At 40.1% G+C, this 72,089-nt stretch overlaps 1 protein-coding gene across 3 annotated transcripts; it reads right to left on the bottom strand.

The window, feature by feature from the left end:
* Positions 1–16,571: 16,571 nt before the first annotated feature.
* Positions 16,572–68,842, bottom strand: pacsin1b (protein kinase C and casein kinase substrate in neurons 1b). 3 transcript variants are annotated; one of them, XM_067460469.1, is made up of 10 exons: positions 68,685–68,842; positions 32,410–32,523; positions 30,018–30,174; positions 28,761–28,996; positions 26,384–26,539; positions 23,143–23,318; positions 22,284–22,404; positions 21,588–21,718; positions 19,733–19,923; positions 16,572–18,799 (listed from the first exon to the last, which is right to left on the bottom strand). In XM_067460469.1, the coding sequence occupies exons 2-10, from the start codon at positions 32,467–32,469 to the stop codon at positions 18,690–18,692; spliced, it is 1,338 nt and encodes a 445-aa protein (XP_067316570.1). In that variant the 5' UTR covers positions 32,470–32,523; positions 68,685–68,842; the 3' UTR covers positions 16,572–18,689. The 3 variants fall into 3 exon arrangements, with proteins under 3 accessions (XP_067316570.1, XP_067316572.1, XP_067316571.1); XM_067460471.1 differs by lacking the exon at positions 68,685–68,842 and adding an exon at positions 53,080–53,206; XM_067460470.1 differs by lacking the exon at positions 68,685–68,842 and adding an exon at positions 40,603–40,749.
* Between the last annotated feature and the right edge of the window lie 3,247 nt (positions 68,843–72,089).

Below are 72,089 nucleotides of genomic sequence, written 5' to 3'. Positions count from 1 at the left end.
GTTTACTGTAATATTTACCAGTAAAGAGTATAGCTTTTTTTATACATGATTCTTATACATGATCCCACAAACTAAAAAAAAAAAAGCACTAATCATTAACAGTCTAGAGTTTATAACTACACAATATCTATTAAAGAATGACAGACCAATGTATATGTTTGAAGTGCTTTATTTAGGAACAAATTAACATTACTCGGTTTTGGTTTTGGTAGGTTAAACCTAGGGATGGGTATCGTTAAGGTTGGTATTACTACTCTTAACGATACTGCTTATCGGTCCGGTACTTTAACGGTATTCTTATCGGTACTTTTTGAGATTATATATATATATATATATATATATATATATATATATATATATATATATATATATATATATACACACACACACACACACAATTAATAAAGATACACATTATATAGGCCTGCACAGTGCTTTAATTTCAGGAAGAATTCTAGGCTAATCAAACGTAAAATAACACTGCATAGTTTATCATAAATAGCCAAAATAATGCTTATTAAAGCTGGTTATTCATTCAAGAGCTGTGAGTGATTTTATCTTTGCATTTGGTTGTTTAATTCGCAGTAATTCGTCATCATGTTTATTTACACCGCTGCCTCTTTAAGACAGACGTGCAGATCTATAGGCGACTGATAATAGGCAGATACATTACACTTTCTCCCGACTATCCATAATAACTACGTCCATTTTAGACACAAACTGTGTTTAAGAGACTCTCCAAGCCGGTCATTTTGACATAGATGTTTGAGTACATTTGATCGTTTAGACACGAGTGTGAAACCGAAAGTGTGATTTGCTCGTTGCGGCTGTTTCAGAGCGCGCGCCGACTGCATTTTACAACAATCACTGATCGTGCTTATTCTGTCATTGCGTTTGAGTTATATGGAGAAATGACAGCGTAGGCAACTGCTGCAATGGGAATTAAGTTGCGCTAGATATGAATATCAAAATTATAATCTTTGCCAAAGAAGCCAAAATCTAAATTAAATCACATTATCACAATCTAGTGTAAAGTGAAACTAGGCTATTTGAATGTTTAGTTCTGTCCGTGGGCTGTCGTTTTGTTCTCTCTCTCTCTCTCTCTCTCTCTCTCTCTCTCTCTCTCTCTCTCTCTCTCTCTCTCTCTCTCTCTCTCTCTCTCTCTCTCTCTCTCTCGTCACGTGTATTTTCAAAAGTACCGACAGCAGAACCGATAACGTCCGAGCTTATACCGGGTTTCGGTACCCTTTTCCCTCTTTCTCCCGCCCGCCGCTGCAACTGTCTTCTTCTTCGATAGTAAGCTACTGTCTGTATACTGCCACCTGCTTGACTGGAGGTCTAGCAACCCAAGTGCAAAAGCCACTTCACACAGCATAGACCGTTAAAAGTAGAGGTGTGCGATACCGCTAGATTTGGTATCGATCCAATACCAAGTAAATACAGGGCCAGTATCGCCGATACCGATACCAATACCGATACTTTTTAATAATTAAGGTGGATGCGTCTTCAACCTAAATCAAAATTAATTTTCATGAATTTTAATTTGTTTTTGTGATTTGCATTTTGAGTTATTAATCAGTGCTACAAAAGCTTTTGTTCAGAAACAACTTTTGGTTACTTCTGCTTTATTTAAATAAACAAAGTTACAAAATGATTACTTCACAAATATAAAAAAATGTAAAAACAAATTCTCTTTTCAAGTAGCATGTTAACAAAAAATGTTTCTCCTCTTTAGTGCACTTCTTTTCAGGATTTTTTTCTTAAATAAACAAAGTCACAAAGTTTACTTCACAAATAAATATAAAAAATGTAAAACAAATTCTCCTTGTAATACGATATAATGCTGAAAATTAAAATGCGCGGCTGAGTGGCGCGCACGCCTGACTGCTGGTGGTAGCGCTTTAGTGGTGAGTCACGAGACGGTACAAAACAGGAGAGGGGGAGGAGAGCAGTGTCGAGCACGAGCAGCACTCTCTTGAGAGCTTCCTCTGCTCTGTGACAGCAGCAGCATTTTGACAAACACGGCCAGGTCGCAAAACGAGAGAAACTGAAACTTAAGTATCGATATTTTCACGTTGGTATCGATCAATACCGATACCAACGTTGGTATCGATATTATCGATATTAGTATTGATCTGCCCACCTCTAGTTAAAAGCTTCAGACACAGATGTAGTTGCGTGTTCTGAGTTAAGACAATCAGAGCGTAAAAAACGGGATATTTTACGGGAAAATACTAAAACGGGAAGACAGCGGGAAAAGAGCTAAAATACGTGAGAAACCCGGGAAAAACGGGAGGGTTGACAGCTATGCCTTACTAACTATTAATAAGCAGAAAATTAGGAGTTTATTGAGGAAAAAGTCATAGTTAAAAATGTGTTCCCTATACTAGTGTTACCGAAATTTTTAACATTTAACGTGTGTTTTAGTTTGTGTGTGTGTGTGTGTTTGTGTGTGTGTGTGTGTGTGTGTGTGTGCCTGTTTATGTGGTTTATGAGGACACAAATTTGTATAACTACTAGGGGTGTCAACAATAATCGATTCGGCGATGCATCGCGATGCGGGGCATGAACGATTCAGCATCGATGCAGCAAAGTGCCATAATCGATTATGTCACTGTTTATTTTCTGGCGGACGATAAAGTTGTGAAGTTTCAAATACTTCCGGTTCCGAGAGAATAACAACAACAACAAGGAAGATGGCTGAGGCGGAGGGAGATGACCGCGATAGACGGGTTATTAAAAACGCGCTAACTACCCGAGGTGTGTAGGATTGTACGTATATTTTTTTTGCACAATAATCAATTAATCTATAATGACGAAAAACGCCGCAATTCACCTTTATTCCACAAGGTGGCAATGTCTGATACGCAATGATGAAGTGACGTTTCACTCATAGTTACCTCTGACAGAAAACGAAACAATAATTATAATCTGCAAACGTTGAAATGGCTCAGTGATTTACTTCAGAGAGCAAATACTAAACACAATCATATGTTAGTGTCACTGTCTCTTGATGATGGATGTGCTCAAGAAGCTGTCAGTGATCAAAATATTGATTTTGAAGACATTGAAAATGAGTTTGGAGAATATGCTGGAGATGGCGAATATGAGGCAGATGCTGGTAAACGAGCTCTGATGAGGTCATATGATGATGGTATTAAACATCTGCTCAAACTGAATCCTTCCAAGCTCCAAAAGGTAACGAAATAGGTTTTATTTTATTCTTCTGTAGCAGTCTAAAATCAGGAGTTTTATATATTATCACGACAGGTAGAGGTCTATCCATGTTAAATATAGATCTGGGTCGCTAACGACCTGAATATGTAAGAATGTTTGGTGAAACAGTCATGCATTTAAGGGCTAATTGCATTTTATTTAATTACATTTTATTTTATTTAATAACTTTTATGTCAAAGATACAGGAGACACATAGCAGCCAATACAATCTGTTGTTTAATATCTGCTTGTATTGCCTCATGACTGATGAAAAATTTGCTTTGTGTGCAGTAGAATTTTGATGCATCACAATGCATCGTAGAATCGAATTGAATCGAATCGTTACCTGGTGAATCGTAATCGAATCGAATCGTGAAGGCAGTGCCAATGCACACCCCTAATAACTACATGATTATTACACTGGTATTACTCTATAAATGTGGTTTATGAGGACATATCAAATGTCCTCATAATTCAAATGGCCTTAAAATCATACTAAATGATGTTTTTTTGAGAAAGTAAAAATGCAGAATGTTTCCTGTGATGGGTAGGTTTAGGGGCAGTGTGTGTGTGTGTGTGTGTGTGTGTGTGTGTGTGTGTGTGTGTGTGTGTGTGTGTGTGTGTGTGTGTGTGTGTGTGTGTGTGTGTGTGTGTGTGATGGGTGGGTTTAGGGGCAGGGGCAGTGTAAGGGGATAGAAAATACGGTTTGTACAGTATAAAAACCACTACGCCTATGGAGAGTCCCTGTAAACCACATAGACCAACATATGTGTGTGTGTGTGTGTGTGTGTGTGTGTGTGTGTGTGTGTGTGTGTGTGTGTGTGTGTGTGTGTGTGTGTGTGTGTGTGTGAGAGAGAGAAAGGTTATGGGTGAATCTTACAGAAACATGCCCATTTAAACCCAAAACAGAAATAAAATTAAGAAATAATGTTTATTTTGCAATAAAAAAAGCTTTCTTTTGTACAGCTTTCATGACAGTTAATAATCCACCCACATTACTATTTTATTTGTGAGTTTGTTACTTTTGAGTTGTTTTCCACTGATATAAAATATAAAATATAAAATGTTTTAGTAATAATAAATGTTTTCAGGGCATTAACGCTTTCACTCACCAGTCACTGTGGCTATTGGTTTTCCGAAGTTACTCCCTCTCAGCATTTTCACTGTCCATCGATTTTGACATCGATACCATAGCAGATATTTTTTAAAATATTATCTCATAATTTGGCAGCAGGTTTATTAGGCTTCTGTCACTTTAAGACCTGACAGATCCATTGCAATGTTATTCATGTGATTACATTCACTTAACAGAACTGACTGTGTTTATGAGAATACCTGCCCAGACCGGCATTTTGCCTTTTACGCGTGCGTTTTGACTTTTTAAAGTGCCCCTATTATACTATTTTAAAGGCTCATAATTGTTGTTTTGGCATTTCCTACAAAAGGTTTACATGCATAATTTTCTCACAATATACATTGCACATCACATTTCTCAATGATTCCAAGAAGTCCTTGCTGCAGCCTGTAGCACAATGATGTACTGGATCAGATCAAACACGTACTGGACGCGTATGCGCGGTGGTTTCATTTTCGTGGTCACAGTTTGATGGTGTCACATACGCATGCGCAGTAGAGTTTTGGGGACATCATTATATGCACAGGAGAGTTTTGCTGGATAGATAAATACACAAATCGCTCGCGCAATAATGATTAATAACATGCTCACGCCATCAGGACACGTTTTGCATTTCCCCTTCAATGTGTAGGTGACTGGTATTTTAAGTTCTTTACAGATCGTGTTGCATTGTACCTTAAGGATTAAAATTACAGAGACAATTACTTGACTCATTTTTCCTTCCCCTCAACAGCAAGTTTGATCAGAATATAAAATTGTAACTGTTTTGCATGCATGTACAGCGAAACTAGGTAATTTAGGCATCACATTTATGAAAAGATCAATAATTACTTAGTACTATTTATCAGTACTACAACTACACAGTTTAGAACATCATCTATATACAATATTGATCATACATGTCACTTAAGGCTAGCGCATACGCATTATAAGTTAACCCAGAGATCGGTATGAATGACGTCGCCATAACGATCCACCATCCAGTACGTATTGGATCTGATCCAGCTACGCCATCGTGCTACAGCGAGGGATGTCTCAATGATTCTCATCAGTCTCTCTAAATCCCTCCTTTTCACGAGCTATACTCTGCTCTGATTGGTTAAATGGCCCGGTCAGTTGTGCTAAACGCTCATTACCATAACTGAACTTCATCTCCGGAGACTTCCTAAAGCTCAGTGTTTGCACACACTGTAAAGACAGTAACGATGCCGTTGATTTTACCGTATCAATACGAGTCAGATGATGATACATTGGAAAAATTAGTTCTCAGTGATACGCTACTCGTCTTGAGGTTAATTATGGGATGTTGCAGCTGTAATTCCTCACCATCAGCATTAACAAGTGAACGTCCATCAACAAACACGTGTGTATTTCGCATTTATTGCAGTGTACATGCAGGAGCTGTATCAATAACAGCAAATAAACCCGTCTCTTCCGTGATACCCTGAAATTTTGAATATTCCGATCTAATATGATTTCTGACCTATAAGGTTGCCAGAATAATAATCATACACGGTGTGTTAATAGCCAAAGGAGAACTGGCACCCCGACTGAGTCTGGTTTCTCCCAAGGTTTATTTTTCTCCGTCATGCCCTGATGGAGTTTCGGTTCCTTGCTGTCTCCTTTGGCTTGGCTTGCTCAGTTGGGGACACTAAAATTATGATCAAAGTTATTCAACTAATTATACAGATAAAATTTATGAATTAGGTTTTAATTCTATAAACTATAATACAGATCTGCCAACATTGTCTCTCTATGATAAATTAAAATAAGCTGATAACATCACTGTTTACTCCAGAACGACTGTACAGCCAAATCTAATTTTGTCGCAATATTATCCTGTTTGACACTGTGAAGCTGCTTTGACACAATCGTGATTGTAAAAGCGCTATTTTATAAAGTTGACTGATTGATTGATTGATTGATTGATTGAAATACGTAAGCCGAGCACTAACGTGAATGACTCATGAAACATTAAAGTTTGTAAAACAAATCTCGCTCAATTCTTTATCTTTACTCAGTAGTAAGAACAACAGAATCTGAATTAGGAGACAGTTTTATGTAATAGTGGCCCACAGCTGGAAATGTACACAATATAAAACACAAAAAAAATAAGCATTTTGAACACCCGGTAGAAAATATAAACATCAATAATTATTCATACTTACTGGTTTTGATTCTGAGGAGCTGGTCCAAATAATCTGCTATCGACACATCTTTTGTCGAGTCGTCAGTAAAATGGCGTTTGTGGACGGGTCAAGTTGTTATGAAAATTTATTTTCTAGATTCGAGATACATTAGGAGATCGTACTGGCAACGTTGTGTGTTGGTAATTTAACAGTAATCATATTACAGGCATGCAACGTTGTAGTTACGTTGTCAGTGAGTCATAAAATTACCAAAATATTACGTGTAGAGTACGTATCTGGAACTTGTTGGTAATATTCTGACATTCAGAGATCGTACTGACAACGTTGTGAGAAGGTAATTTTATGGTAAGAAAATTACAGGCATGCGACGTTGAGACTACGCTGTCAGATCAGTAAGTCATGAAATTACCAAAAAGTATGAATAAATTACGTAACTGTTACGTCGTGTGTTAGCTGGGAAACGACTCGTCGAGGCGGATCATCAGAGTCGATTCTTTCTTCTAAGAGACATTGGGCCTCATTCATGAAACACGAGCAGGCCGAATTTTTGTGTAAATCGTTTGTAAAGCCCTTCTGATGTAAATTTTCAGATTCACGAAAATATCGTTGTAACAAGTTCGATAAGGTAAGGAAGGAAGAGGACACGGGGGTCGGCAGGACTGTTGATGCTTTTTATTCTTAACTCAAACACAAACGTGCACACTTCTTCGTGTGTCTGTTATCTCATATATCGCTCAGTCTCTGTATCACTTCCGGGTCACGCACTTCCGGCTTCCGGTAAACTCAGTGTCTCGCACCAACAGTCCGACTCTCTCTCTCCTAGGTCTCCGGTTCCGCTGGTGTTTTATCCCGTCTCCGCGCTCATTACTAGAACAAGAGACAGGTGTTATTAATCTGCGTCCAACCCACTCACTTACCGCTCGTCCCGTGGCCCTCTCTCCCGCTGCAGACCTCGCTGAACCACGCCCCCCTTGCCACATACCCCCACCGCCCGACTCAGGCCGGGGAGCCGTCCGGCCTGCAGCCCCCCCCCCCCATTTCTGGAGAGGAAATCGGCCACAGCCATCTGAGCACCCGGCCTGTGGACCACCTTGAACTTAAACGGCTGAAGAGCCAGATACCAACGGGTGATCCGCGCGTTGGTATCCTTCATGCGGTGGAGCCATTGGAGAGGAGCGTGGTCCGAACAGAGAGTGAACTCCCGCCCCAGGAGGTAATAGCGGAGGGTGAGAACGGCCCATCTGATGGCCAAACACTCCTTTTCTATGGTGCTGTACTTAGCTTCTCTCTTGGAGAGCTTACGGCTAATGTACAGCACCGGCCGCTCTCCCCCCTCCACCTCCTGGGCCAGGACTGCGCCCAGCCCCCTGTCCGACGCGTCAGTCTGCAACAAGAAAGGGAGAGAAAAGTCAGGGGAGTGTAACAGCGGCCCGCCACATAGGGCAGCCTTTACTTGGGTAAAAGCCTGTTGACACGGCTCCGTCCACTGGACCGTATCTGGTAGCCCCTTTCTAGTAAGATCAGTCAAAGGGCTGGTGAGGTCCGAATAATTTGGTATAAACCGTCTATAATATCCCGCCAGCCCCAAGAACTGTCTTACCTCCTTTTTGGTCTTGGGCCTCGGACAGGTTGCAATTGCGGCAGTCTTATCAATTTGGGGACGCACCTGTCCATGACCCAAGTGGAAGCCCAGATACCTTACTTCCACCCGCCCAATCGCACACTTCTTCGGATTGGCCGTGAGCCCCGCTCTCCTCAGCGACCTCAGGACCGCCCTCACATGCTGCATATGCCGCTGCCAGTCGTGACTATAAATCACTATGTCATCTAGGTACGCAGCAGCATATGCAGCATGGGGACGCAAAATCCTATCCATGAGTCGCTGGAAGGTTGCGGGCGCCCCGAACAAGCCGAAAGGAAGCGTGACAAATTGGTGTAATCCGAACGGCGTGGTGAAAGCTGTTTTTTCTTTGGACAATGGAGACAAGGGGATCTGCCAATAGCCCTTTGTTAAGTCCAGTGTCGAATAAAATCGAGCCGAGCCTAACCGATCAAGCAATTCGTCAACCCGTGGCATTGGATACGCGTCGAACTTCGACACAGCGTTCACCTTGCGGTAGTCCACACAGAACCTGACCGAGCCGTCCGTTTTGGGGACCAAAACTATCGGGCTCGCCCAGTCGCTGTTGGACTCCTCGATTACTCCCATGTCGAGCATTGCGCCTAATTCGTCCTGAACTACTTTTTTCTTGTGTTCAGGCAAGCGATACGGCCGGCTGCGAACTACCACGCCCGGCTCGGTCTCGATATGGTGCTGAATCAAGTCGGTACGTCCCGGTAGGGGCGAGAACACGTCAGCGAACTCCGCTTGCAACTTCGATAAATCAGCGAGTTGTAACGGTGAGAGGTGATCTCCCCCAGGGGCCAGCGCGACTGATTGCGCTTTAATGCTCGCCTCTGGCCCGAGATCATCCTCTCCCCCGATCACCGTTGCCAACAACACCGATTCCACCTCATTCCATTTTTTCAGCAGATTGAGGTGGTATATTTGACGTGCCCCGTTCCTATCGGATCGTATCACTTCATAATCGAGCTCTCCTATCTGCCGTGCGACCTCAAACGGCCCCTGCCACTTCGACATTAATTTTGAGCTCGAGGTTGGGAGTAGAACGAGCACCTTCTCTCCCGGTGTGAATTTGCGCAGTTTAGTACCCCTGTTATATGACCGGCTCTGGCGGTCCTGGGCTTGCAACAAATTCTCCCTAGATAGCCGCCCCAATGTGTGGAGTTTTGTTCGCAAGTCCATGACGTACTGAATTTCGTTTTTGGCCAACGAAGGCCCCTCCTCCCAAGTTTCTCGTAGGACGTCCAGCACCCCCCGTGGCTGACGCCCGTAGAGAAGCTCGAAGGGGGAAAACCCCGTGGAGGCTTGCGGGACCTCGCGCACAGCAAATAAGAGGGGTTCTAACCACCGATCCCAATTTTTGGCGTCTTCTTGTACGAATTTACGGATCATGGATTTAAGAGTGCGATTAAATCGTTCGACCAAGCCGTCTGTTTGTGGGTGATAGACGCTGGTTCGAATGGATTTAATGCCCAATAATCCGTACAATTCGCTTAACGTGCGTGACATAAACGCCGTGCCTTGATCAGTGAGGATTTCTTTCGGAATCCCCACCCGGGAGATTAAACGAAACAGTGCGTCCGCAACACTCTTCGCCGAGATGTTGCGGAGAGCCACTGCTTCCGGGTATCGTGTTGCGTAGTCCACGATAACTAGCGCAAAACGATGCCCGCGTGCGGATCGTTCTAATGGCCCGATGAGGTCCATCGCAATTCTCTCGAAGGGGACCTGCATTAATGGTAGAGGGCGCAATGGCGCTTTTGGGGCGGCCAGGGGGTTCACCAACTGACATTCAGGACAAGACGCGCACCACCTGCGCACATTGTCATAAATGCTTGGCCAAAAGAATCGGGTCATTAAACGATTCAGCGTGGCCGCCTGTCCCAGGTGGCCCGCCATCGGGTTAGAATGAGCCGCCTGGAAAAGCATTTCCCGGCGGCTCTTTGGTACTAACAATTGGGTTGTATCCATTTTTGTCTGAGCGTCTTGGGTCACTCGATACAACCTATCCTTAATTATGGCAAAATAAGGATACGTGACGGGCAATGCGGGTTGGAGGGACTGACCGTCGATAGTGCGGACCTGTTGAAACGCATGTTTTAGCGTCTCGTCTTGGGACTGCTCCAGAGGGAAGTCATCGCGGTCCGAGAGAATCAGTCTCTCAACCCCGCTCGGTTCCTCTGAAGCTGTTCCCAAGGGCCCCGTGTCAGTCTCGCCAACCTGCACTCGCACCGCCCCGTTCCTAGCCTTGTTTTCCCAAGCGGCATCCGCGCACACCGATCCCAATAACGCCGAAAAGGCGGGCCAATTCGTCCCCAGAATTAGCGGATGCCGGAGGTGGGGACTAACCGCCACCTCAACACTATGCTTTTTTCCCCTAAACTGTATCGTGACTGGGACAACCGGATATTCCACCACATCCCTGTGCACACACCGCACCTTAACCACGCGGCTTGTATCCAACGCCCCAGGCTGAATCAGGCTTTGATGGATCGAGGTTTGGTTACATCCTGAATCCACCAAGGCCTGATATGTACCCCCCTTGATACTTACAGGAATTTGGTACTCTCCTGCTTGATCGGGGGTGGTCCGCTGGACGTCCGGGATCCGGATCATTGTTCCGATGTCCATCATCGGACATCGGTCCACAAAATGATCCGGATCACCGCACCGCCAGCAGGCCAGCCCAGGCCTACCCGCCGCCCCGGCGGCGGGGAGTGGGTTGGAGGCTGAGCGCGGAAAGGGGGCGGAACCGGATCCATAGTCACTACCAGTCCCCAGCGGCCCCGCCCCCCTGGGCGGGACCCGCGAACTCCCAGACGGTCCAAGGCCCATCCCACCCCGGCCTCTGGGGGGAACGCGAGGAGGGCCTGGAGGGCGGGACCTGGGGAGAGGGACAGGTCGAGAGAGAGAGAGAGAAGGGGGAGAGAGAGAGGGAGAAGTTAGTGGGGGTGCGCCGACCCCCGGGCACGCCACCAGGTGGTCCTCCGCCAAATTGATGGCCGTCTCCAGCGACGTGGGCCGGTGGCACTGGACCCACTCGGCGGTCTTCCTGGGGAGCCGAGTGATAAACTGCTCCAGCACCACCAGATCGACGACATGGTCCACGTCGCTGCCGCCGGCCAGCAGCCATCTGCGGCACTCGTCCCGGAGCTGTTGGGCCAATGCGAAGGGTCGACCGGACTCGCCCCACTCCAGGGAGCGGAAACGCTGGCGGTGTTGTTCTGGGGTCCGGCCGACCCGCTGAAGTATGGCCCGCTTCAGGTCGTCGTAGTCCAGGAGGTTCGCAACCGGTAGATGTTGCGCGGCCGCCTGGGCTTCGCCGGATAGAAGTGGGATGAGGCGCACCGGCCACTGTGCCCGGGGCCACCCGCAGGCCTCCGCGGCTTTTTGGAAGAGATCCACGAAGGCCTCGGGGTCGTCTTCCGGCCCCATCTTCTGTAGGGGCACGTGCACCGGTGCGCTGGCCCGCCCAGCGGCCTCGGCGCGAACCTCCCGGTCCATCCAGCTCCGGAACCGCTCGCGGTCCTCTTGCTGGCCTTGGACAATGGCCTCGAAGCGGCGCTCCTGTTCGGTCCGAAGGTCCAGCAATGCCTTATGATGTTCCTGGTGGAGGACCGCGAGGGAGGTGATGATCTCCGCAAATGGCGAGGCGGAGGGCGTTGTCATGGCGGCGGCTCTGTCCTGCTTCCTTCCCGGGTTTCGGCACCAGTGTAACAAGTTCGATAAGGTAAGGAAGGAAGAGGACACGGGGGTCGGCAGGACTGTTGATGCTTTTTATTCTTAACTCAAACACAAACGTGCACACTTCTTCGTGTGTCTGTTTTCTCATATATCGCTCAGTCTCTGTATCACTTCCGGGTCACGCACTTCCGGCTTCCGGTAAACTCAGTGTCTCGCACCAACAGTCCGACTCTCTCTCTCCTAGGTCTCCGGTTCCGCTGGTGTTTTATCCCGTCTCCGCGCTCATTACTAGAACAAGAGACAGGTGTTATTAATCTGCGTCCAACCCACTCACTTACCGCTCGTCCCGTGGCCCTCTCTCCCGCTGCAGACCTCGCTGAACCACGCCCCCCTTGCCACAATCGTATTTTGAAAATGTTAGTTGGTACGAAAGAAATTATACATCTGCTCCCTATCACGTGTAAATGTTTGAATGTTGTGTTGTAATTTAAGCAAACTGATGACATTGCACATGGATGCACTGTGTACCTTAATAATATTTCACCAGTTTGCCCTTGGCTGTGTTCGGAACCGCATACTTCCCTACTATATAGTATGGAAAAAGCAGTAGGCGAGCGAAAAGTATGTCCGAATCCTTAGTATTCATAAAAGAGTAGGCGAGAACTACCAGGCGTTTGGACTATTTCTCGCGAGATTCGGACGTACGTGTACTCAAGTTGCGTTCGAATATGCCTACTAACCTACTATATAGTAGGCGAAAACAGTACGTGAAAGGAGTAGTATGTTCGAAACCTCAGTAATCATAAAAGAGTAGGCGAGAAATCCCCGGATGGCCTACTGCGCTCCGCCCAGATTGTGAAGCACTCATCGTCGGATACTTTTCTATCCCTGCCTTCCCATAAGGCCACAGGAAAGGATACGTCAGGTGGAGGAAAGTGATGCGGGTGTTTTCAAACGTGAGTATTACAAACGAAAATCACAATTCTCTTGTGTTCAAATCACGTTTGTTGAGCTTCTGTAGAGTAAACTTTTGAATTGTTGAAGGTGTAAAGTTGTCTAAATAGTTGTGATTGTACTGTAAAAACACGTTTTATTGTGTAGGCTATAGCTAACAGGGGAGCTCCAGTAACACACATACGTCTCCAAAGTGGATTACATATGCATGTTAAAGATAAAGATACTTACTAAATGTTTATTTAACATCTGACAGGAATTTTTGATAAGTATTGCAGATGAGCACATCACACCATAAAATATCATTCTGATCTATTCAGATGTATCAGATGTCTGTGTGTGTGTGCGCTATAATGAAGAGTGCACTGTTGTCAACTCTGCTTACTTTACATGAACCTGAGCAATGTAAATAAACAAATCTACATAAAGTAACTAAACAGAAGTTATCAATTTAATTTGTCCATTAGTACTGTTGATAAACTGAGGAACATTAACACATCAGCAACTACATTTAAATGTAGTATTGAACATAAATCACATAGGTAACGGTAATCTTGTCTGATGTTACAGGGACAGAAGAGCTCGTGTGTGTGTGTGTGTGTGTGTGTGTGTGTGTGTGTGTGTGTGTGTGTGTGTGTGTGTGTGTGTGTGTGTGTGTGTTTATTTGGTGGAGAGCGGCTGATAAAGGAATGCTGTCATCAAAGGCTTTGATTCAGTATACTACAGAAATGAATAAACATCTATTTAAATCTTAAGTTGTATTTTATTTCAAACAGTTATTTTAGCACTTTTCTGATTCTTGATGGCTCTGTATTTGCTGCAGAGCTTTTGTGGAGCAGGGCCTGCAAGACACGGGTGTCATGTGTGGGGAAAACCTGAAACAAAAATATAAAGTAATATCATTTAGTTACTTCTAATACAGAAATCAAATGACATTGTGCTGTTTAAATGAGTGCTTTTGAATTATGTTTGTGCATTTTTGTAGGATCTGAGATGTCAGCAGACGGGTGTGAGCACTGAGGATCCTGGACCCTCCATCACTTCACCTGCCCTTAGTGCATCATCTGGGCCAGATATTGCTGTGGTCTCTTCATCCTCAGTAAACCCAGAGCCAGTGAGACTTCTAGAAAAAGACCAAAAGCGTCTAACAGTGCACTTATTACAGGGACGATCCCCCTGGAGCTAAGAGCCTTGCTCAAGCACACACTGGTGGTGACGGTTACGGAGATCAAACCAGAAAGCCCACTACACCGCAAAAGTCCAAACGCTATGAGGGACATGATGGATGGCTAGGACAGATGAAGGTGTTCACGCTGGTCAACTGCTTCATGAATATAAAGCTGCAGAACTGGCACACCTGTGTTGAGACGGGCAGCAGATGTGGCGTTCACCTTCTGTATGTGTGATCGTTAGAACAATACATTTGAATAAAGCTTTGTTTCATGTGTTGACTTTTATTCATTTCTTGTGATGTTTACTTTTATTAATTATTTTACTCATTCATTCATGTTTCCTTAGTTGTCAGTAAATAAAATGATTCACATCATATTCACATTGGCTGCATTTGTCTAATGTGTATTCATGGCATGCATCGCTATGTCATATGACAAGTTGCCTTTTGTATGTTTTACTAAAACGATATATATATAAAAAGGTAATATAATTAAGTATGGTCAGCATTTGTCATTATTATTGTAAGTGTTTGTGGGTGTGCTAGCAGTGCAGTTCATTCTGGGGGAAATCTAAAAATTTTTTTATAGTATTACTTACGTTTTTCGAGTATACAATCAACAGTTTCCTCCAAAGGCGAGATCTCCGAGCAGCTGAAAGATTTTTCTGAGCAGACAGTACAAACACTGAGGGAAACCGCACCGGTCGGGCTGTGGAGTTACTGATGCTGAGATCTTACTGCACCTGTCACTCATATCTTTTTTTTTTATTGTTTTATAATTGCATGGTGGTATATTTAACAACGAACAATCATAATGATAAAACTAATGGGTTTATGTACATTATATACAGAGAAAAAACTATAACAAGGTTAGATATCTTGAATAAATCATCATAATGCAATAATTTTTATTTATTTGTTTGTTTTAGTTATTTCATAAGCCTGGGATCAAACAGGAGTTAAATTTAACAAGAAAAAGAGGGAAATATAAAGGAGATTTAGCCCACTTTTGCTTGTGGATGACATTTTTTTGCATATAAAATAAAGAAATTAACAACATATTCAAGAGATCACGATTTGGGGGTTTTGCAAGGATAAAAAGGGATGAAATTGTCAGATTAGTAGGGTTAAAATGTATTTCTTATAGTACAATGACAAAATAAATGGGCAGCTGTTTCTTAAAAAAGACCACAAAAAATTAGCACGTTTAAACCAATATACAGATTAATTAAACCTGTCACACGAGTTGTTGCGCTTGTGATATCGTCATGGGTCACATGATAACGTCAACATGGCGCATAAAGTGCGGATCGCATTCATACTTAACGAGATCTGGATATATAGTACCTACTCTTTCAGCGCTCGTTAAGTAAGTACTTATTGAAATTGAGTACCTACTCAATGAGTATGCGGTTCCGAACGCAGCCCTTGTCTTTTTTTTTTTAACTGTTCTAATTTGGGTAATAGGCAACACTTGTCACTTTTTACCCAGCCGTCCAATCACAGTGGATGAGGGGCGGGACAAATACTACACCGACCAATCATCCTACTTGTACAACGACTGAGGAGTTACTGCATTTTTATATTCAAGCAATATTCTTCAAAATGATATACTGACACATTACTGCCATGGATATTCTGTATCAAAGCAACCAAAGTTCCAGCTATTTTTTTAGCTGGCTAAAGGTACTTTGGTGGACACACAATAATTGAATATGGCATATAGACAATTAGTCTCTTTAGCGTTCGTGCAAAATATTGGAGCCAAACCTGAGAAGGAAGTCCAGAAGATTCCAGCGTTCCTGGACACGTCATTTGTGTAGATTAAACTCATGGACGGGGATTATGCAACTCACGAATGAGCGTTTGACTAGCGAATCCGTGGTATACGAAGTGTTTGTGAATCCAGAGGAGAGTTTTCGTCTCCGAGTTAGCTCGTAGGCTATATTTACTAAAGTTTCATGAATGAGACCCAATGACTTTATTAATTGTGCATTTTGCAACCTTGCAGAACATTTACATTCACAAACATCAATATTAGCTACACCGTGCATGACAGGGAATGTTCGAAAAACCGAAGCACTTTACGCCCAATAATCAGCAAAAAAATAACTCAATTTAGTACTGAGAGGCAGCTTTATATGTACGTACAAAATCTGCAGGAATGAGTAAAATTATGCACAATCCACAGCGAAATTTAAGCCCCATAACAGCAACAATATTCATCCGGAAGAAATGAAGCGAGTGAGGGGAGGCGGGTATCTATTCTGCAGAAAATGAGTATTGGAAGCGTTTCAGATATTGCATTTTTGACAGTACTACATTGAATTCAGTTTATTTCAGATGCCTTTTTTAAAATTGAATGCAATTGACTGTGTTACACACACCTGCCATGTTTTTATTATTTGTATTTCATTATTTATTTAGTCTAATACTTATTTTTATTACAAGGATCATAAGTTATGCGATCTAAAAATCCCCATTTGCATTTAAAAAAAAATATCACAGCCTTTATCTATTGATTTTGTGGTGAAATATGACCGATTTACTCTGTATTATTGGACACTATAAAGAGTACAGTAAAGGTCTCTGCAATGCTGACCTCTAGTGGAGACCCAAAGCTTTTAAACATTTGCATTTGTCTCAATATTTTTATTGTGAATTTGAATGGAACAGTTACTGACATGAAGAGTTGAACACATCAGTCCAGTCTAAACATACAGTACACACACACACACACACACACACACACACACACACACACACACCTCGTCCAGCTTGCTCTTAAAGACGCAATCCATTACGGCTGAGCCAAAAAACAAATCAACAGTGTTAAAAACAGGACACATGAATTATTATTGTTGCGCTACAGTAAGGAGTTTGCCCACTGAATAAGTTATGGATCACATGTTAAAAGACATTTACAGAAAGAGACAATAAGGCAGAAGAAATACTTTTCAATAGCGCGTGCCCATGAACCGCACAGTCCAATGGTCATGTAATCATAACTAATATCAGAAGAAAAAAACATAATTTAATAATGAAAAAAAAAAAAAACATTACTAGATAAACTTCTCCTTTTAGAATTTCAGTTCTGATTCATTCTGTATTTAATCCACATTAAAACAAAACAAATTCCATTTAAAATCCTTTAGAATCAGGATATTATTATTCCCCATAATTCAACACAATTCGTTCACAGGCTCTTTACATGCTCTTAAAACGGAAGAAAAACTGTGCATTTAATGTGTTTTGAGGCATAATTTGCACTTAAATGGACAAAAATCCTGATGTATCTCGCATTAACGCCGGTATATATTCAAAACTGACCATATTTACTTTGTTAACACATATTTCTGGTCTTATTGTGCACAATTCATCAAGAAAAACACGTTTTAAAATGCTTCACCTCTACATCAACTCCTTGTTAAATGGTGTCACCGTCCCTTTAAATTTTAAACCCCTCCCCTCTGGAATGCAACGTCTATTTTTCACAATGCAATTAGCATAAAACCAAGTCCCGCCATAAATTTGTTCTCGTTTCACACATAAATACGTCAGATTATGTATCGAAATGCAGTTTAATGTTCACTCGGTTCAACACAGAACTTCAAAATAAGAGTCTAGTATACACATTTCATAGCTGATTGTTGCTATTAGGCTTTATGGACGTCAGTACGTTAATATCGTAAGAGGAGCCCAAACGCGAACACACGTCACCTGAACATGGCTACACAGACGCAGAGCCCTTCCTGCTCTCGCTGGGACTCGATATGTGTTTCGGATGCTGCAAGTTTTCATTGCGGTATTAAGGAACAGAGGTGGACAGTAACTAAACACATTTACTTGAGTACTGTACTTAAGTTCACTTTCTGAGTATCTGTACTTTACTTGAGTATCGTTTTTTCTGGAAACTTATGACTTTAACTTCACTACTTCTGAAAGACAAATACAGTCCTCTTTACTCCACTACATTTCTATCAAGGTCCTCGAAGTGGAAAGTCGTTTCTGTCGCAGCTTTGAAAGTCAGTGGATGATTTTTTTCTTCTTTAAAAGGTGTTTGGGTTTTTGCAGAAAGCCTTTCAGGAATCACTCTTGTAGAGTCTCGTGAAGTTCAATGATTTCACAGCATTTATTAAACACTGATTTATAGTTTAGAGCAAAATGGAAGAAGACGGATGTCCAAATGCTCATTTAGTGGAGTATTCACATAAACAAAGTTGATTCTGTCTTCAGTGAAGGTGAACAGTGTGAGAATATCAGATGTGTATCAGTGTATTGGATCCGTGCATTCGTTCTTAAAGTGACAGCCGTTTTTTTAAAGATTATTTTTTTACAAGTATGTAAATGAGCTTGAGTTAGTCGTATGCTAGTATGTCAGATGGAGCGTCACTGACTGGCTTAAACCATGATGGCATAATGTGCATTTATACAACAATAATAAAATAATGCGGCGACATAAAAAAGGAAATTTACTTTTGATACTTGAGTACTTTTGAAAACAAATACTTCCGTACTTTTACTTCAGTTAAAATCTGTTTTTACAACTTTCACTTGTAGCGGAGTAATATTTGACCGGTGGTACTGTTACTTTTACTCAAGTAATGAAGTTGTGTAGTTTGTCCACCTCTGTTAAGGAAATGCTGCGTAAAGCTTCTCGGCAAGTCAATCAGGCAAGTAAGCAGTTTCTCTGGAGTCTTGCGTTGGAGCAGTGCGGGGTAAAGTCTTTAAGGCCTTCTTCAGCGCACGCGGAGACTAAACGGGCTCGACGTAGTTAGCCGGGTATAAGCCTAGCTGACCGCTGTCCAGCCGGCCTTTGCACCAGCCCTGTTCGTCCTCATCCTCCAGTTTGGTCAGCTCCTCCCCTGAGGAAACATGTGGATGTGCAGTTAATACCGGCTGATGAAACGGAAGCATATGCACTCAATATTTAATGTCCATTTCATCTGTTTGTAAGTTCTGTAGTGACTGAAACAAGGTCATCGACTGATCTAATATTATCTATCTATCTATCTATCTATCTATCTATCTATCATTTCTTATACATCCATCCATCATTTCTCATTTATCTATCATCCATCCATCCAACATTTCTTATCATCCATCCATCCATCCCTCCATCCAATATTTCTAATTCATCCATCTATCCATCCATCCAACCAACATTTCTCATTTATCTATCATCCCTCCATCCAATATTTCTTATTCAACCATCTATCCATCCAACCAACATTTCTCATCCATCCACCCATCCAATATTTCTCATTTATCTATCCATCCAACATTTCTTATCCACCCACCCACCCATCCATCCAATATTTCTTATCCATTCATAATTTCTTATACATCCATCCAATATTTCTCATCCATCCAATATTTCTCATTTATCCATCCATCCATCATTTCCTATCCATCCATCCATCCAATTTATCTATCCATCCATCCAACATTTCCCACCCATCCAATATTTCTCATTTATCTATCCATCCAACATTTCTTGTCCATCCATCCATCCATCCATCCATCCATCCATCCATCCATCCATCCATCCAATATTTCTCATATATCCATCATTTCCTATCCATCCATCTATCCATTCATCCAATTTATCCATCCATCCATCCAATCTAATTTCTCATCCATCTAACTACAGTTAGGCTTTTTCAAGCCAACTTCAATGTTTGTCTACAAACTTTTCAATCTAGTATTAAATTGTAAAATATTACTGTTATTCCTGTATTTTTTATCAAAGAAATGCATCCTTGTGAGTAGAACAGATTTCTTTTTAAACATCTCACCCGCTTTAAACGTGAGCTCATCTTGTTCCTGGCCGTCGTAGTCATACAGCGCTCTCACTCGCATTCCTTTACTCTCCTCCTCGAATGGATTCGCTCCACCGTTTGTTTCACAGGCTGGCTGGGCGGCAGGCGGCTGCTCGTCATCGGACCACTCGGCAGAATACTGCTGGTTCTTCTCGTAACTGCTCACGCTGAAGACGACAACCAGACCAGAGAACCGCAGGTTAGTTCCTCCAGACGTTAGGGTTAGCAACAATGGTGAACATTTACAAAGAGCGCAGTGCAGGAAAGGGAAGATGAGCAGAGGATCTAAGGTACAGCAGATATACATTTACTTACAAAAACAAAGGAAATCCAGAAGGAAACACTCAACGTAACAGCTTCACTAATGCAAAGACAATACAGGACAAAGAGAAGAACCAAACTGAGAGCTTAAATACATGGCTCAATGAGGAACCCAACAAGACTCAGGTGAACATAATCAATTAACCGATGAGGACCATTAGAAACCAACTAGCATTGAGAACAGGACATAAACACAGGAAGGAAACATGGAAAAGGAAAAACAACAAGAGTCCACACATATGTCCTAATCAGATGATATTTAAATGCTTTTTTATGCTTTTTACATACATAATAACACGTAAATAAAAACATGGAAATAATTTGTCGTTTTAGGAGTGATATGGAATTATAATGCGGTTCAAAACCTGCCAGAACTACTTTAGCCGGAACTACTTTTTCCCTGAAAGTTATTGCACACCTTAGAACGCCTGTCAACCAATCAGATTCAAGCATTCAACAGCCCCATAGTATAAGTTAGGAATAATTGACGATGGGCCGTTGAATTATTAGAAAAATAATCGTTCAAAGGCCACGACGGTCACGACACGAACGGTCACGACACGAAGCAGTTACACCTCAGGTGTGCATTATTTTTCTAATAATTCAATGGCCCGGAATCAATTATTCCACTTATACCATGGTAACCACACCTAAAACATTGTTCATATGATGTATTTGTTCATATGACATGTAAGACATGTCAGGTTTTGTCCTTAAAATGCTCTTGTGTGCAGGACTAATTTCTTATGCATCAAAACCAAAGCCTCAGTTGCTAATCCCAAAAATGTCATTTTAGAGGTAATAACAGAGGCTTGAGCCACTGAGTAATGCAGTTATTAGAGAGAGAGAGAATGAGAGCGAGAGAGAGAGAGAGAGAGAGAGAGCAAGAGCGGTAACGCTGACAACAGTGTGTGTCCGTACTGTGTGTTTGCGTTTGAGCGGGAGAAAGAGAGCATGTGCTTTCTGTACATAATAAATAATTTGTTGTTTTTATCCTATTTTTACTGTATTTATTTTGGGTTTGGGTTCTTTTGCTGTTGTCGCCTGTAAGAACCTTAAAAATAAATGAAATAATTTGGGGGCGTGATATGGAACTGTAATGCGGTCAAAACCTGCTGGAACTACTTTAGCTGGAACTACTTTTTCCCTGAAAGTTATTGCACACCTTAGAATGTCCATCAACCAATCAGATTCAAGCATTCAACAGCCCCATAGTATAATATAGGATAGTATAATAAAGCCTGGTGTCTCATATTTGATGCATTTTTGCATGATTGTTAAAAAAAAAACGATGATGAATGGATAATCAAGCAAACCTAAGTTGGTTGTTCCAGTAAATGTTCATGAAATCTGAAAGTTATTCTTATATTTACTTAATAAAAATCAGCCCAGATTTTACAGCAAAAAGACCCGACCTGAATGAAGGAGGGTGTTTTTATGATTATACTAAAAGGACTTTTCCTAGCTATAAATGTATAAAGAGCCTTAAGAGGCTGTATGGGGTCAGCACCTGCCCCGGTCTCCAGTCTTCGGCGTGCCCTGATCGGCACCGTGCGTGACCTGAGTCAGCGTGACTCCATCATGGTTCCTCTTCATCTTCTCTTTCTTATTAATGGAGTGGCTCAGTTCTGGGTTGAACTCCTGATTTAGAGACAAGATGAATTATATACAAAAGTAAAATGAACAGTCCCAACAGCAGATGCTATGCATTCTCACTAGGGATGCACGATATTAGATTTTTGCCAATATCCGATATGCCGATATTTTTCCGCTTATTTTGGCCGATGCCAAAAATCGATACCGATATATATTTATTTTTCCCTTTGTTTGGAAACAACACCATTTTGAGTGTTACAACTTTTTTTTTCATTCTGGTTTCAGATTTCTGAGTTCTCCTTACTAAAAGGAAACTTGTTAAAGAGAAATAAATGTTATTTTAATGACAGGAGTATATTAGAAGGTCTGAAAATAACAATAATAAAGTCAGTAATTTTTCACCCCAGACAGATGCAGCATAAATATTTTATTTTTGGATCTAACGTTGGACATCAGTTGATGCTGTCTTTAGCTTCAAATAAAAAAATTATACAATTATATCAACATGTTATCATATCGGCAAGGCCTATCGGCATAATATATTAATATCATATCCGATTCCGATGTCGTGCCGATAATATCGTGCATCCCTAATTCTCACGGATCCCACCTCAAACTGTGGCCAGTTCATGTGCATGCCGGGCCCGTGGAGGCTGTTGAACCACTTGAGGTCTTCTTGGGCGCTGGCTGAGGCGATGTTACGCTCCAGATCCCGGTAGACTGTGGCATAGCTGTGGAATTCGAATTAGAGATATTATTAAGAGACTGGTGACTGGTTTGGTAAATATTTTCTTCACCAAATTGACCGAATTTGCCTTCTGCATTTAACCTATCCAAGTACACGCACGCTCAAACGCACACACACGCACGCACACACTCACACACGCATGCACGCACACGCACACAGGCACACGCACACACACACACACCAAACTGTGGGCAGCCATTTTTTCTTCTTTTGACATCAAGAAAATTATTATCAATGTTTTCAAACAAAAATGCTCACCAAGGCTGCATCTATTTGATACAAAAATACAGAAAAAAACTGCAATTTTGTGAAACATCATTACAACAAATGAATTATCAACAAAAATGCATTTGAATGGCAGCCTATGGTGACGTTTATCTAGAGAAAATACACTTACAGATCTCAGGAATTATAGTTTTTACTAGTTGATATCAATAATGAACATTTTAAAGGCACAATATGTAATTTTTCGCAGCTAGAGGTCGCTTATTCAAAGCCAAGGCATAGCTTGATGAGGTCTTGATTTGGCAGAGCTTTTACTCTGCCGCAGACACTTCTTCCACTTCTTCTTTTGGATAATTTAATCCAAAAATCTTACATATTGTGCCTATAACTAGTGAAAATCGAATTGCTGATATCAAGAATTCATATCCTGGGAATGACTAAAAGTCAAAACGCCTGGCCATACTTCAGACCAGCAGATCTGTGATTTGGAGCTGACCTTTGGCTCTCAGTGAGGTTAAGATGGCGCTTGATGTCCAAAAGCACCTCGCGGAGGAAGTTCAGCCTCTTCTCCTCAAACTGCTGGCATTGCTCGAACACGACCTCCATGTTCTCCATGTACTGCGGCGTGCATTTGCTGAGCTCATCGAGGGTCTTCTCGTATTTCTCTTTGGCCTGAAACACAAAGCAAACGGCATCTTAAATCCTTTGACTTGTTGCAAATAATATGATGAGATGTCCCATCTATGCAAATGTAAAGAGGTGAGCCAATTATAACAAAGGTATTTGCATAAAGTTCTAAAATTAAATGTTCATGTTAAACTAAATAAGACCATGGCATTAGGAGTGGACTGCAAGAACAACAAAAGAAAAACTAAATATCAAAAACATATATATATATACAGTATTTAAAAATTGTTTTAGGTAAACATTAAATTACATAGAAAAATCTAGCTGCAAGCAGAAATTATCGGATGGTTAAAAACATTTTAGATTATTTTAGTCAAAATGGCTGAAAATCACAAACACAAACACTGTACTATGATTAACTTGCTCATCACATTTGGAGTTCGGTGTCAATATGCCAAAGTGTTGCTGCGATACAGACTCAGATTTAGCTTGGCATCATGCCGACAAATTCCTTGATGTGTTACCCGGGAACATCGATTGAAAAACTTTTTATAACTTTTTGCTTGGATGCTCTGAAGTTGATAGCAAATATGGCATAATAGACCTTTTTCACACTTCCGCATTTTTAACCGGAAGTTAGTTAAGGACGTGCAAAGACACTTCCTGCTACTGTAGTAGCTAGCGGAAAATGCAAAAATGGGTGAGTCAATAAACAGGAGTTTTTGTTGTGTCCCGGGTTGTTTGTGTTGTACCCAAAAAACAACCATACCTGTCTTTTCACTCATTTCTGTCTGATCAAGCAACAAGAAATTTGTGGATTCATGCTGTTAGAAGAGAAGAAGGGCCGAATTTCTCTGAGAAAAGGCAGCACTTACGTCTGTAGACACTTTGCCAAGGAGGATTACTCCGGTGGAACAACCATCAGTCGCCTTAAAAGTGGTGTTGTCCCAAGCCTTTTCCCTTGGAACAATTTTACAGTACCACCCAAAAGGGAGTCTGTATTTTGAAAGGGTGAACAAACGTCAGCGTGTCCCCTCCCAGGCGGATGACAACGGTGCAGCTGCTAATATGGATCATGATTATGTGACACACCCACCCGCAGGTAAGGTTTAAATAACGTCTAAACATTACAGTTGTGTTATAAATATAAAATGTACACATCATTTGCAAGTTTTCTTGCCATATTGACACTTTTTATTGTTAGTCTTTGCAAAACCACATGTTTTAAGTGGTTTAAAATGCATCCTCTAATGGTATTTATGGTGTCTGCGAAATTTGTAGCCTTCGTCCAGTTTATTGGTCTTGGTGGAGGAATTTGCGTCCATTATTTTCGCCACATCAGCAAAGGTGACCTTTGGCAGGTTGAAAAGGCTCAGAGAAAACACTCTGCCGATATACATTTTGCCGAGTATAAGCGCTAAGCGGAAGAACACCTACGCGTCAGTGACGTATTTCCGTTTTCTGTGAAAAAGGTCTATTGGTTTCATTGTTCTCGGCATGACTGAGTTGTGTTTCTGGCAGAAAGTGATCGTTTCGTGTCTTAAGACATCAGTGTGTCGTCACGAGCCGCAGGGTTTAATATGGATTCGTATGTTTGTGTGTTTTACTCTCAAAGAAATACAACCCATTGACATGCATTATACGAGCAACGGTTGAGTTAAAAATCTTCATTAGTGTTCTCCTGAAGAAACAAACACACCTACATCTCAGATGGTCAGCAGATCAACATCACAGGCTCATTTTTGGATCAACTATCCCTTTAAGTTGAGGGAAATGTCATGAGTGTAGACAAAATGCAAACATCTTAAAACCAGTTTGATTGCTTTATGCAAAATACCCCTAAAAAAATTTAATAATATAAAACTATATTTTTTTTCTTTTAGGAGTGAAGTTAGAGCACGTGTACATTTTCTAAATTGAATAATATCATTATATGGGATGTTTTATAGGTAACCACAGCTGTCACTCAAATGTCCAGCTTGTCCATTGTTCTACTGTGGCACTGAATCCTCGGGGACTCTGGGTTAAGTGCTTATAATGGACGTGGGGTTAGAATAGCTGGCTAATGAATTGGCTCTACTGTGCGTTAGGGGGCCATTTATTGAACGCCCCTGTGTTGTTTCCCATTAAGTGGTCCAAAGGCAGAGTAGTGATATGAAAGTAAGCTCTGGGGAGTCGGACCTGCTGGTGTAATGAATAGCGAATGAAATTGCTATGCTGGAGGATATTTCTGTTATGTTTCTGTGGCATCTATTGTGATGAGCTTTGAAAAGATTATTTTTTGCTAAAAGACAAGAGAGACGTGTGCAACATGAATATTAAAGGCCACAGATATGCAAAAATACAAACACATTGGCAATAATACACAATTTAAACTTAATTATAGACTTAATTGTAAGTGCAGGACATTAATAGGGTCATATACTGAAAAATCCAATTTACCTTGAGCTTTTGACATATAAGAAGTCATCATACTATAGAATATAAGAATATCCTGTACGATTCAGAAACGAAAACTTCCTTGTTAGCCCAAAAACATCGTAACCAAACCCAGAGAACGACTCGTTGTGGAATGTGCCTATTGATGATGTCATAGATCACGCCTACTTCATCATCACAACTTTGGCTCCGCCCACTGAGATGACGAGGAGAGAAGAGCGAAACTAAAAATATCATCACCTTCCAAAGGATCCTAATGCTAGGAATGAGCTTATTTATTCTCATCAATGTGAACGTCTCAGCTGAGCATTATTTATTTGTGTTCGCTTCATTTCACTGTGGAGTCTTTGGGAAATCAGTCGCCGTTTCAGCAGAAAACAGACTTTTACGATATAGACTCGACAGTAATGCCACAGCATGTGAGTAACTGTGTTAATTCTAATGCCTGATCTGAGACCAGTGATTTCTGAAGTGATGATTCATGTACAATCACAGCAGTGTCCACTAAATTATGACCATTTTTGATGTAAAACCATTCTAACATTATACATGCTGCCCAGGAAATATTATAAAATAATATAACAAACAGTTCATGACCCCTTAAACACAACTTTTGGATTGTTTATGAAAAATGCATGTCATAAATAATATGCATCGTTTTCTTGGCTGACCTTCTGAGTGTCGTTTTTGCACTTGTCCACCTTCTCTTGGAGTTTCTTTTGCTGATCTGATGTGACTGACGCTTCTGCTTTGCTATTGGCCTCTCTCGTAGATGCAATTTTTTCCTCCTTGCAGGCCATATGATATGTTTTCTTTGCTGTTTCCAACTGCAAATTAAATATTAGATGAACATAGTAAGCATTGAATTATTCAGTGATTTGTTTGTAGTTTCAAAAGAAGATATTTCTTCAGCCAAGATATAATATTTGTTTTTAAGGCGAAAAATAACTTTTTTAATTTAACCACTTCAGCTCTGCACCCCCTCTTGGACCCACCGGTGGGTCCAAAATTGCATCATCATAATCTTTTTTAAAAATCTATAACTCGTGCACCACAAAACTAGACATATATGGTATCATTTGAAAGATTAGAACCTCAGCTTTCTTAATAACCCAATAAATTCTGCATTTATATTACATAGAAGAAAATAATAAGGTCTGAATTCGACCCCCCCGCAACGACCACCCCTTGAGAAAATCATGCAAATAATATAAAATTTCATATTTTTATCACACAAACACACCTAAAATACACAAGTCATAAATCAAATGAAAGCTATCGGCCTCAAGAATATCGCTGAGCAGTTAATTTCACCGATCCAATAATTTACAGTAAATTTATTATCAAAAGAATCGCAAAGATGGAAATGACTCCTTTGAACAAGCAAACACATGAGTCATATTCCTGTTCGGATCACAAACTTGTTGTAAAGCTACTAGCCTCAACCCTATATCAGCTTGTTCCTTAGGTTGTTTGCTTCAAAATGAGACTATTTTTACATGTCTGTGAGCAAGTATGGCCAAATGACACTGTAAAATGTCACCAATGTCCAGATCAAAACATGTGATGCAGACAAATACTCTTATTATTGCTAGTTTTGATTGTCGGTGTTAGCCACGATTTTTGATGATGTCATCACATATTGCATCATGCTACAGAAAAGCTGAGAATCTCAGCTCTTTATAGACATGTGGATCATGATTCTAGACCAATCAGAGCCCAAGATCTCCTTTTACAAAGTTGAAGAGGCGGAGCCTCTCTTTCGATTTCCTAGTGGCCAGTTTATGTCAATGGAGATGAGTAGGAGTTGTTAGACACTTTGGTCAGATAAATCTCAATAACTTTTATTTGCAAGGAGATATCAAGAAAATTCTTTTTTCCCCTGCTCAGTGCCAAATTATAGAATCAACAGAAACTTCCAAAAAGCTTGGATCCCAAAATGATAAAAAAAAATAAGGATTTTTAAAATTAATTAATTAAAAAAAAATCAAAATATTTATTTTATATCTATGTTTATCATAAGATTGTGAATAGACACAATATAATATATGCAAGATTCCACCACTGTGTTAAAATTTAGAGTATTTTCTGTAAAATGAGACAATTTTTATCAATTTACTCCAATGTATGTGGGTAGGGCGCTCTTTTAAATTCAGATATTCCAAATTCTCAAAAAAATGCAAAATGTGCTGCAGAGCTGAAGTGGTTAAAGGGATAGTTCACCCTAAAATGAGCCTGTGATGTTGATCTGATGACCATCTGAGATGTAGGTGTGTTTGTTTCTTCAGTAGGACACTAATGAAGATTTTTAACTCAACCGTTGCTTGTATAATGCATGTCAATGGGGTGTATTTCTATGAGAGTAAAACACACAGACATACGAATCCATATTAAACCCTGAGGCTCGTGACGACACACTGATGTCTTAAGACACAAAACGATCACTTTCTGCCAGAAACACTATTTATGTAATTTTTTACCTCATATCAGATGAATCTCATCTAGTATTCCCAACGCCATTACTTCTGCCGGAGAAGGTCAAAATCCCGGCGTGATCATAGATATATTTACATAGATGCCTCATTCAACCGATCCGTGCAGGCACTAATGAGGGATCTATATATATATACTGTATCTATGATCACGCCGGGTTTTTGACCTTCCTCTGCAAAAGTAATGGCGTTGGGAATACTAGATAAGATTTGTCTGATATGAGGTAAAAAACAACATAAATAGTGTTTCTGGCAGAAATCGATCGTTTCGTGTCTTGACATCAGTGTGTCGTCACGAGCCTCAGGGTTTAATATGGATTCGTATGTCTGTGTTTTTTTTCCTCTCATAGAAATACACCCCATTGACATGCATTATACGAGCAACGGCTGAGTTAAAAATCTTCATTTGTGTTCTCCTGAAGAAACACACACACCTATGATGCCCTGGAGGTCAGCAGATCAACATCACAGGCTCATTTTTGGGTCAACTATCCCTTTAAAAGAATGTAGAATGTTATTGGAAGGTCGTCTGCAATCATTAATTAGAGATGGTCACCTCTTTGAGTTTTTTGGCCCAAGGTTTCTGGGCTTTCCGGAACCCCTCGTCCGCCTCTTTGGTTTCCTTGAATCCGCCCATCATTTGTTTGTGGTAGCTGTCTTTCTGCCAGTTCTTCACCTTCTCCAAGTCCTCGTTCAGCAGGTTGTTTTTCACCTCCTGGTGCAACTCGCTCACCTTTTCTGCTTCAGTCATCACAGCTAACCAGGCTCTCTCCAGAGTCCCGTACTGCGGCCCTGCGAGCAGCAATAACAACACATTAAAATTGATTGAGTTAGAACGCGCAGGCAAAAGAGAAACTTGTTTAGACTGAGAAGTAACACAACGTTTGCTTTCAAGGTTGTCACATTAAATCTACCAAAGGATTTCAAATGTCGTTCTCCATGTCTTAAAGGGGGGGTTGCATGCGATTTCACTTATTTAACTTTAGTTAGTGTGTAATGTCGCTGCTTGAGCATAAACAGTCTCTGCAAAGTTACAGCGCTGAAAGTTCACTGCAAACGGAGATATTGTCTTTTAAAGTTACGGCAGTTTATTGCCTACAAAAATGGCCGGTTTGGACTACAACGAGCTTCTTCCTGGGTTGGTGACATCATAAACCTTCGATAGTCTCTGCAGATGTGACTTCTGCCCGTAATGGGAAGGGGCGTGGCCTTAACCTGTGCTTGGCACTTCAGCCAATAAAAATACAGGAAACTACATTTGGCCATCTGACCAATCTAAGACCATTGCGTTTTTCGGAGGGATGGGCTTCATAGAAGCAGGAAGCAAATGAGCCGTTCAAAGGACAGACAGCGGTGTGGAATAAAGGGAGAATAGAAGAAAAATACGGCGTTTAAAAAAAAGAGGTATTAAGACGTGTTATACTGCGCCCCACAAACACAACCAAGCCTAGAAACAACACCACAGAACCACCGCTTTAAATCTCCCTTTGGAGTGACTTTGAGTGTTGTAAGCTTGCAGATCTTTCTAATGCTCAAACATCACACACTAACTGAAGCTGAACAAGTGAAAAAGCATAATAGGACCCCTTTAAATAGTATGCTTATACATTTGACATGTTATACAGTGAGTTTTCTGCCTTCTAATCTTTTGTCAGAAATCAAAGGATCACCGGAAAGGTCCCGTCATAATTCTGAATATCACCTACAGGGGAGTCAAGTTTGTTGATGCAGCCACTAAGGTAAAAGCAACCTCAAATACACACAACCAAGCCTAGAAAAACCCACGGAACCACCCCTTTAAATCCTTTATTACCTCTCTCCACGAGCGTCCTCCACCTCTTAGACCAGTCGGTGAGCTGCTGGGCATAGGCTTTCTCAATCTTGGCACGCTCCTGAATGCAGCTCATCATGTCATTGCAGAGTCGGTGGCCATCCTCGATTCGCTTTACTGTGCGCTTGTAGTTCCCGACCTGAGACACACAGAACCCTCTGAGATAGGTAAAGTCTACTACAGCATCAGAGCTCAATTATCTGTCATTTAATAGAAAACATTGCCCACTTTTCCTGTGTCCTTGGCTCTAGAGGTATTTCTTCTAAATCTAATTCATTAAACCAATTAATATTGCACATTTAGATTTAAAAGCAATAAAAAAGCATATTAAATCAAGACGAAAGTCAAACATACAATGTATTTTATGAGGGACTTATACGATGGATGGATGGATGGATGGATGGATGGATGGAACAGTAGATAGATAGATAGACGGACGGACGGACGGACGGACGGACCAATGGATGGATGGATGGATGGATGGATGGAACAATAGTTAGATGGATAGAAAAGTAGAATGATACATCCATCCATCCATCTATTGGTCCGTCCGTCCGTCCGTCCGTCCGTCCGTCCGTCCGTCCGTCCGTCCGTCCGTCCGTCCGTCCATCCATCCATCCATCCATCCATCCATCCATCCATCCATCCATCCATCCATCCATCTATCTATCTATCTATCTATCTATCTATCTATCTATCTATCTATCTATCTATCATTCTACTTTTCTATCCATCTAACTATTGTTCCATCCATCCATCCATCCATCCATCCATCCATCCATCCATCCATCCATCCATCTATCTATCTATCTATCTATCTATCTATCTATCTATCTATCTATCTATCTACTCATCCATCCATCCATCCATCCATGGGACGGACGGACGGACGGATGGACGGACGGACGGACGGACCAATAGATAGATAGATGGATGGATGGATGGATGGAACAATAGTTAGATGGATAGAAAAATAGATAGATAGATAGATAGATAGATAGATAGATAGATAGATAGATAGATAGATGGATGGATGGATGGATGGATGGATGGATGGATGGATGGATGGATGGATGGATGGATGGATGGATGGATGGATGGATGGATGGATGGATGGATGGATGGATGGAACAAAAGTTAGATGGATAGAAAAGTAGAACAGTAGATAGATAGATAGATAGATAGATAGATAGATAGATAGATAGATAGATAGATAGATAGATAGATAGATAGATAGATAGATAGATGGATGGATGGATGGATGGATGGATGGATGGATGGATGGATGGATGGATGGATGGATGGATGGATGGATGGATGGAACAATAGTTAGATGGATAGAACAGTAGATAGATAGATAGATAGATAGATAGATAGATAGATAGATAGATAGATAGATAGATAGATAGATAGATAGATAGATAGATAGATAGATAGATAGATGGATGGATGGATGGATGGATGGATGGATGGATGGATGGATGGATGGATGGATGGATGGATGGATGGATGGAACAATAGTTGGATGGATGGAACAATAGTTAGATGGATAGAACAGTAGAACAGTAGATAGATAGATAGATAGATAGATAGATAGATAGATAGATAGATAGATAGATAGATAGATAGATAGATAGATAGATAGATAGATAGATAGATAGATAGATAGATAGATAGATAGATAGACAGACAGATAGATAGACAGACAGATAGATAGATAGATAGATAGATAGATAGATAGATAGATAGATAGATAGATAGATAGATAGATAGATAGATAGATAGATAGATAGATAGATATACTACTTTTTAAATGTTGTCAAAATCTTGTAGTAATAATTTCAGAGCTCATGTTTGGTCGGTCTTGAAAGGTTTAGATGATCTGTTAAAAATTAATGTCTCTGGAGAAAATGAAGGAGATCCGACTACAGTCAGTGTTAATGTGTGGCCGATAAATCAACAATGACACCAGGGGCGTGGGACTGGGGGGATAAAGGGTACTGAGTAACCAGGGCCCAAGGCAGGGAAGTCCGTTTTCTATACATACACATACATGGTACGAGGGCCCAGCAAGATGGTTTGTACCCAGGGCCCAAAATTTGGTGCTACGCCCCTGAATGACACACTTCTGATACTCTGTTAACACACCAAGCTAATCAATATAATGTTTGGTGGCCCTTTGGCTGAATGACATACTTCCACAACATTAAGAATCAATTATTCAATATCATACAACGACATGTGACGGCCGCTAACAGCTCGTTTGGCAGCTAATCAACCGCCAGAGCTTCAGAGCTTTTCCTGTATGGACAAGACAAGTGACCTACATGTGTGACAAATAATATTCCAGAATTAGTAAGTTTTTGAGCCTGACCTCCCAGAAACTGTCTGTGGTCTCGTCGGACATGGCGGACTCGTCGTAGGCACCCGACATGCTGTGAGATTTGGCAGAGCAGGATTGAAGCTAACGGACGAAACTCACCATGAACTGCAGAGAAACAAAGACAAAAGTTATGAGAACATTATAATGTTTGCATTTAAAAGAAAAGGCTCAAACTGTATCAGTATCAACAAAATTCATCTTTGCAATGCAGAAGAAATACATAAGCAGCATCTGAAGTGGCATTTAGATCATTTACATAGACTGTTCAAAGCAGCTCAGAGGGACATGAATGCATTTAACCTGCAATTACTAATGCATAAATAATATTTTGATGTTTTAAACTTGTTTAACATTGATATTTTGGAAATACTTAAAAAGATACTTTAAATGTGAAATTAAAACCGGCAGTAGGTGGGAGCAAGTCACTGTTAATGAGTTTGTTAAACTGTGTGATCTTTTCCCCCATCTAGCGGTGTAAAGGTATATGACCATCCAGTTTCTGTTCCTCTCAATTCTGATTTCGTTTCAACTCCTACGGTGGCCGATTTAGTCCAAGATTAACATGGCAATCCCCCTCTTCACATTCGACACGGTGCCATCGAGTGTTAAAACGTGAAAGGCGAAGCTTGAATTTACGGGTGTGTCCCTCTTTGGCTACTGTACTTTCAAGATGGAGGAGCAACATGGCGACCGGCATTCGAACCCCTCACCCGTATGTGTTTTCAATGGCATATTATAAACTTATGAGAATACTTTATTACTTGAAAGAAGTAAATATACATTAATGAGCACATATTTTTGAAAGAACCAAGTGTTTTTAGCTAAGAATAAACTAAAAAAAGTTACACAGTGTTGCTTTAAATTGTTCTGCAGCAATGCTTAGGTAGGTGGAGCGTGTCAAAGGAACATCCACATGGATGGAGGACCCAAGGTTTCCCAGCAGAACATTGGCCAAAGCATCACACTGCCTCCGCCGGCTCGCCTTCTTCCCATAGTGCATCCTGGGGCCATGTGTTCCCCAGGTAAGCCACACACACACACACACCCGGCCATCCACGTGATGTAGAAGAACTCGTGATTCCTCAGACCAGGCCACCTTCTTCCATTGCTCCGTGGTCCAGTTCTGATGCTCACGTGCCACTGTTGGTGCTTTCGGCGGGGTCAGGGGTCAGAGGTCACCCTGACTGGTCAGCGGCTATGCCGCCCCATACAAACTGAGCTGCTCTGTGTATTCTGACAGCTTTCTATCAGAACCAGCATTAACTTCTGGAGCAGTTTGAGCTCCAGTAGCTCGTCTGTTTGATCGGACCCCACGGGCCAGCCTTTGCTCCCCACGTGCATCAATGAGCCTTGGCCGCCCATGACCCTGTGGCCGGTTCTCCATTGTTCCTTCCTTGGAGCACTTTTGATAGATACTGACCACTGCAGACCGGGAACAGCCCACAAGAGCTGCAGTTTTAGAGATGCTCTGACCCAGTCGTCTAGCCGTCACAATCTGGCCAAACTCGCTCAAATCCTTACGCTTGCCCATTTCTCCTGCTTCACACACATCAACTCTGAGGACAAAATGTTCACTTGCTGCCTAATATATCCCACCCACTAACAGGAGCCGTGATGAAGAGATCATCAGTGTTATTCACTTCACCGGTCAGTGGTCATAATGTTATGTCATCGGTGTATATCACACACCCCTAGTGTTATTAATGAAGTTTGTTCTCTGACTATTCAAAAATAATTTACGATCTTGCAGAGGTCTATAATGACCTGTCGTTAAACCTTTCAGTCATTTGTCGGTGTAAAGGCCTTTTCCTAAATCAATGACGAACAGAAAACGAGACAGAGCCCACAACAGAGCCCAGGTGGACTCCTTTAGCATTCGTGTGGGAACTAGATCTGTTGTTCTGGACATGCATTCACTAATCCAATATTGCTGTGAGTGGCGGTTCATGAGAAAGGAATCAAAACAGAGACGCCATCTGACAAAGCGAGTTTCCTATACAACACAGGGAATTTAAGTTAAGTTATGTTGTTTTGTCCTCATCTAAACCCAGACAATACCTTAACTGAATCTGCTGGAAGAAATGTAATTAAAATGTAGTTGCCTGTGCAAAACAACTTGAGTAATGTGGAGATCAATGTAGGGCAAGAGGGCAGTTTGCACAATCCTGATAGGGTGTCCAATCTTTAAAACACTGAATTTATATTCACCCTCAAAGAAGAGTCACTAAAAAGACCAGACTTTGAACATAAAGGCATCACCCAGACCACACAGATAATTCAGTGATTAAATCACACTGTGATCCATCTGATCTATTCCAGGCCACATTATGCTCAAAAACAAAGCTTCAGTTTGAACCTTGATTGATGGACATCACTACTAGTGAAAACACTGAACAAAATGAACAGAATATCTTTTATACTTTTTTTTTAAATTGTTAAGGTATGCCACAAAAACACGACCTGCATGCACAATAACACCTGTAACCTTGGAATAAAATGTATGAATGTCATACTACAGATTGTGCACTGAAGGCGTACTAACAAAAAAAACGACATTGACAAATGACTCAAGTGACTTGCAATGATAATAAAATTATGGGTGAGCCATGATGATGATATCATGCCATTATTCAGACTTGACAAGACAAGGCGGCCTCCACTTATTTATAGGACACTGGGAGGAGGGCTGAATGATATTTGGGTCAGATGAAACCAATAAATGTGAACACGGGTCAACTTCAGAGGGACAACAACAATGGAGGCTGGCACAAAAGAAACTGATGAAATCACTGTAAGGGATATGCTTAGTTCTGTTTGTTCATGCTGCTCCTGTTTCCTGCCATTCATATGTCGACCTTGGGTGTGTCCTGAGAAAATAGTCCTAAATAGTATTCATAATTAGTGCATCCCATATCGTGGCATGTTATGAGTACTCCAAAGGACGAGTATATGCTCTACTTTTTCCGGGTTAGAATCCGAAGAGCAGATCCGTTCACACTTTATGGTAAATGGACTGCATTTATATTGCACTTTTAACAGACTGCAGCTGGGGTTAGGTGTCTTGCTCATGGACACCTCGACACTTGGTCAGGTGGAACGGGGATCGAACCACCAACCTTCCGGTTTGTAGACAACCTACTGAGCCACTGCCGCCCCAAAGGCTAATAATACCCACACACCTGCAACAGGTTCAACCCGGCGCTCTGGTGGAGTTAAATAGTCTGTAATAGTTGCTCTTTGGAAAGGGAAAAGTCCAATGACAAAAAAGGGCAGGTCCAAGGCACTCAGTCAGATGTAAAGGATAAGGAAATAATTAAAAAGCATTTATTATGTATGGCTTAAGTCATTTTAAAATACAAACGCCAACATGTTTCGACCCACAATGGTCTTCATCAGGGCAAAGCAACACAATGCCCACAACCCATTGCATTGGATGAGGATTCAATTACAACTACAAACACAAGTAGGGCTGGGCGATATGGCCAAAATTTCATATCCCGATATAGCTCATTTGATATCCCGATAACGATATACATAACGATATAGCATTTTTTCTGTTAATTCAGTTTATGAATAGTCTATACAAAATTGCAATGTGAAAATGCAGTTTATACAAAACAAATAAAGGTAGTATGGACTACATTTTTATTTTATTTAGAACCTTTTTTTAAAGCAAGACTGTTGGTAAAGTTAACACCTGCCTAGGGATGTTAACCGATGACTGTTTGACCGATGGCTGACCGTATCAACGCTAACCGATCAAAGTTGACGGTTAAAATAAATAAAAAAAAGTGATCTCTAAATTAGGCTATTATAGACAGTGGACTAAACGCTACTACAGTTAGCCGTCTCATTCCAAAATCTTTTTGTGTGATTGAACATATCCCTCGCACTCAATTTTTCGTAACTCGCCTGTTTTTAGGCTACTTAATAAACCAATAAAAACATTTGAAGCGAGGTCACAGCGTTTGGGTTTGCGCGCTCACAAGGTTTGCAAAAAGTAAACACTCGAGGTTAGAGCCGGGGCAGACGACAGTATGAAGCGTGCATTTCGCTTAAGATGGGCTTACATTCGGAAATATATTACATCTTCATTTCAGTGGAAACACATAAGGTGTTGATCGTCTTTCTTTATTATTGTCAGCACTACCTCGAACTAAAGCAGCGTCTCTTCGGAGCTGTCATTTTCTTAAATGAGCCGCGGCGATGATTCAAATTAGCTTCTAACGCTGGACAAATGCCTTTATTTTCAACGCGATCTTGTACCCAAACCATTTCGAAACTAAGGAACCATTTGTCCTCTGATTACAAACAAGCTCTTCTGCGGCGCGTTTGCGGGACTCGTGTTTCGCGCTGTGGGGGATTTAAAAAAAAGTGACGTGAGTGGAACTTGTGGAAGGGAGGCGGCAGCGCGTGTGTGTGTGAATGAGAGAGCGAAAGAGAGACAGAGGGAGCGCGGCTCGCGGCTGTTATTTCAAATAGCGCAGCATATTTTAAACTAATCGGTTAACCGGTTTCAACCGGCTAATGAGGCTCGGTGGTCGGTCAAGAAAATGTTTAGTTTTCGCCATCCCTACACCTGCCATTAAAATATTTCAATATATGGCTATATGGTGTGCCACGCGTAAGCCCGTTACAGCGTCTGTGTCTGAAGTTTGTTTTGAGCGCTTATGCCACCACTCTGGCATAATTACTCTGAGAATTACCCTGGTCTGAACCGTGTCTACTACCGTCTTCCTCCATGTTTGTTTATGTATTGCAGCGTGCATGGGCATGCCGTGGCGTGAGGTGCATCTTGACGTAAAATTCTGCCGTAAACGCCTTATCGTGGCGTAAGCGATAGAGCCTTATATAAAACGATAGACATTTTCTATCGTCCAGACGATATATTTCGTCATATCGCCCAGCCCTAAACACAAGTATTAAAAAACTATAAAAATGGCGGAAGTATGTGACTGGCATGGTTTGGATAAAGGGGTTTGAGTGATTAATAATCAGTGTATGTTTTCATTACAGATTTGTGCAAAACTATTGCGAAATGACGCCGTTTCCATTAACCGATGTTATGCGACTAAAACTTTTTTTGAGAAGTCATTCTAGAAATTATGCCACGTATGTGTGTAGGTTTGTGTATATCCAAGCCACCGCACTAGCCATTATTTTTGAAGTGATAGTTGACCCAAAAATGAGCCTGTGATGTTTATCCGCTGACCCCCAGGGCGTATGAGATGTAGGTGTGTTTGTTTCTTCAGTAAAACACAAATAAAGATTTTTAACTCTTTCAGACTCTTAAAGGTGCACTATGTAGTATTTTTGCAGTCAAATATCCAAAAACCTCTAGGCCGGTGTTATATATTTTGTTCAGTTGAGTACTACAATATCCCAGATGTTTCCAACTAATTGTAAATTGTGAGAAAATTGCTATTTTAACTCAGGACCGGGACAATTGCGTCATATCTGCGTTACCCTCGGTTTCGGGTTTTATTTGGCAGGAGCGCTTTACTCTTAGCAGTGTGAACAAGTGAACGCACGAAGTAACGTCATAACATCGTTTTAAACACACTTAAATGTATCTAATATGATAAACAGAGCTGCTTTACCTCAAAATCATAACCGCAAGAGCGGATCAGTGCGTGCGCCCGGCGACTGTGTCCCGTCCCGTCATAATAAAAGTCCCGATACTCGCGGGCCGTGTGTGTGTTTAACAATCGCTCCAGCGGCCGTGCTCAGCTCCACAACACTCGGTCCTGCTCTGCTTCACTACAGTAACGTTAATAACCGCATCCATCAACATGATTTCTGCCCGAGTCCTATTTTCCACCGGCTGTGAGGTGAAGACCACATGTCCCAAGATGCTGCGCTCACACTTGGCGTCATCAAACTACGCCTTTGTTTAGAATAGGCGCCCTCCAGTGGACGGAAAGTTGCATAGTGCACCTTTAATCAAGCCAGGACTATATGGGACCCACAGTGTAAAAATAAAGGGCTCTTAGGAGGCCATCTGAATATACGCAGTATGGCTCCTAAGAGGGAACAATTAGAGCATCTTCTCTTTAACTCAAATGGATTTCTTAGGACTTTCAGAAACTTGGCTTAAACCCTCTTCCCCACAGCAGTGGTTTCATTACAGGGCTGCAATGTCTTTAGAAAGGATAGGCATCAAGGGAAGGGAGGAGGGGTGTTAATTTATATGAAGGACTCTTTAAAATGTACACAAATAATTTGGCCTAATGAAATATGGTCGGGTCTTGAGTGACTAGAGCCAATATGAGAGGTGACTGTGTCTTGGCGTTTAGGCGGACATCCTTTTCACAGAAAGATCTATCATATCAGGGGGTGAGCTTTCCAGTCGGTGAGGGAAAGCACAAGTCTGCCTATTTTTAGGAATCGTTTAAAAGTATGGTTGAGGCACACACAAATATGTGAGCATGTTTAGTAATCATTAGTATATATACCGGATGTAAAATAGAGTTAGTGTTTTATAAAAATAAAGGGGATAGAACTATCAGTGTGATATGGGTTGTGTAATAGGAGTATAGCATGGATATAGTGTATATGGACTTGTATGTTGTGATCACTGTTATTGCTTCTCTGTATATAGGCTGTGCATAGTGTGTCTGTATGTAGTTATGTGTATTTATGTGTAACATCTACCTGTTTGGGGGTCTGCAGATGGAAATTAGCCTTTGGCTATAATCTGACATATTTACATTTGTGAGAAATGTTCATTAATATGTATTGTCCCTTTTGTCTTTTATTTCTAAAAATAAAATAATAATAATAATAATAATAATAATAATAATAATAATAATAATAATAATAATAACTCAACCTTTGCTTGTATAATGCATGTCAATGGGGTGTATTTCTATGAGAGTAAAAAACGAGAGTATATTTTTTTTAATATAAAAATATAACATTTCTTAAATATATACATGTGTGTGTGTTTATATATAAACAATAATTATATACAGTACACACACATATATTATATAAACACAAACTTCTATTTTGGATGCAATTAATTTTCCCCCGGCACTATTTAAAATATATTAAATATGATACAACAGACTTTTGAGGAATGTTTATTTATTCATCTCTCAGCCATCAATTATTATATGTTTTGCCCTCCATATTTTAAAATGCAGAGATTTGATCACAAAACAAATAATCTTAAGACATATTATTGGGATATATACAGTGGCAAATTATATTTATATGCATTTTACGCAAGTAGTCTGCTATACTGTTTTTAATTATTATTTTTAATGTTTTTGACCATATCAGCAACTGCACCCAAATGCATATTTTTATTCATATTTGATCAGTTTTTGCCTCTGAATAAAACAATGTTTTAGTTTTATATTCTGATTATATCATACTATATAAGACAAAAAAGGCCTGATTATCAAAAAAATTCTGTTTAAAAAATCTATTTATTTCTTATTTTATATATAGTCCAAGTTGTTCAAATGGTCTCAATCTGGGCGACATGCTCTGTTAATCCATTCACATTGACGGGGCGGCAGTGGGAGGCGGTTTAATCATCGCACATGACTCTCTTCGGCACGCTAGACAAAAGAACCGCAAAAGTGGTTCGGCTAAGCTTCCTAACTATTGATTGACTTCTAGGTCATAGCAACTCTCAGGACATTGCATCCAAATGCATAAAACACACCACTGCATTCATGCTAAGATCATAAACCTTAACCAATTTCTATATTTAGATCATCACATTAAAATTGTCATGAAATGACTCACTGATAGTCTCTGACATTAAACGCTGTCATTATCTCACTTCAAATTACATGATAGAGTATTGAATAATAAACACAATCCACACACGAATAGAACAAAGGTCAGTGCATGTGTGAATGCACTAAAATACACACAAAAACACCAGCCAATGAGCACGTGTGTTAACGTGGATAAATCTGATTAAATGTAACGCTTGAATGCAATGCAAGCATCACAAAAGCATCTGCCAAACAAACGCATTAGTGTAAATACACGAGTCTCCCTCCAAAATCACAGCATCCAAAACAAAACCCCCAAACAAAGCTCTCCTCCCACATCCACACACACACACACACACACACACGCACATCTCCTCCATACTGATGACGACCACTCCACAGAGTCCAAACCAGCCATGACAAAAGAGAAAAAGCAACAAAGGCTCACCGATCCCCCGCTCAGCCGTCGCTCCACTCAACACTTCTGCTCAATTTGGCTTCTTTCTTAAAGAGTTAAATTAGTTAAGCTTTAGACTAGCAGCAGACGCAGTCAAGCTCACTGCATCCCTGATGGTAAAAATGCTTCTTGGTGGACAAAGTGGGTGCTCACATGTGCAGCAGCAGTGTGTGTGTGTGTGAGAGAGAGAGAGACTAATCACATTTGACTTGAATTACTCTGACAGGAGGGGGGTCCTGGCCTTGGGATGATGGGAGTGAATACAGGTTTACGGCTTCTGTTTATTTTAGGCAACAACGGCACAGACATTTGCTGCTTTTGTCAATGTATTTCTTTCATGATTATATATGTAGTATATATTTTTTTCGGCTATACATCAATGAAAAGTCTCGTATGACACATTATAGTTCTAATATATCAGATCAGTGTCTCTTATGCCAGTTATTTATATGTTTTGCTGAAGTGTGTCAAGTGGAAAAACATATAAAACATAACTTTTGGCATTAAAGGTGCACTATGTAGTATTTTTGCAGTAAAATATCCAAAAACCACTAGGCCAGTCTTATATATTTTTTTAACCAAAATGACATATTTACATAGTTTTTCTTCCTGTGAGAGAAATGTGTTTGTGTCTTAAAATAGCTTGAATGTAACTCGACACCCTTGCTTCATTTAGTATGCATGGATATATGAACCCATAGCAGTCATAGCTAATAATATGCTAAAGCCCCGCCCACAGCAGTCATAGCTAATAGGCTTGTTCGACTTCACCTAGCGATGCGCAGACCGATCGGCGGCTGACTTGAAGCAGTGCATGCCGGTTAGAATAGCAGTCCACAGCAGTCATAGCTAATGATATACTAAAGCCCCGCCCACAGCAGTCATAGCTTATGATATGCTAAAGCCCCGCCCACAGCAGTCATAGCTTATGATATGCTAAAGCCCCGCCCACAGCAGTCATAGCTAATGATATACTAAAGCCCCACCCACAGCAGTCATAGCTTATGATATGCTAAAGCCCCGCCCACAGCAGTCATAGCTTATGATATGCTAAAGCCCCACCCACAGCAGTCATAGCTAATGATATACTAAAGCCCCGCCCACAGCAGTCATAGCTTATGATATGCTAAAGCCCCGCCCACAGCAGTCATAGCTAATGATATACTAAAGCCCCACCCACAGCAGTCATAGCTAATGATATGCTAAAGCCCCACCCACAGCAGTCATAGCTTATGATATGCTAAAGCCCCACCCACAGCAGTCATAGCTAATGATATACTAAAGCCCCGCCCACAGCAGTCATAGCTTATGATATGCTAAAGCCCCGCCCACAGCAGTCATAGCTAATGATATACTAAAGCCCCGCCCACAGCAGTCATAGCTAATGATATGCTAAAGCCCCGCCCACAGCAGTCATAGCTAATGATATGCTAAAGCCCCGCCCACAGCAGTCATAGCTAAGGGTTGTGCGATATTGAAGAAAAATGCGATATTCGAAATGCTTGCAATTAGTGTGTCAAATCTATTTAAATTTTATTTAAAAAAATTATTTAAAAACTGAGCATGAAACCATTTACATTTCACATTCTTTCTGGGAAAAGAAAGCATCGCTACAACTTCTGAAAGTGACCAGCTGTGTTGTAGAAAAAATGAGAGTCACAAATTGTTCACGTTTCGGTGTGTCAAACAGCGCGAGACTGCAAATTATTGTATTTCGCAAATTATTGCGTTTAATAACTCTTTTAAACGTCAAGCAAGTCACATAAGTAACAGTAATGTGCCCAGTCTATTCTCTGCACATTGTGTGACCTAAAACGTACACTTTTCACAATGTTGATGTAGCCTATTAAAATCATTCACATATTGCGAGCCATTGCGATATGTATATTTGCGATATTTCGATAATTTCGATATATTGCGCAGCCCTACTCGTAGCCGTCCCATATGGCTGTATATTAGCACGCTGTGATTACCAACGGCTGAAATACTCAGCCATATGTGATATTGCTCATGTAATGTTAAATTATATAATAATGTTGTATTATTTTAAGTGTAAAGTTTATCTTAATTTATCTATTAATGTATGCTTTATGTCTCCGATGCCCAAAGCTCTGAAACGACCAGCCAAGATCAGGAATGAGAGAACAGCTGGAATGCCTAAACATTTCCGGACAGTTTTTCATGACAGATGAGTATTAAATAAGTAAGGGATAATGTCCACCCAGCCGGTTGTTATCGCAGAATAAACCCCTTCAGAGTGATCAGGACCCCGACGCGAAGCGGAGCGTCACTCTGAAGGGGTTTATTCTGAGATAACAACCGGCTGGGTGGACATTATCCCGCTTATTACACGGCTACTAGTCTCAAATAAATTAGACACAAAATATTGTCTTGAGATTAAATATTTTATTAGCTCTTACGCAAAGCTTCCGCGAAGAAAAACAGTTCCGACCTGCTTTAAGCCTTTATCTATTGCTGCTAAATGTTGAAATGAATGCTGAAAGGGTTAGTTCACCCAAAAATGAAACCAAGCCTATGATTTACTCTCCCTCAAGTCATTATAGGTGTTTATGACATTCTTCTGTCAGACAAATACAATCAGAGTTATATTTAAAAAGTCCAGGCTAACGTTAATCCCAGCAGTAGTTGGAGCTGTTTTTGAAGTCCATAAAAAATGCAGCTGTCCGTCAAATAACGCGCTCCACACGACTCCGATGGGTTAATAGAGCCGTCTGATTCCAATCGATGCGTTTGTGTAAGAAAAATATCCATATTTAAAACTTTATAAAGGAAACCCGCCTTGAAGTCTTCCATTGTAACCCACGGCTGTTTAAGCCACAAGATGGCGCCAGCGTTAAGCACAGAAGTAGAACCGGTCAAGATAACTCGTAGTACCCGGATGAGCGGGTGTTATCTGGAAATAACATACCGCTGGAATGCACGATTGACCAATCAGAATCAAGTATTTCACAGAGCCGTGTAATAAACAATATTAATGATTGATGAATGACAGAGACATGACATCATTTCTCATCCAATCAGGCCAGTAATAGTTGAGCTTTAAATCGGTGGTCAAAAGTCCAATTTGTTCTTTTAGTTCAACATTGCTTTTGTCAATACAGAAAATGTAGGATTTATTTTATTCTAAATATGCACTACCATTCAATATTTTCATGTTTTTGGAAGAATTATTTTATATGCTCACCAATATGCAACTTTTATTTAATTTGCAGCATTCATGCAATTTATTTAATCAAGAATTCAATGAAAAGTGAAATATTATTTCAAATAATACTTTTTTTTAAAGCTTGATTCTGGTCGCTATTCACTGCCATTATATGTATGAGCACAAGCTGGACATATTTTTTTAATTCTCATTTTGTGTTCCATAAAAGAAACAAGGTTGTACGATTAACAATTACAATTAAACGATGACTTTCATTTTCATTTTAAGGTGAACTATCCCATTCATATCACTTATCTGAAGCTGCTCACCTGCTGTTCAAAGTCTGAGGAATAGTACAGTTATTTACAGCCCTTTAAAAACGATATAAAAGCTCATACAAATGACACTTACAGAGCCACATATCCGTTTACAACGGTTGAGACACAACGTGAAAAGCATATCATTAGCTATGACTGTTGTGGGCGGGGCTTTAGCATATCATTAGCGATGACTGCTGTGGGCGGGGCTTTAGCATATCATTAGCTATGACTGCTGTGGGCGGGGCTTTAGCATATCATTAGCTATGACTGCTGTGGGCGGGGCTTTAGCATATCATTAGCTATGACTGCTGTGGGCGGGGCTTTAGCATATCATTAGCTATGACTGTTGTGGGCGGGGCTTTAGCATATCATTTGCTATGACTGCTGTGGGCGGGGCTTTAGCATATCATTAGCTATGACTGCTGTGGGCGGGGCTTTAGCATATCATTAGCTATGACTGCTGTGGGCGGGGCTTTAGCATATCATTAGCTATGACTGTTGTGGGCGGGGCTTTAGCATATCATTAGCTATGACTGCTGTGGGCGGGGCTTTAGCATATCATTAGCTATGACTGTTGTGGGCGGGGCTTTAGCATATCATTAGCTATGACTGCTGTGGGCGGGGCTTTAGCATATCATTAGCTATGACTGTTGTGGGCGGGGCTTTAGCATATCATTAGCTATGACTGTTGTGGGCGGGGCTTTAGCATATCATTAGCTATGACTGCTGTGGGCGGGGCTTTAGCATATCATTAGATATGACTGCTGTGGGCGGGCTTTAGCATATCATTAGATATGACTGCTGTGGGCGGGGCTTTAGCATATCATTAGATATGACTGCTGTGGGCGGGGCTTTAGTATATCATTAGATATGACTGCTGTGGGCGGGGCTTTAGTATATCATTAGATATGACTGCTGTGGGCGGGGCTTTAGTATATCATTAGATATGACTGCTGTGGGCGAGGCTTTAGCATATCATTAGATATGACTGCTGTGGGCGGGGCTTTAGTATATCATTAGATATGACTGCTGTGGGCGAGGCTTTAACAAAGTATTCAGTCAAGATAAATATTAAATATTAATATTAATTACTGTTATGTGTCCGGCGTGGTAACGAGCGATACCATTATGCAGCGTTTACAACAGTAAAGTTGAACAAGTGAAGCTGGAGTGAGTGAGTGGAGGCGGGGTCATTTGCATATTCATATATCCATGCATACTAAATGAAGCAAGGGTGTCGAGTTACATTCAAGCTATTTTAAGACACAAACACATTTCTCTCACAGGAAGAAAAACTATGTAAATATGTAATTTTGGTGACCAGTTTTAAGGGATAGAATTATTGACTGCAGAGGGACTTCTGTGCTGAAATCTGCAGCACATTTCTCTTGTACGAATCACATCACACGAGGTGGAAGCAAAAAGGATGGAGGGAAGAAGAAGAGGAGGAGGAGAACTCACTCTTATCGATCACAGTCAGCAGCAAGAACAGCATGAGCAGCAAAAGCAGTCAAACCCACACGTGCACACTCAAACCTTAAAGGAACACTCCACTGTTTTTAGAAATAGGGCTATTCAACTTCTTTCCTACATTTAGATATGTGCGCAAATGCATTTTTGTCTCGGTGCATGCATTGTTTTAGTTTGGCAGGGTCGCCGCTAGCTTAGCTTAGCATAATGAATGGAATCCTATGTTGCCAGCTAGCATGTCCCGAGTAAAAGTGATTAAAAAAAAAAAAAAAACCCCACCTAATTACTTCTTGTGGCCTGCATATTCACAACGAGTATAAATAGTGATGAAGATTAAGACTAGGCGATTTTCTAGCAGAGACTTGGTCAGTATCTCTGCTTCACCTGTACTTCCCCATAATACAGTCCCAAGTCAATATCTGCTAGGAAATCGCCTAGTCTTAATCTTCATCACTATTTATTCTCGTTGTGAATATACAGGCCACAAGAAGTAATTATTTTTTTGGATCACTTTTACTCGGGACATGCTAGCTGGCAACATAGGATTTTATTCATTATGCAAAGCTAAGCTAGCGGCGACCCTGCCAAACTAAAACAATGAGACAAAAATGCATTTGCCCACATATCTAAATGTAGGAAAGAAGCTGAATAAGCCCTACTTCTAAACTGCTGGAGTGTTCCTTTAAAGAACTGTAGCAGTGTTCTCATGGGCACACTGTGGTACTTTTTCTAAGGGGCAACAAATGCTTGTCAATCTTTCTGAAATTCTATAAAACTAAATATGCATTTTATTTTTAACATATTTAAGTGAAAATGTGCAGATATTACTTGCTGACGTAACCTAATGCAGTCAGTTTGATTCACTTATAATAAATAATACAAATAAAATAATAGAATATTAAATAATCTAGTAAAGCTTGCTCTCACATCCATCCTGAGGAATTGTATTCAGTGAATATTGAACTCATAACCCGAGCTGTAATAAGCAGCAGCGCCTGCATCTGCAGTGTGTGTGTGTGTGTGTGTGTGTGTGTGTGTCTCCTCCGCAGTGCCTCCACTGCAGCACTCATGAGACCTGCAGATCAATAACGCCAAGGACACCCTATACACCGCTTCCGTAGAGAAACACACACACGCACACACACACACACACTCGGCAGCTCACAGAGCCTGACGACTCGACCTGCACAGAGTTCTGATGCCCATTAGACATTCATTTAAAGTGCCACGATTATGTTGTTTTAAAGGCTCCTCTGTGTTTTTTAAAGGTCTGAAAACTCTGTTTATTTTCTTATAGTACACACAGCACAGCAACACAGTTCAACTATTCTCAAACGACTCGCCAGTCTCTCTAAATTGCATGAACCCTCTCTATTCTCAGTCTCTCTAAATCCCTCCTTCCCGAGAATCTACGGGATTCCTCTATCTCCCGAGGTCTACTCTGCTCTGATTGGTCAGGCGTCCCAGTCTGTTGTGATTGGTCTTCTCTCTCTGATAATGTTTCGAATAAGGTCTAGTACTCTCCATTTTACCACACATTTGATCACATTTCCCACACAATCAACACAGTCAGAAAACATGCAAAATACTAAGTTGCCCTAATAATAACCAAATCCTCATCGGATCCAGCAGAGATTCTTGGCTTTTGCAGAAGTAATCTACTTACCTCTCTCTCTAACTCTCGAATGATAAAGCCACTAAATGACACACTTTTGCATTATGACCCACGTTTGCCATTTCTGCAAATGCAAGCGTAGCAGGATTATGATCAGCTAAGCCCAGGGTTGATGAATAATTCACCGCTTTTAGTCAGCGGATCACAGTGGCAGCTGATTCTGCAAACAAACCCAAGCCACATGGGCCGTTGTTTTCTCTGGGTCGGCTGAAACGAGGTATCATGTGACTTCAGATGTGATGTCACAGCAATGCATCATGTGACTTCAGATGTGATGTCACAGCGAGGCATCACGTGACTTCAGATGTGATGTCACAGCGATGCATCATGTGACTTCAGATGTGATGTCACAGCGAGGCATCATGTGACTTCAGATGTGATGTCAGAGCGAGGCATCACGTGACTTCAGATGTGATGTCACAGGGATGCATCATGTGACTTCAGATGTGATGTCTCAGCGAGGCATCATGTGACTTCAGATGTGATGTCATAGCGAGGCATCATGTGACTTCAGATGTGATGTCACAGGGATGCATCATGTGACTTCAGATGTGATGTCTCAGCGAGGCATCATGTGACTTCAGATGTGATGTCATAGCGAGGCATCATGTGACTTCAGATGTGATGTCACAGGGATGCATCATGTGACTTCAGATGCGATGTCACAGCGATGCATCATGTGACTTCAGATGTGATGTCTCAGCGAGGCATCATGTGACTTCAGATGTGATGTCATAGCGAGGCATCATGTGACTTCAGATGTGATGTCACAGGGATGCATCATGTGACTTCAGATGCGATGTCACAGCGATGCATCATGTGACTTCAGATGTGATGTCACAGGGATGCATCATGTGACTTCAGATGCGATGTCACAGGGATGCATCATGTGACTTCAGATGTGATGTCTCAGCGAGGCATCATGTGACTTCAGATGTGATGTCATAGCGAGGCATCATGTGACTTCAGATGTGATGTCACAGGGATGCATCATGTGACTTCAGATGCGATGTCACAGGGATGCATCATGTGACTTCAGATGCGATGTCACAGGGATGCATCATGTGACTTCAGATGTGATGTCTCAGCGAGGCATCATGTGACTTCAGATGTGATGTCATAGCGAGGCATCATGTGACTTCAGATGTGATGTCACAGGGATGCATCATGTGACTTCAGATGCGATGTCACAGCGATGCATCATGTGACTTCAGATGCGATGTCACAGCGAGGCATCATGTGACTTCAGATGTGATGTCACAGCGATGCATCACGTGACTTCAGATGTGATGTCACAGCGAGGCATCATGTGACTTCAGATGCGATGTCACAGCGAGGCATCATGTGACTTCAGATGCGATGTCACAGGGATGCATCATGTGACTTCAGATGTGATGTCACAGCGAGGCATCATGTGACTTCAGATGCGATGTCACAGGGATGCATCATGTGACTTCAGATGCGATGTCACAGCGATGCATCATGTGACTTCAGATGCGATGTCACAGCGATGCATCATGTGACTTCAGATGTGATGTCACAGCGAGGCATCATGTGACTTCAGATGCGATGTCACAGCGATGCATCATGTGACTTCAGATGCGATGTCACAGCGATGCATCATGTGACTTCAGATGCGATGTCACAGCGATGCATCATGTGACTTCAGATGTGATGTCACAGCGAGGCATCATGTGACTTCAGATGCGATGTCACAGCGATGCATCATGTGACTTCAGATGTGATGTCACAGCGATGCATCATGTGACTTCAGATGCGATGTCACAGCGATGCATCATGTGACTTCAGATGTGATGTCACAGCGATGCATCATGTGACTTCAGATGCGATGTCACAGCGAGGCATCATGTGACTTCAGATGTGATGTCATAGCGAGGCATCATGTGACTTCAGATGTGATGTCACAGGGATGCATCATGTGACTTCAGATGCGATGTCACAGCGATGCATCATGTGACTTCAGATGCGATGTCACAGCGAGGCATCATGTGACTTCAGATGTGATGTCACAGCGATGCATCACGTGACTTCAGATGTGATGTCACAGCGAGGCATCATGTGACTTCAGATGCGATGTCACAGCGAGGCATCATGTGACTTCAGATGCGATGTCACAGGGATGCATCATGTGACTTCAGATGTGATGTCACAGCGAGGCATCATGTGACTTCAGATGCGATGTCACAGGGATGCATCATGTGACTTCAGATGCGATGTCACAGCGATGCATCATGTGACTTCAGATGCGATGTCACAGCGATGCATCATGTGACTTCAGATGTGATGTCACAGCGAGGCATCATGTGACTTCAGATGCGATGTCACAGCGATGCATCATGTGACTTCAGATGCGATGTCACAGCGATGCATCATGTGACTTCAGATGCGATGTCACAGCGATGCATCATGTGACTTCAGATGCGATGTCACAGCGATGCATCATGTGACTTCAGATGCGATGTCACAGCGATGCATCATGTGACTTCAGATGTGATGTCACAGCGAGGCATCATGTGACTTCAGATGCGATGTCACAGCGATGCATCATGTGACTTCAGATGCGATGTCACAGCGATGCATCATGTGACTTCAGATGCGATGTCACAGCGATGCATCATGTGACTTCAGATGCGATGTCACAGCGATGCATCATGTGACTTCAGATGTGATGTCACAGCGATGCATCATGTGACTTCAGATGTGATGTCACAGCGATGCATCATGTGACTTCAGATGTGATGTCACAGCGATGCATCATGTGACTTCAGATGCGATGTCACAGCGAGGCATCATGTGACTTCAGATGCGATGTCACAGCGATGCATCATGTGACTTCAGATGTGATGTCACAGCGATGCATCATGTGACTTCAGATGTGATGTCACAGCGATGCATCATGTGACTTCAGATGCGATGTCACAGGGATGCATCATGTGACTTCAGATGCGATGTCACAGCGATGCATCATGTGACTTCAGATGTGATGTCACAGCGAGGCATCATGTGACTTCAGATGCGATGTCACAGCGATGCATCATGTGACTTCAGATGTGATGTCACAGCGATGCATCATGTGACTTCAGATGTGATGTCACAGCGATGCATCATGTGACTTCAGATGTGATGCCATTATTAATTTTAATCCTCAATGTACAATGCAACACGATCTGTAAACATTTTAAAACACCAGTCGCCTACACATTAGGGGTGTGCCATATCATATCGTCCGCGATAATACCGGTATAAATTTTTACATGATAAAAAAGTGTCATATCGCGATATCAATGATATAGCGACGCGATGGCGTATGGCATATTTACTTTCCCTATCGCGCACAACAACACCTGTCTGAGAGAGAAGAGCACAAAGAGCAGCACGTCAGCCTCCGATGATGATGATTTAGTACCTAAAGGGGAGCTACTTGGTCGCAAGAGGTCAGGTCTTTTGACAACTGACATTACATTGTCAGCTTAAAGCTGTTATTGATGTTTGCCGCGCAATATTTGACCGGAAGGGTAACATTGACGGTTATTTTCATCAGTTACGGCTAGTTAGATCTAGCATTGTGCACGTTTCGAATGAGAGTCACAGAGATAAAGAAAGTAGTGTATAAAGTAATACGTTTATTTGAATGAATGGATTATAGCATTTATTACAATTAGAGAGAGAGAGAGAGAGAGAGAGAGGGAGAGAGAGAGAGAGAGAGAGAGAGAGGGAGAGAGAGAGAGAGAGAGAGAGAGAGAGAGAGGGGGAGAGAGAAAGAGAGAGAGAGAGAGAGAGATTTGTACATGCGTGACTGCGTCTGTTCAGCGTCTCTCTTAACAATGCAGTTATGCAGACAGATGTGCGTTTATTACTTTAAAATAGTGAGTAACCCCATCATTGCTGAGAAATATAATGTAGTGATCCAGTAGCTTAGCTATTTTCTGACATGATATTTCATCAGTGAACACAATGTCCACAATGAATATATGAATAAAATACTATTAAAATTCAATGTTTAATTCATTTACATTCAATTTCTTAGTTTAAATTGTTTTAAAATGTAAATATCCCATTTGTTTCGTTTCAGTGTATTTTTTCTGCATATAAATGAAGCTCACAGATGAATGTGATTCCAGAGGTGTTCGTCTGCTCGTCATTGGGCAAACTGACCAGGTTCTGTTTGCTATAAATAAACTATATTCCACTGGCACCCTGCGCTGAAACTGAACACCTCTCTCCCAAAACCTCTCCACACAGCCAATAAAAACCATCCGGATGTCCACACACACACGCACACACACACAGAAGCCGTGTGGCACAAATCAAACCAAATTTCAGCCTATCGGCTCCACATCGACTTGAGTTAAGCGGTCCTGAAATGTGACGATATACCGAAATAAGAGCAGACGTAATTTCCTGAGCTGAGAGGGAAAACTCAAGCACGTTTTGTGACACCGATAAAAACGCTTCACATTACAGCGATCGATTTCCAAACACCTATAGACGATCCGACCAATTACAGGCGTAACTTCATCAATCGTCATAATTCACAATTATTCATTCCAGTCACATTTCACACCAAATTCAATTTAAAGATAAACGTTGCATAACGTTAATCTCTGGTCTAGATGTTTTACTTTTGACATTTTAAGTCACATTAGTGATTCTCTTTATTGTAATACAGTTACTCTATTACTTTAAAAATGCTGGAAAGAAAATATTTTTCCTATAAATGATGCATAAATAAATGAGCATGATATATATATATATATATATACACACACACAAACACACACACACACACGCACACACGCACACACACACACACACACACACACACACACACACACACACACACACACACACACACACACACACACACACACACACACACACTAATAATGGTAATACAAATTTAGAGGTTGTTAAAAAAATTTAGCAATATAATATGATATGATGTGATTATAATAATATAATTAATATAATATAATATAATATAATATAATATAATATAAAATAATATAATATAATATAATATAATATAATATAATATAATATAATATAATATAATATAATATAATATAATATAATATAATATAATATAATATAATATAATATAATATACATTTCTTTTGATTTGGCATATTCGTGTCAGGTCCATAATATATAAATCAATCAATAAATAATGTTTTTTTTTCTCACATAATACAAATTTAGAGGAAATATTGACAGTAAAATAATTTAATATAATTACAATAAAAAATATTATTTAATTAATAATATAATATAATATAATATAATTAATATAATATAATATAATATAATATAATATAATATAATATAATATAATATAATTTAATATAATATAATATAATATAATTAATATAATATAATATAATATAATATAATATAATATAATATAATATAATATAATATAATATAATATAATATAATATAATATAATTTAATATAATATAACATACATTTATTTTTGGTTGTGAAATATAACCTGGGCATATTCTTGACAGGCCCATAATATATAAATCAAGTAATCAATAAATTATAATTTTTTTCTCTCACATAATGGTAATGCAAATTTAGAGGTAAAATTATCAGTAATATAATATAATTAATATAATATAATATAATATAATATAATATAATATAATATAATATAATATAATATAATATAATATAATATAATATAATTCTTTTGACATATTCTTGACAGAAATTATAGCCTGTGTAAGGGTGAAACCTGTTACACCAGAGACTCTTACAGTATTTGATATAGACTTATAATATTTGTTCAGTATTAGACAATATCTTACCTGGTAAATCCAGACTAAAAGAGAAAGATGTTCCAGAATCTGCGAGTGACACGGGATACTCCTGACATCAGACGAGTGTTGGGCTAGTGGGTGTGTTCAAAACACCACACACACACACACACACACACACACACACACACACACACACACACACACACACACACACACACACACGATTGTTTGCTGTGACACACACTCATGCATTAAACTGAACTTTGACAACCCCACCCAGCAAGATGGCAGACGATCAATGATTAGCCAGAGGAATGTCATCTCAACATCACAGTGTTAAAACGACAGGCACAACTACACAGCTGGCATACAAACCCTCAAATAAAACCTCAAAAGAGCAACCAGGAATGTGCTTTCCCATCACCAGCCAAGTACCAATGTTTAGTACATACCAAGAGTACTAAACCAATCAGGACACCGGCTAAGACCATTGGTAAATATCCCAAAATGTGAATAACACTGATGGATTCGCCGTCTTCAATACTGTGGTCGAGTGAGGGAGCTAAATGGTGCTAATTGCTAACTAAAGTTGTCCAGCACACAGGATCTCGCCCACCACAGGACCTAATCAATACCATTGATCGGATGTGAAGGAAGACTGAGGCTAGCAGATATCAATAGCCTGAATGCTCAAAACTGAGACTAATAACTCCATGGATAATAATAATAACCCGGCATCCTGGACAAATCTGCCCATTGGCTTCTGTCCATCATGGCCTCCTAATCATCCCCATATTCTGATTGGCCCTTATCACTGTCTCCACCATAAGCTGGTGTGTGTGAAGATGAGCCTCACAGATTCACTCTGCTAATGTCTGTCCAATTTCAGATGAGTTCAAACCCAGTTCACGCTGACAATGGCCTTTTCTTCACCCTCAGAAGTCCAATTTCATCCACAACCCAAAGGGAAATTCAAAGGGTCTTCTTCTATTCTGAGCCTAAATAACCATATTAACATTTGGCCCGCGTCCTTTATCTCTCGGTCCGTTCCACAGCATGAAACCCAATCTAAGAGCAGCTCACCACATTAAAGATAAAGCCACATAAAATAGCCATAATGGCCAAAGTGAGCAGTCAGCAGCTATCAACAAATGAGGTTTCTATGCTTTTACATGAATTTCATATAATAGACCCTTACAAGCCTCTTTCTCTCTCTTGCTTTTGCCTCTAAACACAACAAACACAAGATCTCGAAGATGAATTTCCTGGCTCTAGTTCAGTGCATTCAAGTGTGAAATACAGAGGCTGAGGCAGCAAAGAGCATCCATTACCAACACTGCACACACACACACACACACACACACACACAGAGAAAGAGACACACACACACACACACACACACACACAGAGAAAGACACACACACACACACACACACAGAAAGAGACACACACACACAGACACACACACACACACACACACACACACAGACACACACACACACACACACACACACAAACACACACACACACACACAGAAAGAGACACACACACACACACACACACACAGACACACACACACACACACACACACACACACACACAGAAAGAGACACACACACACACACACACACACACACAGACACACACACACAGACACACACACACACACACACACACACACACACAGACACAGAAAGAGACACACACACACACACACACACACACACACAGAGACAGACACACACACACACACACACACACACACACACAGAAAGAGACACACACACACACACACACAGACACACACACACACACACACACACACACACACACACACAGAAAGAGACACACACACACACACACACACACACAGAGAGACAGACACACACACACACACACACACACACACACAGACACACACAGACACACACACACAGACACACACACACACACACACACACACACACACACACACACCCTGGGTCAAAAATGAATTTATATATAAAAAAATAAAAAATAAAATAAAAACTGCCGCTTTTTGGGGGGGGGGGGGGTTATACTTTGAATGTTAACACTTTTAGTGTGTTTTATGTAACTTTAAATGTTTACTGTAAAATGATATTAAACATAATTGTGTATTTAGACCACTGTATGGGAAGCTTTTCCATTTGGGTCGGCCAAATCCAGACGGAAATCCCCAAAAATGGTCCCAGAGCTGAGGAGGTTAATCTAATCGGATATTTTATTCAGCTTAATTTCTATTAATGAACTATCTTTACTTTTAATGAACAATACCAATACTGCTAGATATGAGCAATAAGAGACGCCCTAATTAATGGAACTTAGGGCTGGACAATAATTCAATATCAATATATATCGCGATATAATTTTTTTCAATAACGGTGATATGATTTTTAAACACATTTCCGATATTTCGATAAATATTACAGCATTCGTCACTGACTGACGTTCAGGGTGCAGCCGTCAGAGAGAGCAGAACATGATTGGCTACTTGCGCGATGACGTACACCACAGAAACCCAGTCAGTGCTCAGCAGTAGTAGGCTGATAGATCCAACGCGGCAAGTTTTAGCTACAAAAAGAGTTTCCCTGACCGCAACACAAATGTGACTGAACGAACTTCCACAAGTAAGAAATAGTTGATAAGAGAAGAAAGACTAACGTTAATTCAGTGGGGTGGAAGTGGTTCGGCGTGTCCCCCTGCACTTTTAATAAAGTGTATTTTCATCCCCCGCACATTTACTGGGTCTCACCGGTCCTAGTCGACCCGCTCCGAGCGGGATTCCAAACGGCGTTACCTGGAGCGAGGGCGGGCAATTTAACAGGGATGCTAAAGACCGCTTTCTCTAACCTCAGTTGATTGCGCGCTTCTTGAGGTCTATTCGTATCTAAATATGAGGAGGACGCTCTCTCACAGAAAGTCCAAAAGCGGATTCGTAGAACTAACGTTACTGTCACGCTGGAGCTGCAGCTGAAGGACGTTACATATACATACAAATCGTTATGAGCTGAAAGGTGACGATCGACAGTCAGACGATTGCGACAATATATGAAAGCAATGAAGGAGCATCATGAGCAACAAAACTGTTTTCAACACTGATAATAATCATAAATGTTTGTTGAGCATCAAATCCTAATATGAGAGTGATGAGTGACACTGAAGACTGGAGTAGGCTAATGATGATAAATTCAGCTTTGATCACAGAAATAAATGACACTTTACTATATATTCACGTAGTGAACAGATGATGTAGATCAGAATAATATTTCACTGTATTACGTTTTTTACTGCATTTTTAATTAAATAAATGCAGCATTAAATATATGCTATAGTTTTGCATAAATAGAAAATAGAGCGCTATGAATTGTTCTTCACTGAAATATAAAACTTAAAAGAAAATGCTCAATAATCTGCGTCTGCGGCATAGGAGCGCTGTACGCTGTGAAGCAGATCCACCATCTGAAGCAGATCCATCCGCTAGAATATTCTGAGTCAGGCTGAATCCTGGCTGAAGCACTTTTGTTTAATCTATATTAAGAATAATATAATCAGCCTATGTTATAGTTTAAACTTAAAGATATTAATATTAATAAAGTGGGAGTCTTATGTTTATTTGATGTTGATTTCACATTTCTTTTTCATATAAAGGCTAAATACAAATAAAAGGTGAACATTAATTTATTTGTACTGGTTTTATTTCTAAAATATTATATTGTTTTATAGGAGGATTATTCATAGACTTGGCAAATACATTTTTCAGAAGTTTGTAGGTACAGACATCCTTTGTGGCAGTTCTTAGTAGTTTTTCCTAAAGCTTTTATATAGTTCATATCGATATCGGAATTATATCGTATCGACCGAAATTAAGAAAAATATCGTGATATGAATTTTGGCCATATCGTCCAGCCCTAATGGAACTCAATTGCTATTTTTTTGAAGTACAAAAGCTCTAGGGCTGTGCAATATATCGAAATTATCAAAATATCATAAATGTACATATCGCAATATGCATACCGCAACGGCACGCAATATCTGAATGATTTTAATAGGCTACTTCAACATTGTGAAAAGTGTCTGTTTTAGGTTGACGCATAGCGCAGAGAATAGACTGGGCACACGACTGTTACTTTATGGGACTTGCTTGATAATTTGCGAAAAACAATAACTTGCAGTCTCGCGCTGTCTGACACGCACATAAATGTGACATAAATGTTTGCTAAAACACAGCTGGTCACTTTCAAAAGTTGTAGCGATGCTTTCGTTTCCCAGAAAAAATGTGAAACACAAATTTTTTTTCCATATAATTTAAATAGATTTGACACACTAATTGCATATCGAATATCGCATTATTTAACAAGATATTACATCATATATTTCTTCAATATCGCACAGATTTAAAAGCTCCACAGCTGCGTTTTGGATGTGAACGTCGCAGGTGAAGCTTTGAGTAGGAAGACAAAACAGTCATAAACTGAAAGATTCATTCATTCAATAAATCCTCAAGAGACTGAAGCTCACTCCCTCTATCTCTCGTGTTGGAGGAGCTGCATAACTTACAGTCACACCCTGGAAAAACTGAGAAGACAGAGTTCACACATTCCAATAATATACAAATATTCACCAATATAGTCTTAAAGAGGTCATGAACTGAGAAATCAAAGCTTTTGACATATAAGAGGTCATCATACTATAAGAATATCTTCCTTGTTAATCCATAAATCAGCTTTTATCGTAACCAATCCCAGAGAACGACTCGTAGTGGAATGTGCCTATTGATGACGTCATAGATCACGCCTACTTCATCATCACAACTTTGGCTCCGCCCACTGGAGTGTTAGTGAGATGACGAGGAGAGAAGAGCGAAACTAAAAATAACATCATCACCTTCCAAAGGATCCTAATGCTAGGAATGAGCTTATTTATTCTCATCAATGTGAACGTCTCAGCTGAGCATTATTTATTTGTGTTCGCTTCATTTCACTGTGGAGTCGTTGGGAAATCAGTCGCCGTTTCAGCAGAAAACAGACTTTTATGATCATCTCGCCAATCACAGCAGTGGCGTTTACACTGAAGTCTCACAGCAGCCAATCACAGCAGTGGGCGTTTACACTGAAGTCTCACAGCAGCCAATCACAGCAGTGGGCGTTTACACTGAAGTCTCACAGCAGCCAATAACAGCAGTGGGCGTTTACACTGAAGTCTCACAGCAGCCAATCACAGCAGTGGGCGTTTACACTGAAGTCTCACGGCAGCCAATCACAGCAGTGGCGTTTACACTGAAGTCTCACAGCAGCCAATCACAGCAGTGGGCGTTTACACTGAAGTCTCACAGCAGCCAATCACAGCAGTGGGCGTTTACACTGAAGTCTCACAGCAGCCAATAACAGCAGTGGGCGTTTACACTGAAGTCTCACAGCAGCCAATCACAGCAGTGGGCGTTTACACTGAAGTCTCACGGCAGCCAATCACAGCAGTGGGCATTTACACTGAAGTCTCACAGCAGCCAATCACAGCAGTGGGCGTTTACACTCAAGTAGGAAAAATGCCTATTTTCTAAATTATGACAATTTTTAATGTAAAAATCATACTAACATTATAAGTGCAGCACAGGACACATTATAAAACAATAAAACAATCTTCATGAAACCTTCATATTCACCTTTAAGAAACTAAATTCGCTTCTGCTGACTTAAAGGGATATTTCCCCCAAAATGAAAATTCTGTCATCATTTACTCCTCCTGAAGTTGCTCTAAACCTGTCTGAGATTCTGTTGAACACAAAAGGCAATATTTTGAAGAATGTTTGTGTACAGTCACTGGTCCCCATTGACTTCCATTAGTATAAAAATATCTATCATGGAAGTCAATGGGGACTATAAACTGTCTTCAAAATACATTCGTTTGTGTTCAACAGAAACTCATACAGGTTTAGAACGACTTAAGGGTGAGTTTTGTGAACTATCCCTTGGATTCAAGCATATAAAGATTTTGTCCAGTCTAAGCTCAATATACTGATGAGAAATGTTTGAGTTCATATTTTTCTTGCTTATGAGTGGGGTTGTAGAAATATCCAACAACCTTCACAAAGCTTCAAATAAGTTCTTCCTCACGCATCTTTCAGCGTTCGTGAGGCACAAGACGTTTAGAAACCGAGGAACGGATTATTTATATCGGATCGTTGCAGACTCGCTGCTTGGCGATGTTTAAAGCATAAATCTCACATCTCTCCTCAGCATCTCATTCTGTCCAGCATTTACTCTCAATCGATACGGCCCACCATCCTCCTCTTCATCTCTCAATCTTTGTCCATCTCACAGACAGACAGAAACTTGGGCAAGACTGCAGAGAAGAATCAATGCAGGATCTCTCAGCAGCCAGGAGTGTGTGTGAGGGTGTGTGAGTCTGGTAAGGAGTGTGTGTGAGGGTGTGTGTGTGTGGGTAAGGAGTGTGTGTGAGGGTGTGTGTGTGTGGTAAGGAGTGAGTGTGAGGGTGTGTGTGTGTGGTAAGGAGTGTGTGTGAGGGTGTGTGTGTGTGGTAAGGAGTGTGTGTGAGGGTGTGTGTGTGTGGTAAGGAGTGTGTGTGAGGGTGTGTGTGTGTGGTAAGGAGTGTGTGTGAGGGTGTGTGTGTGTGTGGTAAGGAGTGTGTGTGAGGGTATGTGTGGGGGGTAAGGAGTGTGTGTGAGGGTGTGTGTGTGTCTGTGTGTGAGGTGTGTGTGTGTGTGTGTGTGTGTGTGTGTGTGAGGGTGTGTGTGTGTGTGTGTCTGTGTGTGAGGTGTTTGTCTGTGTGTGAGGTGTGTGTGTGATGTGTGTGTGTGGGGGGTAAGGAGTGTGTGTGTCTGTGTGTGAGGTGTGTGTGTGTGAGGGTTTGTGTGTGTGTGAGGGTTTGTGTGTGTGTGTGTGTGTGTGCACTTGTTTATATTACATTGTGGGAACCAGCCAGCGGTCCCCACTTTTTAAAAGGTTTATAAATCATACAGGATGATGTTTTTTGAAAAATTTAAAAATGCAGAATGTTTCCTGTGATGAGTAGATTTAGGGGCAGTGTGTGTGTGTGTGTGTGTGTGTGTGTGTGTGTGTGTGTGTGTGTGTGTGTGTGTGTGTGTGTGTGTGTGTGTGTGTGTGTGTGTGTGTGTGTGTGTGTGTGTGTGTGTGTGTGTGTGTGTGTGGTAAGGCAAGGTCACAGCGCAGCTGATATCCACACCGCCTCAGAAACACATGAGAAGCTGTCAAAAAGCAAGCCAGCCTACTGGTAACACAACGCCGGACCGATGCAGCAGCTGAGATCTGGTTGCATGGATTCCCTGAGGCTTCGAAGAACAGCGTAATCTATCCCATAAAAGACATTATACACGGACAAACACTCTTAAAAGATTACTTCACCCAAAAAATTTAAATTATCCCATGATTTACTCTCCCTCGAGTCTTCCTAGGTGTGTATGACATTCTTCTTTCAGACGAACACAATCAGAGTTCTATAAAAAAATGTCCTGACTCTTCTAAGCTTTATAATGGAAGTTCCTGTTTTGAAGACCATAAAAGTGCATCAGTCAATCATAAAAGTGCATCTATCCATCATAAAAGTGCATCTATCCATCATAAAAGTGCATCTATCCATCATAAAAGTGCATCTATCCATCATAAAAGTGCATCTATCCATCATAAAAGTGCATCCATCTATCATAAAAGTGCATCTATCCATCATAAAAGTGCATCCATCCATCATAAAAGTGGATCCATCCATTATAAAAGTGCATCCATCTATCATAAAAGTGCATCTATCCATCATAAAAGTGCATCCATCCATCATAAAAGTGGATCCATCCATTATAAAAGTGCATTCATCCATCATAAAAGTGCATCCATCCGTCATAAAAGTGCATCTATCCATCATAAAAGTGCATCTATCCATCATAAAAGTGCATCTATCCATCATAAAAGTGCATCTATCCATCATAAAAGTGCATCTATCCATTATAAAAGTGCATCTATCCATCATAAAAGTGCATCCATCTATCATAAAAGTGCATCTATCCATCATAAAAGTGCATCCATCCATCATAAAAGTGGATCCATCCATTATAAAAGTGCATTCATCCATTATAAAAGTGCATCTATCATCATAAAAGTGCATCTATCCATCATAAAAGTGCATCTATCCATCATAAAAGTGGATCCATCCATTATAAAAGTGCATCCATCCATCATAAAAGTGCATCCATCCATCATAAAAGTGCATCTATCCATCATAAAAGTGCATCTATCCATCATAAAAGTGCATCTATCCATCATAAAAGTGCATCTATCCATCATAAAAGTGCATCTATCCATCATAAAAGTGCATCTGTCCATCAGAAAAGTGCATCTATCTATCATAAAAGTGCATCTATCATCATAAAAGTGCATCTATCCATAATAAAAGTGCATCTATCCATCATAAAAGTGCATCTATCCATAATAAAAGTGCATCCATCCATCATAACAGTGCATCTATCATCATAAAAGTGCATCTATCCATCATAAAAGTGCATCTATCCATCATAAAAGTGGATCCATCCATTATAAAAGTGCACCCATCCATCATAAAAGTGCATCCATCCATCATAAAAGTGCATCTATCCATCATAAAAGTGCATCTGTCCATCAGAAAAGTGCATCTATCTATCATAAAAGTGCATCTATCCATCATAAAAGTGCATCTATCCATCATAAAAGTGCATCTATCCATCATAAAAGTGCATCCATCCATCATAAAAGTGCATCCGTCCATCATAAAAGTGCATCCGTCCATCATAAAAGTGCATCTGTCCATCATAAAAGTGCATCTATCCATTATAAAAGTGCATCTATCCATCATAAAAGTGCATCTATCCATTATAAAAGTGCATCCGTCCATCATAAAAGTGCATCTATCCATCATAAAAGTGCATCTATCCATCATAAAAGTGCATCTATCCATCATAAAAGTGCATCTATCCATCATAAAAGTGCATCTATCCATTATAAAAGTGCATCCGTCCATCATAAAAGTGCATCTATCCATCATAAAAGTGCTTACATCCATCATAAAAGTGCATCCGTCCATCATAAAAGTGCATCTATCCATCATAAAAGTGCATCTATCCATTATAAAAGTGCATCTATCCATTATAAAAGTGCATCCATCCATCATAAAAGTGCATCCATCCATCATAAAAGTGCATCCGTCCATCATAAAAGTGCATCTATCTATCATAAAAGTGCATCTATCCATCATAAAAGTGCATCCATCCATCATAAAAGTGCATCTGTCCATCATAAAAGTGCATCTATCCATCATAAAAGTGCATCTATCCATCATAAAAGTGCATCTATCCATTATAAAAGTGCATCTATCCATCATAAAAGTGCATCTATCCATCATAAAAGTGCATCTATCCATCATAAAAGTGCATCTATCCATCATAAAAGTGCATCTATCCATTATAAAAGTGCATCCGTCCATCATAAAAGTGCATCTATCCATCATAAAAGTGCATACATCCATCATAAAAGTGCATCCGTCCATTATAAAAGTGCATCTATCCATCATAAAAGTGCATCCGTCCATCATAAAAGTGCATCCGTCCATCATAAAAGTGCATCCATCCATCATAAAAGTGCATCCGTCCATCATAAAAGTGCATCTATCTATCATAAAAGTGCATCTATCCATCATAAAAGTGCATCCATCCATCATAAAAGTGCATCTGTCCATCATAAAAGTGCATCTATCCATTATAAAAGTGCATCTATCCATCATAAAAGTGCATCTATCCATTATAAAAGTGCATCTATCCATCATAAAAGTGCATCTATCCATCATAAAAGTGCATCTATCCATCATAAAAGTGCATCTATCCATCATAAAAGTGCATCTATCCATTATAAAAGTGCATCCGTCCATCATAAAAGTGCATCTATCCATCATAAAAGTGCATACATCCATCATAAAAGTGCATCCGTCCATTATAAAAGTGCATCTATCCATCATAAAAGTGCATCCGTCCATCATTAAAGTGCATCTATCCATCATAAAAGTGCATCTATCCATCATAAAAGTGCATCCATCCATCATAAAAGTGCATCCGTCCATCATAAAAGTGCATCCGTCCATCATAAAAGAGCATCCATCCATCATAAAAGTGCATCTATCCATCATAAAAGTGCATCTATCCATCATAAAAGTGCATCCATCCATCATAAAAGTGCATCTATCCATCATAAAAGTGCATCTATCCATCATAAAAGTGCATCTATCCATCATAAAAGTGCATCTATCCATCATAAAAGTGCATCTATCATCATAAAAGTGCATCTATCCATCAAAAAAAGTGCATCCATCCATCATAAAAGTGCATCCGTCCATCATAAAAGTGCATCTATCCATCATAAAAGTGCATCTATCTATCATAAAAGTGCATCTATCCATCATAAAAGTGCATCTATCCATCATAAAAGTGCATCCATCCATCATAAAAGTGCATCCGTCCATCATAAAAGTGCATCTGTCCATCATAAAAGTGCATCCGTCCATCATAAAAGTGCATCTGTCCATCATAAAAGTGCATCTATCCATCATAAAAGTGCATCTATCCATCATAAAAGTGCATCTATCCATTATAAAAGTGCATCTATCCATCATAAAAGTGCATCTATCCATCATAAAAGTGCATCTATCCATCATAAAAGTGCATCTATCCATCATAAAAGTGCATCTATCCATCATAAAAGTGCATCTATCCATTATAAAAGTGCATCCGTCCATCATAAAAGTGCATCTATCCGTTATAAAAGTGCATCCGTCCATCATAAAAGTGCATCTATCCATCATAAAAGTGCATACATCCATCATAAAAGTGCATCCGTCCATCATAAAAGTGCATCTATCCATCATAAAAGTGCATCTATCCATTATAAAAGTGCATCTATCCATTATAAAAGTGCATCTATCCGTTATAAAAGTGCATACATCCATCATAAAAGTGCATCCGTCCATCATAAAAGTGCATCTATCCATCATAAAAGTGCATCTATCCATTATAAAAGTGCATCTATCCATTATAAAAGTGCATCCGTCCATCATAAAAGTGCATCTATCCATCATAAAAGTGCATACATCCATCATAAAAGTGCATCCGTCCATCATAAAAGTGCATCTATCCATCATAAAAGTGCATCTATCCATTATAAAAGTGCATCTATCCATTATAAAAGTGCATCCATCCATCATAAAAGTGCATCCATCCATCATAAAAGTGCATCCGTCCATCATAAAAGTGCATCTATCTATCATAAAAGTGCATCTATCCATCATAAAAGTGCATCTATCCATCATAAAAGTGCATCCATCCATCATAAAAGTGCATCCGTCCATCATAAAAGTGCATCCGTCCATCATAAAAGTGCATACATCCATTATAAAAGTGCATCTATCCATCATAAAAGTGCATCTATCCATTATAAAAGTGCATCTATCCATCATAAAAGTGCATCTATCCATCATAAAAGTGCATCTATCCATCATAAAAGTGCATCTATCCATCATAAAAGTGCATCTATCCATCATAAAAGTGCATCCGTCCATCATAAAAGTGCATCCGTCCATCATAAAAGTGCATCCGTCCATCATAAAAGTGCATCTATCCATCATAAAAGTGCATCCATCCATCATAAAAGTGCATCCGTCCATCATAAAAGTGCATCCGTCCATCATAAAAGTGCATACATCCATTATAAAAGTGCATCTATCCATCATAAAAGTGCATCTATCCATTATAAAAGTGCATCTATCCATCATAAAAGTGCATCTATCCATCATAAAAGTGCATCTATCCATCATAAAAGTGCATCTATCCATCATAAAAGTGCATCCGTCCATCATAAAAGTGCATCTATCCATCATAAAAGTGCATACATCCATCATAAAAGTGCATCCGTCCATCATAAAAGTGCATCTATCCATCATAAAAGTGCATCTATCCATTATAAAAGTGCATCCATCCATCATAAAAGTGCATCTATCCATCATAAAAGTGCATCTATCCATCATAAAAGTGCATCTATCTATCATAAAAGTGCATCTATCCATCATAAAAGTGCATCCGTCCATCATAAAAGTGCATCTGTCCATCATAAAAGTGCATCCGTCCATCATAAAAGTGCATCTGTCCATCATAAAAGTGCATACATCCATCATAAAAGTGCATCCGTCCATCATAAAAGTGCATCTGTCCATCATAAAAGTGCATCCATCCATCATAAAAGTGCATCTGTCCATCATAAAAGTGCATCCATCCATCATAAAAGTGCATCCGTCCATCATAAAAGTGCATCTGTCCATCATAAAAGTGCATACATCCATTATAAAAGTGCATCTATCCATCATAAAAGTGCATCTATCCATTATAAAAGTGCATCCGTCCATCATAAAAGTGCATACATCCATCATAAAAGTGCATCCGTCCATCATAAAAGTGCATCTATCCATCATAAAAGTGCATCTATCCATTATAAAAGTGCATACATCCATCATAAAAGTGCATCCGTCCATCATAAAAGTGCATCTATCCATCATAAAAGTGCATCTATCCATTATAAAAGTGCATCCATCCATCATAAAAGTGCATCTATCCATCATAAAAGTGCATCTATCCATCATAAAAGTGCATCCATCCATCATAAAAGTGCATCTATCCATCATAAAAGTGCATCCATCCATCATAAAAGTGCATCCATCCATCATAAAAGTGCATCCGTCCATCATAAAAGTGCATATTTATTTTCTGAAGAGAAGTGGCGCTTTTGTGTAAGAAAAATATCCATATTTAAAACTATATAGACTAAAACAACTAGCTTCCAGGGTCAGTAGTACGCATGTCGACTTTATGGTAAAAGAGTCACCCCTGACGTTACGTTTTGCTCTATCCTCTGCACTTCTGTGTTCGTCAATACGTATATGTCAAGGGTTCAAGGGTCAGGGGTTACTCTTTTAGCACAAGCGTCTCACCTGACCGCCAGCAGCTAGGTATTTTGGTCTATATAGTTTTAAATATGGATATTTTTCTCATACAAACGCGCCACTTCGCTTCAGAAAATAAATATGTGGCATAAACTACTAAATAATTGTATATGTGATATATTGTTGAATAAAATGGAAATGTAATATTATAAATAAAATATGAAATTAATCTTAGAAATAAAATTCTATATAAATAAATGTAGCTAAAACTCGATCAGACGTGTTAATCAAAGTCTGACTTTTGATTAATCTAAAGGACAGAAATTAGCGCTGTGCCCCATGAGAGTCCCATGAGGGAGATCAAATCTGTGCCCTTGAGCTTGACCCCAATCATCCTGAAGTGAGCAATGAACTCTGGTCGTCCTTTAAGGACAAATGATTCAATCTGGATTATGCAACCAAACCACATCATTCACAATCGAATATTATGCATGCACTTCCTTTTAGTGTATGCATGACTATGCAATATGCAATGCAATCTCTTTTCTAAAGGCGAGAGAGTTCTAAAGCAGAGTTTGAAACTGTTGCATTGAGGTTTTATCCATAGACTGTAAAAAAATATAGACATAGTGAACGTAACATCAACCCGTAGGATTCTGAAGAGCCGTTTTGAAGCATAAAGTAGAGACAAGCTGGAGTCGGTCCCTAGTGGCCAGTTGAGGAACTGCAGTTTAAGTCACTTCCGTATCGGCTTCAACAGAAACTGGGGAAGTTGCCGCTTGGTTTTATCCCAGTTTTAAGTGCTCAGACGTTACATTGTAACTTGAGGTTAGTTAAAAGCCTCTAAGGACACACTTTCCTTGCTTTAGTCGGCATCTGAAGCTCCTGACGGCTGAAGGACAGATTCAGAGCGAAGGTGAGTCCAGTCCAGAGTGCAAAAAGGATTGCAAAAAACTACATTTGAGCTGAAGCTACAGTCTAAAAATGCTGCGTTAAAAACAACCTAAGTTGGGTTAAAAATGGACAAACCCATCGATTGGGTTGCTTTAACCCAGTGGTTGGGTTAAATGTTTGCCCAACTTGCTGGGTAGTTATATTTAACTCAACTATTGTTTTTCTATTGCTCGCTTAAAATGAACCCAAAGTATGTTGACATACTTAATTTAACAATACTTATTTACTAATTTAATAGTTTAACATTATTAATATGTTTAATTAATAATAATTGTCTGAGTTTTAATTTCCAGCCTATTTTGGGTTAATTTTAAGCCAGCCATATAGTAATTTTTAAACAATAGTTGGGTTAAATAAAACTGCCCAGCACATTGGGCAAACATTTAACAACCGCTGGGTTAAAACAACCCAATTGCTAGGTTCGTCCATTTTCAACCCAACAGATTTATTAAACATATTAATAAATGTTAATTAACAACTTATTTTGGGTTCCTTTTAAGCAAGCAATACAGTAATTTTAAACAATAGTTGAGTTAAATAAAACTACCCGGCAGGTTGGGAAAACATTTAACCCAATCACTGGGTTTGTCCATTTTCAACAAAACTTGTGCATTATTTTTAGTCTATGCAGGATAAGAAATGCCAAACTCCCAAAGAACTGTGCACAAATAATCAAAATGCTCATAATAATAACTGAGCCAGAGCTCAAGAGTTCAGGTGCCAAGAGACAATTCAGGACCTTGGACAGTTCGAGACCCTCCACGACCTTTGACACGAGCAGAAGTCGTCAAACAGACATCTGGTGTCTGCTTAGGCTTACACAGATGGGACTACCAATGGAAGATCAGACTAACATTAGACATTCCCTCTGGTGTAATGATTAATGTCCTTTGCTGCCACTATTGATTCGTTACGTTTAGCATGCAAAAACACACTAAAGTCTCCTCTGGGAGCAACAGATTTTGCACTTATTAAAATGGTCTATTGTGAATCTCAGAGGTCTGGGTTAACAAGTGCCCTATTCATGCTAATATAAATATAAAGAAACTTCAATGCATGAGCGCAAAAACAAAAAACGTTTTCTTGTTTGGCTTAAAATCTGTTTATTTTAAACAAAAAATTGACTACTAACTTTAGCAGGATTATTGAAAGTTGAAATAATGAGCTGTTATAACTTTAAAGCATCATATTTTCCAACATTAGACAGTATGTGTATTCTAAAAACAACTATATTGAAAACACAAGGTACAACTATATGTAAATATGCAAAGATTTCACCATGCAATGCAAGATATGCATAACTTTAGAATAGCATACTACTCTAAAAATAAATTAGCATTAAAGTGCATTCTATAAATATTAAAACAATTCTCCTGAAGTCTCTGTAAAATGGCTTTGTATTGTACAATATTAATAGCTTATAAGTAGTTGGCCGAATGCAAAGCATGTGCATAATGAAGAATGCATAAAAATCTAATTTATGCATGCAATTCAATTCAATTCGACACATGCATATTAATTCCAGGTGCACAGAGCGCTCAGTGTCCGGCATTACATGCGAAGAACCGCAGCGTAATTTAAATGACTGCGCAAGCGTTCAGAAACTAACGACACAGCACGAGACGACACGTCTATCCGCACATATCGATACAGATCTAATTTCAATAGCTAAACAAGAACAAAATCAAGCGTTAAGACATACCAAACACAGATGAACGAGAATCCAGCCTCTCTGTGAGCTTCCACTCTCTAGTAAAGCACAATAACTGTGCGCCGTCTGATTCAGTTCAGGGAATCGGTTCGCTCGGCGAATTTATTCACCACGTCTGTTCTCACAGAAGTCCTTCCACGTAGTGTTTTCATGTTATTAAATATACCTCGATACATATTTTGAATACGCAGTGTGCCTCAGTCTTTTATATGAAGTGGTTTACAAACGCATTGCGAAACAGTTCAACTGAATAAAAAAAGAGTCGGTTCGACAGAACGTCTCATTGGCGAATCGAACATCTCTAAAACACAAAGGTATCGGATGAACACAGCCAGTGTTGTGCTGATGGGGGATGGTCAGTCGAGAGACCCACGTTACATATTAATGAGCACCAGATCAACGAATATGTGACCAATGCAATAATTCATATTTTTAAATAATATTAAGTTGGATTGAGAGCCAACTTACTGAAATTATTAAAATTCTTATTATTCTTTTGACACTAAAATTAACTCTACAACTTCCAAACCCGGCTCAGACCTTCAGACTGTTCTGATCTATGGTTCTGATACGGGTTGCTATATATTTTCTAACTGATCCAACTTACGGTTTTCCTAAAAATAACGATTAAAACTCGGAAAAATCCCACTGACTTTCATTGACGGAGTTCAACTGCGCAAAGACTGTTCAAACTCCAACTGTCAAAATTCAAATTTAAACTGCCAGAAGCGCTATACAGCCATGTTAAATCATGCTAGCAACATGCTAATTTGTGCTAAAACATGCGAGCAATACGCTAAAACATGTTTGCAACATGCTTATTTATAAAACATGCAAACAACATGTTAAATCATTCTACCAACATGTTAAATAATGTTAGCAATAGTAAGATAATTCTTGGCTAAAACATGCTAGCAACATGCTAATTTGTGGTAAATCATGGTAAAACATGCAAGCCAAATGCTAATTTGAGGTAAATTATGTTAAAACATGCTAGTAGCATGTTAATTTGTGGTAAATAATGCCAGCAAATATGTTAAATAATGCTAGCAAACAAGCTAATTAATGTTAAAACATGCCGGCAAAATAGATTAAAACATGTTAGCAAAACATGCTTTTTCATGATAAAACATGTTAGCAAGCATATAAAATAATGCTAAAACATGCTAGCAAAATGTTAAATCATTCTAGCGTGTTAAATTATGTTGGCAAACATGCAATTTTTTGGCTAAAACATGCTAGCAAAAAATGCTAATTCTTGGATAACATGTTTTGCCATGATTTACAAGATGCTAAGTGGTAAATCATGGTAAAACATGCATGCAACATGCTAATTTGTGGTAAATCATGCTAACAATATATTAAATAATGCATTTTTATTAATTTATGTTAAAACATGCTAGCAGAAATGCTCAAACATGCTAAATCATAAAACATTCTAATTTATGTTAAACCATGTTTGCAATGTTAAAATGTGTCAATTCTTGTTCAATCTATCTATCTATCTATCTATCTATCTATCTATCTATCTATCTATCTATCTATCTATCTATCTATCTATCTATCTATCTATCTATCTATCTATCTATCTATCTATATCATCCACCCATCCATCCATCCATCCATCCATCTATCATCCATCCATCCATCCATCCATCTATCTATCTATCTATCTATCTATCTATCTATCTATCTATCATCCGTCCATCCATCTATCTATCTATCTATCTATCTATCTATCTATCTATCTATCTATCTATCTATCTATCTATCTATCTATCTATCTATCATCCGTCCATCCATCCATCCATCCGTCCGTCTGTCTGTCTATCTGTCTATCCGTCCGTCTGTGTCCTTCCATCCCTCCATCCATCTATCTATCTATCTATCTATCTATCTATCTATCTATCTATCTATCTATCTATCTATCTATCTATCTATCTATCTATCTATCTATCTATCATCCGTCCTTCCATCCATCCATCCATCCATCCATCCATCCATCTATCTATCTATCTATCTATCTATCTATCTATCTATCTATCTATCTATCTATCTATCTATCTATCTATCTATCTATCATCCGTCCATCAATCTGTCTATCTATCTATCTATCTATCTATCTATCTATCTATCAATCTGTCCGTCCGTCCGTCCGTCCGTCCGTCCGTCCGTCCGTCCGTCCATCCATCCATCCATCCATCCATCCATCCATCCATCCATCCATCCATCCATCTATCTATCTATCTATCTATCTATCTATCATCCGTCCATCAATCTGTCTATCTATCTATCTATCTATCTATCTATCTATCTATCTATCTATCTATCTATCTATCTATCTATCTATCTATCTATCTATCAATCTGTCCGTCCGTCCGTCCATCCATCCATCCATCCATCCATCCATCCATCCATCCATCCATCCATCCATCCATCCATCCATCCATCCATCCATCCATCCATCCATCCATCCATCTATCATCCTCGTGAAAGACGAGAATTTGTGAAAGACTGATTGACTATGCTTCAGTTAAACCCATAATTCAGTGCATTAACCAAAAAGTGCCAACATTATTGTTATGGTGTGTGGGATGCTGAACAAAAATGGTCCAGTTATGCTAATAATACCACATATAATAATCCATGCTGTGGTGTTTATGTCCATGCCGCTCCAGGTATATTAGGGTTCTTTGCCCCCTATTGGTGAAACGTTGCTAATGCATTTTCCTTCAGTGTGCTGATGGGACAACAGTGTCATACTGCAGTAAAACATGTTTAGTGACGTCATAATTTAGCACAATATTCATGAGCTGCTTTGCATTTTTGGCATGCACTCATTTAAAAAGGTTGTACAGTATCTGCACTAACTGTTTCTGTACAAATCTGCTCCTATAAATGTAATATTGCATGAAATGTACTTGACTGTGAAGGCACATGTGGTCCGCGTATGAAAGCAGATGGAGGTGTTGCAATGTTAACCTCTCAATTTGTTGGCGGAGGTGGAACAACAATCAAAGCTCCTGTAAGGTTCATTCCCAGAAGTCCACAAACCTCAGGCACTAAACACATCGCCGCCTCGCAACACAGATGGTAGAAAAGGAAAACACTGTTCGCTGCCAAACACAAAATGTGCTGAGCGCTGAAATATTAACCAATGCATTATTCGTCAAACATGGAGTTTGGTTTAGCTTTAGCAATTGAATGGAGCTGCTGAAATGTTCCACGATCCAAAGCTGAAACTTAAAGCTGTATAACTTTTTTAGTTTATTCTTATCTAAAAACACTTAGTTCTTTCTAAAATATATGTGCTCATTAATGTATATTTACTTCTTTCAAGTAATAAAGTATTCTGGTAAGTTTATAATATGCCATTGAAAACACATACGGGTGAGG

The sequence above is a fragment of the Pseudorasbora parva genome, chromosome 12 (genome assembly GCF_024679245.1).
Source record: "Pseudorasbora parva isolate DD20220531a chromosome 12, ASM2467924v1, whole genome shotgun sequence".
Taxonomy (NCBI): Eukaryota; Metazoa; Chordata; class Actinopteri; order Cypriniformes; family Gobionidae; genus Pseudorasbora; species Pseudorasbora parva.
Note: the sequence above shows the minus strand (reverse complement) of the source record. Positions and strands in the feature narration are given on the sequence as shown.

Excerpts from the sequence above, each read along its gene's own strand:
- pacsin1b (XM_067460469.1), bottom strand. The coding sequence starts at position 32,469 with ATGTCGGGTGCCTACGACGAGTCCGCCATGTCCGACGAGACCACAGAC. Across the intron at positions 23,319-26,383 it reads GCAAAAACGACACTCAGAAG|GCCAAAGAGAAATACGAGAA; the intron begins GTCAGCCAAGAA and ends TTTGTGTTTCAG. Across the intron at positions 18,800-19,732 it reads TGAGCTCACGTTTAAAGCGG|GGGAGGAGCTGACCAAACTG; the intron begins GTGAGATGTTTA and ends ATGTTTCCTCAG.